This window comes from Physcomitrium patens, chromosome 19 (genome assembly GCF_059467195.1).
Source record: "Physcomitrium patens ecotype Gransden chromosome 19, ASM5946719v1, whole genome shotgun sequence".
In the NCBI taxonomy this organism is placed as follows: Eukaryota; Viridiplantae; Streptophyta; class Bryopsida; order Funariales; family Funariaceae; genus Physcomitrium; species Physcomitrium patens.
In genome coordinates this window covers 4,945,756-5,010,219 of record NC_143428.1, presented here as the reverse complement: position 1 = coordinate 5,010,219, position 64,464 = coordinate 4,945,756, and the positions used below count along the sequence as shown (strand labels likewise).

The window sequence follows — 64,464 nt, the reverse complement described above, 5'->3', positions numbered from 1 at the left end:
AATCAAAATCATGTCTATGAAGCTTCTAGGAAGCTTTTTTAGAAGACTTTATGAAATAAATCTATATTTACCTACTTCTATATAATCATATAAGTAACTATTGAGATAAATATATATATGCTCATGACATTATTTTCTCTTCTAGGAACAAGTTCCATGAGGAGCGATCATCATTTTTCATGGATCTTTACAATTCTTTATCTTAATTTTGATAGATGTTGTAGATGAAAGGCCTCAATTTTCTTTATTGTATTTATAAGTTTCTTTGCTGGTTCCTATGAAAATTTACTAATATTATATCTAAACCAATAAATAAGATATTTTAACCTATTTTGGCACCACTTTAAATTTAAGACTTCTTCTACCTCGAACTCTTGATTATTATCCACTTCTATAGGAAGAGGTGGCATTTTCCTTTTTTTTCAAGATATTCACTATCTTATATGGCTCAAAAAGAGACATATAAAATAGAAGGTGGATTTTCATAGACTCTTGTAGATATAATCGATAAGCAACAAGATTGATTTATTTATAAATAGGAAAAGGTGCCAACCTATAATAGTTCAACTTATTACAAGGATGAATAGATTTAATATTGTCATGAAGTAACCATAACTTACCACCCAAATTGAATTGTATTTATTCCTTGTGATAGGCATCTACATTTGACTTTTATCATTCTTGAGCTTCTTTTAATTGTATCTTTATTGTTACATGTAGCTCTGACAAATGATTTGCTAAATCTTTTGCCACAAGATTATCAACTTTTGAAAAGTCAAAAGTATTAAGTCATAGATGATAACTATAATTAGTAAAAAAAGATATTTGTTGAATAGAAGAATGTACGAAATTATTATATGAATAATCTACCAATGGCAAAAGAGTTGTCAAATCATCTTGATAATAATTGATGGTACACCTTAAATACTGCTCTAGAATTTCATTCACTCGTTTTTTTTGTCTATGAATTTGAAGATGAAAAGTCAAAGAGAGCTTTATATTCATGTTTAAAATCTTGAATAGTATTTTTTTAAATCTTGATATAAATTGAGTTCTCATATTTGATATAATATCCTTTGGCAATCTATAATAGTGATAGATATAATTAATGAAAAGCTTTGCTATTTCTTCACTTGAAATAGATTTGATATGTGGTACAAAATGTATTATTTTTATGAAGCAATCTACGATTACAAATATAAAATCATATGAATTTGAACTTACAAGATCTGTAATAAAATCCATAGAAATAGAAGACTATGACTTTTTTGGATATAAGTAATAGTTGGAGAAGTTTATAGTATTGATAATGAAGAGTTTTAGATCTTGAACAAATGTCATATGGCTAAACAAAGTCTTTTACTACCTTCCACATTTGCAGTCACTAAAGATCTCTAAATATAAGCTCTAAAGTTTTTTAATATTCAAAATGTCTTATTGTTGGAAAGATGTAACATGTTTAAAAAATTCATAAACACATTTTTCTTTCTAAAATATATAGTCATCCTTAAAAATAAAGTAGGTTGTTCTTAAATTCAAACTTTGAAATATCATAAGATTTAGAAGAAAGATTCTTGATATCATGAATAAAAAAATCAAAGGACATATTTGAATGAATTTATTTAATAATGGTTGAATCAATAGTTAATATTGATTTTATTGCTCAAAGATGAAAATATTCTTACTTCAAGATGATTTTTTTTATTGATTAAAAGATTTGTCTCTTTCTTTTGGTACACGATAAGAGTTTTTAGAAAGAATATCTAATAAATCTTGTTATTTTTGAGGTTAATATGTGCTCTTAAAATCAAATATTGATAAATACATATTTCAATGGGCTTGGCGATGATTCAAAACAAATACAGACATAAAATACTCAAGGTTTTTATAATTTTTATAAATAGTCACTAGACTTTAAGCTCCTTCTAAATAATAATGTTATTCTTCAAATGAATCTATAATTACAAGAAGTTCTTTGTTGTAGATCTCATAGTTAATCTTGGCTACTAAAAATTTTCTAAAATAAAAGCTACTAGATGGAGTTTGTCATCTGTTTTCATTTGTGACAATACTACACTTAAGGCAAAGTCTGATGCATTTGTTTCCATAAAGAATATCTTAAAAAAGTCAATGCAATAAAAAGTTGATACAAAAGTAAATTCTTTCTTCAAAGCAATAATCATTGCTTTGACTTCTTTATTCCAATCAAGTTTGTCTTTACAAGTCAAACGTATAAATAGAATTGTAACTTAAAAAAAGTTCTTGATAAAAATTTGGTAATAATTAGCAAAGTCCAAAAAGTATTACATATCTCTTATTTTTTTTGAGATCTTCCAATCTATCATAGTTTGGACTTTCTTTGAATCCATTATAAAGCCTTCATTGGAAATGATGTATACCAAAAAGTCAACTTGAGTAGTGTAGAATATACATTTTTTTATCTTTGCATATAGTCTTGCATCTCTTAGTTTTTGTAATACACAACAAATATGAACTTCATGTTTTCTTTTTTATTCTTAGAATAGATTAAAATATCGTCTAAATAATAGATGATAAAATCATCAAGAAATTCATGAAAGATATCATTCATTAAATGTTAAAAATTAGTTGGTATATTTATGAGTCTAAAAGATATGACATTATATTCAAAATATCTATACCTAATTCAAAAAGCAATCTTCTATTTATCTCTTTTTTTTATGTACACCAAATTATATGTTCTTTGTAGATCTATTTTTGTATAGATTTTTGCTTGATTTAGTTGATCAAGAAGTCTTGAAATTAAAAGTAAAGGATACCTATTCTTGATAGTGATCTTATTAAATCCTCAATAATCCACACACATCCGTAGAGATCTATTTTTTTTCTTCACAAATAAGATAGGAGTATTGACTGGAGATTTAGAATGGTGTATAAAGTTCTTAGCCAAGTTTTTATCAATATACTCTTTGATTGCAACCAACTCATTTTATCATAGGCTATAGATTGGTCCAAATAGTGGTTGAATTCCTTCTTGAAGATCAATGGTACAATCATAAGGATGATACTCTAGAAGAATATTTATATTTTTCTTTCCAAAAAGGATTTGAATGTACTAGACTGATGAGTTTCTACTTATTTAGTAAGACTTTAGTTTAAACTATGGAAGAAATTAAGATTGAAAGAAATCTAGTCTATTAGAGGGTTATATCTTTCTAACTATAATAATCTTAAAATGATTGGATTAGAAGGAAATTTAATCAAAATAAATATTATTAAACTATTGTGACCACTAGTTGCTACTTCTATAGAAATAGTTTCATGTGTAATATTCTTAGAAGACACTGAATGTCAATCTATTACTTCTACATGTACAAGTTTAATTTTCTAAAATAAGGATATATCTTATTTTTTGACAAAGTCTTCATCCATAAAATAAGATGACATTCCTAAATCCAACAAGGCTAAGACTTTGTGATTTTTTGGTCCTAAACAAATTGCTATTGTTAACCAAGATGAAGGATTGGAAGAGAGAATAAAACCTTTACTAGATGTTGTATATGATTCCAATTGCATGGTCCTTATTGTAGTTAGAGAAATTCATTTTTCAACACATTTTTTTCTTTGGAAATTATGCTTCTCATTTTGTAATTGTATTTTTTTTGGATAATATTGAGCAAGATGATTACCTTTTTCACAATATAAGCATAAGCCGTCTTAATGTTGTTGATTCTTTTTCCACTTTATGAGAGGTTTAAAATGTACCATATTAATTTGTATTGGTTTTGGCTTTAATAAATAAGTTTTTGAAAAAATTAGGAGCTCCCATTATTATTTGATTTATTCCTCTTTGGATATATTAGACTTATTTATTTCTACTTCACTATTGAAACTTTGGATTAAACTACAAGAAAAATTAAGGTTACAAAAAATCCACTCTATTTGAGGATTACATTTTTTTAACCACAATAATTCTAAAATAACTAGATTAAAGAGAGATTTTATTACATTTAATATTACTATATTATTATAATATTTAATTATTACATCTAAAAACAATATTTTTATGAATAATATCTTTAAAAGACAACAAATAACCATCTATGACTTCTATACGTAGGATTTAAATTTCTTGACTAAAGGTATTTCTTGTTCTTCAATAAAATCTTTGTCTATATAAGAGATTGAGGCTCTTGAATCTAATTATGCAAAGACTGTGATTTTTAGGTCCTAAATACACATCTATTGTAAAAAAAGATGAAAGATCTAAAGAGAAAATAGGATCTTTACTAGATGTTGTACATGATTTCAATCGCATGGTCCTTATTATAGCTAGAAAAACTTGTTTTCTAATACATTGTCTTCTTTTGCAATTGTGCCCTTCATTTTGTGATTGCATTACTTTTTTGAACAATGTTGAATAGTATGCTTAATTTTTCCATAATATAAGTACAATTTTTTTTGAAAATGTTCACTCTTTTCTTACTTAGTGAGGGATTTAAAACTCATTGTATTAATATATATTGATTTTAGCCTTCATATATAAGTTTCTAAAAACTTGGAAGCTACCATCATAATTTTTTCTTCAACCAAGTCTTTGTTCTCAATACCTTTCAAATAATCAATTATTGCATTCAAAGATTTTTTATTGATAATATTAAAAGCTAAATCTTTAGAATAATTTATTGTTCAAGCCATGCACTTCCAAATAGAAGTGCGCCTATAAATCCAACTTGAGTAAATCCATCAAGATATTGGAAGAAATGCAACCTTAGATAAAACTTCATTTGATGCAAAAATCTCTAAATTTTTGATGTTGTTCTATTAAACTTATTGGTCATACTAATTTATATCTCCATCATACTTGTACAAGCAAAACTTCTTGAATTTGGTTGTGAAGTCGATCTACTTGCTTCCTTCTGCACAATTTTTTAATGTAGATTTTGAATTGTCCATCAAAAAAATATTATTATTTTTATAGTTGATATTAGTAATGTATGAAGTTTTTATTTAAAGAGTATTGATAAGTTTGTGAAGATTTATAATAATTACAAATTTATTCTCACTTCCACTAAGACTAGCATCCTTGATTTTTTCTTTTTGATTCAAATAACTTAAGAAATCTACAAGTCAAATAAGAGAAGGGTGATCCGCAACCTCTAATATCAAATAAAAATTTCCATAAAAAAGATAATATCTTTCTTTAAAAAATAAAAATAATAATAATAATTAATGTTAAAAAAAACTAAATGTTTTATTTAAAAATGCATAATCTACAACCTTCAAAATTCAATAATAGAAGTGATATAATTCACTCACTTCTAAAACAAGACAAAAATAAAAAAATTAGCATTCTTGTCGAATTGTCAGGGATATGAATTTCAAAGAATTAAAATATTAATACTCTCATGTGGCACTTACAAAGAAAAAATATCACTCAAAGATGATATAATAATAAACTAGAATGGCTATTGCAAAAGAAAAGAAGACTAGAAAGTCTGGAAACAAGATTAAGTATAAGAAAGGCATTGTCAAGAGTGAAGAAGGCTTCATTCTTGAATCCTTATATACTCCTAAGTAGGAACTACGTGACAATATCTTATAGGACCTTCAAAACGTGCTGACTTTGTAAGACACATATCTTTAATTGCAAGGGAAGTTTTTCATATTTTTACCACATAACTAGCTTGTTTCAAAAGCTACCAAAAAATGATTAATTTATTGACCAAGTCTCTATCCTACAAACACATGTAAAATCAAAGCTGCATCAATAAAACTTCTAGGATGCTTTTTTAGAAAGAATAATGAAATAAATCTACTTTTAATTATTTTTACTTAATCATATAGATAAATATCATAATAAATATATATGTCTTTGACAACCTACAACAAAAGAGAGGTTATTTGGAAATTAGAAGGTGTGGTTAAAAAATCTAATTTATAAACACTTCAAAGTTGATTAGTAGATAATCATTTAAGAAAGACCTCTTAAAAAGCAATAAAAATTTGGATTTTATAAGCCACCAGGATTCGAAAACAATGCTTATCATATATTAAAAAATCTAAGATACAAGAATTTATGTTTGTTACATATTTTGATCTTTATTCTCTTCAAATATGGTTGATAGGTTTTTTTAACTATTAATAATATCTTGTACTAATGTAAGAATACCATCCTATTATTTGATCATTGTTGAAGCCTTTATATGTTCTTTCAAATAAAATATTTCAAACATTGTTAAGAGTTGTTCCTACTTCTAATAAAATCATCAAATATTAGAAATTCTTTCCAAAGTCGTGATATCAAACATGTTGTATCTTGCCATCTATTTAAAGAAGAACATATCTTTCTTAAGGATCTTCATTTCAATTACATTATCTTGAAGGTTGTGACAATTATAATGTCTTATTTGGTAAATTAACAAATAATAGCGGTTGAGTTGAATGTACTAGTTGTTGATTTTCCATCTCCTCAATACCACAAATATATGAAAGCTACAAATAAGAATAGAAGATAAAATACTATCTTGTGTGGATCTTATTTATTTTTATAGCAAAGGTTTTCTATTCATCATTTTATTTTTTATAGATATTTTCAATAAAAAGCCTCAACCTTTTTTTGTTGCATTTACAAAATTCTTTGCTAATTCTTATGTGCATTTACTAATATCATATCTGTATCAATGAAAAAAAATATTCTAATTTATTTTGGCACCGCCTTAAATCTAAGACTTCTTACATCTTAAACTTTTCATTATTATCTACTTTTATAAGAAGAGGTGGTATTTGTCTTCTTCTCGAGATATTCACTATCTTACATGATTCAAGAAGAGATAAATGAAATATGAGATGGATCTTCATAGATTCTAATAGATATAATCAATAAGCAATAAGATTGATTTATTTACAAATAAGAAAAAGGTTCAAGCTTGTAATAATTCAACTTATTACAAAGATGAGTAATCTTGATGTTGTGATAAAGTAACCATACCTTGTCATCTACATTAAATTGTGGTTGTTCCTTGTGATAGGCATCTATATTGATCTTTTGTTTTTCTTAAGCTTCCTTTAATTGTACCTTCATTATTGCATGTAGATCTGAAAAATAATTTTTCAAATCTTTTGTTGCAAGATTATTAATTTTTGAAAAGTCAAAAATATTAAATTATGGATGATAATCATAATTGGCAAAAAAAATATTTTTTGAGTAGAAAGATGTACCAAATTATTATATGCAAAATTTGCCAATGGTAAAAGAGTTGTTCATTCATCTTGATGATAGTTGATGGTACACCTCAAATACTACTCCAAAACTTGATTCATCCATTCTATAATTATACTTTATCTTTTGAATGTATTATTGTCCTTCAAAATATAATAGATTATTCTTGAATTTGAATTTAGAAGAATCATGAAATTTAGAAGAATTATTTTTAATATCATAAACAAGAAGATCAGAGGATATACTTGATTGAACTTGCTTGAGAAAAGTTGAATTAATGTTGATTTTATTGCTAAAAGATGAAAACAATCTAGCTTTAAAAAAATCATTCTTTTTTAATTAAAAGATCCATCTTTTTCTTTTAATACAAAATAAGAATGACTAAAAAGTGTATTTGATAAAATTTATTATTTTTTGAATGAATTAATGATCTTAAAACCAAATATTAATAAAAACATGCTCCAATGGACTTGATAACAATTCAAAATACATATCATCATGTAGTATTTGAAATTCTTCTGATCTGTATACATGATGATTAGATTCAATGAACCTTCTAAATAATGATACAATTCTTAAAATGAATCTATGATTACAAAAAGCTCTTTATTATTGATTTCATAGTTATTCTCAATTACTAAAATTTTCTTAGAATAGAAAGCTACTTGGTAGAGCTTGTCATTTACTCCCATTTTTAACAAAATAACATCCCTAGTAAAATTTGATATGTCTACTTTCATAAAAAATACCTTAGAAAAATTAGCATGATACAAAATTGGTATAAAAGTAAATGTTGTCTTTAAGGCTTCAAAAGATGCTTCAACTTAATTGCTTCATTTAAGTTTTTCTTTATATGTTAGACATATAAGAAGAGCCACAACTTTAGAAAAGTTCTTGATAAAGATCTTATAATAATTAGAAAATTTCAAAAAATATTATACGTCTTTAATTATTTTTGAGATCTTTTAATCTATGATAGTTTGGACCTTCTTTCGAACTATTATAAGACTATTATTTGAAATAATGTATCTTAGGAAGTCAACTTTAATAGTGTAAGATACATACTTTTTTATCTTGGTATATAATCTTGCATCTTTTAGTTTTAGTAATACATGATGAACAGGAATTTCATGTTCTTCTATATTCTTAGAGTAGATTAAGATGTTGTCTAAATAATAGATGATAAAATCATCAAAAAATTTATAAAAGACATCATTCATTATATATTAAAAAGCAATTGATACATTTATGAGTCTAAAAGACTTGATATTATTTTGAAAATATCCATATCTGGTCCAAAATAAAGTTTTTTGTTGATTTGTTTTTATAATGCATGCCAAATTTTATGCTTGTTATAGATCTATTTTTATATAAACCTTTGCTTGATTCAATTAATTAAAAAAAATTAAAATCAAATGTAGAGGACATATATTTTTTAAGGTGATCTTTTTGAGTCTTCAATAATCTATATACATCTACAAAGATCCATTTCTTTTCTTCACAAATAAAATAAAAATTCCTATTGGAGATTTAGAATAGCATATGAAGTTCTAAGCCAAATTTTCATCAATGTATTCTTTGAGTGTAGCAAATTTGTTTTATAATAGATTATAGATTGGTCCAAATGGTGGTTGAATTCTTTCTTGAATATCAATGGAATAATCATAAAGGCAATGCTCTAAAAGAACATCTGAATTTTTTTTTCAAAAATATCTTGATAATCTTGGTATTGGCTTAAAATGCCACTTGAAATCTTTCTATCAATAATAGGTGTGACATAGCAAAAATTGACCCTTCTTTTGTAACATGCATAAATATTTTTGTACCTATTAATAATAATTTGGATGTATTGATCTTATGGATTTCTACTTGCCTAGAAGAATCTTGGATTAAATTATGAAATTAATTTAGATTACAAGAAATCTAGTCTATCTAAGAGTTATATTTTTTATTAATTCTCAATTGTATCTTTTTGTGATAAAACTATAGACATAAATATTAATAAAGTAAGTTCTAGTAGTTACCTATGAGATATTATAATTAATAGAGGCCTAATTTCTTGCCTATCACAATCTCAATTCTCTAATATTTTCTTTTAGTAAGTATAGCTACTATTTTAGAGACCTTCTTTCAATTAGTAAGGAGTCTATTGTCTTGTGTATTATCTTCCAATAATAACTCCAATTGTTTTTATAATTCATTATTGGTTGATTGAAGAAATAGCTCCATCTTATCTTTTTCAAAAATAAAATTTTCTATTCAAGTTAATTGATGAAATTTTCTCTCAAACTTTCAAAATAATTTTATTGCAATTAATCCTTTGTTGGATTTATTAATCCATTTTATGAATGATTTTTTAGTTATCCTTTTAGCATCCTCCAAAAAATACTCTTTTTTAGCTAAAAGATATAATCTTCTCATTTTTCTCCATAGATTTGAATAATCTTCTTTGTATGCTCTAATAACTCTAGTACAATCGCAAGCTTAAATATTAGGATCATTTTTTTCTTTGGTACTTTATTGAGCTCCATCTCTTGAAAATAATATTTCAAATACTTAGAGATGTTTCTTTTATCAAATTAATTCAATAAACCAACAACAGATTGTAAGGCTTTGATAGCTATTTTCTCTATATACTCCATGAATTGTTGTTGCTGTATATATAAAAAAAAATGTTTGAAAAATTTGAATTATAGCAAGATGAAGCTACAATAGTGATGCCTCAATGTAATTTCCACTACTACTTTCTTATTCTTTAGCCATAATAGAAAGCCAAAAATATTTCTTCAAAACTTTCTATTACAAATGTTTTATGTTTGATTCATCAATTATTGTATGGCATGATTTATAATCTAGGAATTCATTGGATACCTAGCTATAGAGGATTTAGCTTTAATTTATTGACCAAATTCTAATAAATGATTTATTCTTAATTTAAAAAATAAATAAATACAACAATATCAAAAGATATTCTACTAATAAAACTTTTTTATATTTAAGAAGGTTTATACATAAGGCTTTTTAAGATATCTAAGAATTTCTTAAGATCCATCGCTATACCAAATCATAATTAGCTATTTGCTAGTAAATTGGATTTTCAATAATTTCTAGGAAAATCCATAATCTCTTTTCAAAATCTCATCTTGATATCAAAATTTTATCATAGCTCTATATATCCATCTTAGTCATATATATATATAAAGTCTTTGCTCCTAAAAATCCCTTGATTCATACAAAAGATTCAAAATTATGGCCAAAAAACCTTCTACACCTTCACCTACAAGGATTCTATTATTATTTTTATTTTCTAAACTTTAGGATCAAATATCTCTTGATTTAATTATTTAATTTTTTTCATATTTATTAAAAATTTAGCTTATATCTTCAAAATTTACTACCAAAAACAATCAATTATAGATTTGCTTTTAATCTTCTAATATCCTAAAAATATTAGCAAGTATTTTAAATCCCAATTTACAAGTACCTAAGTACTATTTTCTTCATATTTCAAAAATCCAAAATTCAAATGCCAAAAATTTTTTTATATAGCTTTATAACATAATAATTAATATTTGTAAAAATTTTGGTCAAATATTTATTCAAATGATTGAAATAAGACTAGAACCAAATCACTCATGAAATTAGTTCATTGACAAACTTCAATTTGGAAGCACTATCTTCAAGTAGTTATTGCTCTTATAATCTAATTAAAATCTTTTATTATTAGTATATAAAATAAAGCCTTTTAAACTAAATTTTCAATGATAAATTTTATCCTAAAAATCCCTTCATATTTGTATGCTATGTTCCAAAGAGTGACAGTAGATACAAAATTGATACCATGAATTTGAGTGCCTATATCTCTTTCATGCAAATTCCAAATTATACAAAATTTGCACCAAAACAATATCTGAAATTCTAAACTTTATAATCATAACCATTGATATTCAAATGTTCTCAAAAGAGTAATCCTAACTCATAATAAGGCCTCAAGCAGCTTCCTTGAAGCCCATAGGGCATGGCTTTTGGCCAACAGGAATGGAGATTTTTATATTCTATCTCCATTCATCCATATGCATGGTCTAACTACTCTTTTTTATATAAAGAATCTATATCCAATACAAACACCTCTTTATCAACACTCTTATTAATAAAAGAAAGCTTAGACAAGTGTTTGAACAAGCATTGCCAACACTCTCTTTTTGCTCTTTTTTTCTTCTATTCTTTTACTTTTTACTCTTCTAAAGCATTCCAAACTCTCTCCTTTCCTTCTAAAAGTACCAAAATCCATTCTTCATCATTCTATTTTAAATTATATTGGTTTATTCCTCTTAATCTCTCTTTTCTTCCATTCACTTCATATTTCGCTTTGTTTTGTCTCAGATTCCTTCTCTCTACTTCTTATCTTCCAACCCAATTCTCTTCATTGCTTTTATTCTTTCTTTGGTGGTTCAAAGTGGCAATTATTGTAAATTAAAAATAAAAAAGTATTTCTACAAAGATAAGGTATTAGTTTTAAGATAAATATTCTAAAAGAAAATCATAATAAGTAAAATTTCTTTTATAAATAAATTTCTTTCATTAATTTTTTACATTCTGTCATAATAATTTTATAAAGTAGTTTTGCTACTTTCTAAAAAACATAACTTAAAAATTCTAGATTACTTGTATGATTCTTATTTATAAATGGTCTTATTTAAAGATTGATCAAAGAATTTAATAAGTTCCTTTATTTAAGATATATTGTCATTGAAGTAAACAAAAGTAAGAAAATTTTAATTACTTTTTAGTTAAAAAAAACTAAAAACTAAAAAATATTTTATTATTATCTAAGACTTTGTACATTACTATTTATCTATCATTTAAATAGAAATTATAATACATTAATAGGTCATAATACAAACTCTAAAACTATTAATTATTCTTAGGTACTTTAAATATATTAATAAGACATAAAATAAGTAAAAATATGGATTAATAGGCATTTAGCTTATAGTAAAAAAGTCTAGATATAAATTGAAAGAAACTTGTAAGATAATGTAAAAACTTTTAAGATAAAAGCAAATATAGGCTTATTAAAAATTTCACATAAAAATTATAAGATTAATACCTGAAAGATGAACATTTGTACAACATCTTTGAATTAGATTCTACAACATCAAAATTAGGACCTAAAACAAAAGATAATAAAAATTTGGATTTTGTAAGCCACATGGATTTGAAAAGATTAAAAAGAAGTCTACATTTTGAGTTTATGACTAATATTCTTTATGTATTCTATACATATTTACTTGCCAAAATGAATAAAAATTAACAAAAGATATATATTTTTAGTTGAATATTTTTTTTAAAATGAATTTAAGAGATAATTGATTACGTATCAAATAAAATGTTAAAATCGAATATATTTAGGATAAATAAAATCCATTGTTATTAAAATATTTCCAATTTAGAAGAAGTAAAATCTTAATTTCTAATATAAACTTTTAAAATTTATCTACAATTAATATTTAAAAATATTCATAGCCAAATTATTAAAAAAATTATTATTAAAAATATTTAATTAAATTTAAAGTAAAGATATTAGATAAATTTGAGTTATACCAATAGATCATAATTAGTAAAAATAATAAAATATACTTTCAAGTTGCTTGATTATAAATATATTAGATTAAGAAAATATGTTTTATTAATTTTACCTATTATTGAGTATTGATATTTACTTATTAAGAGTGATATTTGTAATGGCCTTCTATCTACATATATTACTTATAAAAAAGCTTATAAATATTAGTTAGTAGTTAGAAGAAGGAAAAGAAAGAACCTCATATCTTTTTAGTTATATATATAGAAAATAGGATTTATTGGTGATTTAAATTAATTTTATTACTATAAAAATTATCAAGATTAGAAAATATAGCTTTAATTTGATAATAAGAGGATGAAAAAGAGTAGAATCAATTCTTAAAGAAAACTTCTATAATACAAATAAACAATCTATTAAAAAATATTATTTGATGTTATTTTTCTTCTACATATACCTACACATCTAGAAGAGCTATGGGACAAATTAAAACGAAGCTTTTGTAACAATGTACATTATTTAGTGGCTTAAGATTATAGAATTAAAAGTCCTATGCAAAAAGAGATATTTAGATTATAAACTATTTCTTCTTCATAATGTTTTTTATAAATCAAACAATACACTTACTGATTTTTTATTGATGCCATAGTAGAAAATAATTTAGAGACAAAATGGTACTAATAAAGTGCTTACAAAGTATATAGCATAAAAATATAACAAGCTAAAATGAATAGTAAAAAATTGTTTGAAAAAATTGAATAATAATCAATGAACTTTATACTTAGATGTAATTGATTTGGTGGATAATAACCTTCAAAAAGTATGTCTTTTAAAAAAAAATAGTAGAAACTAAAAACATATTAGTTCATAAATCAACAACAATTAAATTTTGAAGTAAAAAAAAAGATTGTATTGTACATTGCTTTTTTTAGTATTACAACACAACTTTTTAGTAGATGAGGGATTATACACTATATGATCAATTTTTTTTCTTGGTATCTATAATAATTCAAATTGCAATGTTATGAAAACAAATATTATATGCAGATATTCAAAAACAATTGGTGCTTATTATTTAAAATAAAATACTAATGCAATATGAACATTGTGATTCGGCATTTGATAGAATCTTCTAAAATATACATGACATTGAAAATATATATTTGGAAAAATTATTATAATCTTTTATAGAGATTTTTGGTAGATTCTTCTTCTTGCTATAGAAGGCTCAAGAAAGGAGATTGTTAATGCTTCTTTGTAATGATCAAGTATTTGGTCTCATATTAAAGTATAAAAATTGGTCAAAATTACATATTTGAAAGGTGATTATGAAAAAATTCAAGTATTTGTTCAAAAGCTCTTGAAGATATGCATTGCATAACTTTAATATTTTTTAGGATTTTCTTTTATGGTATAATATTTTTGACTATGTCAATAAAAAAAAAATAAAAAAATAAAAAAAATACTCATTTTTATAGATTGTGATTTTAAGACTATTATCACATGTATTGTTTATGATCTCTATAAATAAAAATACCACATTCTTGAAAATCTATGGTATACATCTTTATAAAAAAAACATTATTACTTTGTTATAATTGCATATATCTTTTTTCAATGCCCTAAACTTAGAACTTCTTCAATTTATCTCACCATGGTCTTAACTTTTGAAAAGAACATTTTTTTTTTTTTTTAATTTTTTGTTTTTTTTATGGAGCTTAAAACATTTTCAATCTGCATCAACAAGTTATTATATTCCATGTTTTATTTTTGTGCTATATATATATATATATATATATATCTATATCAATCATATTTCATACAATGCCTTCTATATGATTGATATAGTTTTTGAAGGGAGACCTTAATTTTATTTTTTATTTTGTTTATGAACTAAGATCTTTATTTATTTTCTTCAACATATTAATGATCTTTGAAGGGGGCCTTCTTTTTTATTTTATATTTTTCTTAAGAGTTAAAAACTTTCTCAATTCACCTTAGCATTCCAGTAAATTATTAGAAGGTACTTTCTTTTTATTTTGTATTTTTTTCTAGTGCTAGAAGTATGGTTCATGTTCAAAAGAGTGCCTTTGTATTCTTAATTTTTTTAAAGAGAGACATTTTTTATTTTTTAATTTTATTCTAAGAGCATTATTGATGTTTTACAAAGTGGTTTGGCATAGTCTTGGTTTTTAAAGAAAGTCTTTGTTTTTAACAATACTAATTCCATACTATTAAAGGACTCATTTTGAGTACTTACTTCTTTTATTTCTTGCATTTATATATTAGAAATAGATAGTAAAAAAACTTAATCCATCGAATATTATAGTAGATCTTTCAAAATGGGTGAACAAAGGTTCAACATTAGAATCGTTGATTCAAATTGTTTATTTAAGATCAGACAAAGAAAGAAGATGTAGAGGTGAATATTTGATCAATGAGTTAATTATATCTATACAAAATGATGATCCACATCAAAGATTTTGCAATGAATTACACCTGGCCATTATGCAATTGACTAATCAAATTATAGATACAAAATTCTTTACTAGAAATCACAAGAAACAATTGGATTTTGTTTGAAGAATCTCATTATGTCCATCATTAGTACAAATTCTATTCAAGTTCAAGCAAAATTAATTTCTAATCAATGCAACACTTGTTCTAAAAATTAATAAGTGCCAAAGACAATTATTGAAGAATGTAGGAATAGAATTTAGAATCCATATTTGCACAAGGACAATTGTATGTTGTCTTTTGATAATGCTTTTTTCCAAATATAATCAAGATTATTTATCCTCTAAAAAGTAAAGACAAATAATTATTGTAAATGTGACATATTCCAAAATTTTATTACCTTGGATATTTTAGTTGTTGTAATATATAAGGATTGTCATTGTCAATAATATTAATGAAATATAAATAGTTTTATTATTATTTATATTATATATTATTTTATTAGTTCTTAATATTTTTATAGAAGTTGTTAATTTGTAACTTAACAACCACAAATTAAACTTTTTAAAAGCCTTATTGTCCCTATCAACATAAGTTTCAAGTAGAGCTATTTCAATGACATTATCTATTGTTTTTGATCTAGAGCTGATTTAGCCAAAGCAACAAGAAGAAACTTTCATATTATAAATAGTTGGCCTATGACTTAATTTGATCTTAGTGTGATTGTGGTGTTTTATATTTTATATTTTATTTATTTATTAAAATAATTCAATAGCAAAGCCATATATCTCTTTTTTTTCCAATGAGCAAATAAATAAAAAAATATATACATAGTTTTTAGTAGTAGTTGACTTTACTTGAGCTTCAATCACTTTGATACAAAAAAACCATGATGGAAATATATTATACAAGTATATTACTAACATGTGACTCAACAACCACAAATATATTATACAAGTATATTTACATCCTTTTTGTGCTTTATCACAGGGTTTCCAACCACACAGCACAGGTTTCCACTGGTCATCCTATATTGAGGGTGTATTGTGAGGGCAATTTAGTGTTTGTAATTTCCCTTTTTTACTAGACTAAATAGAGGTGATGTTTTGTAATTTCTGCAGGAATTGAAAGTCATTTACACGTGTATTCAAGTGCAAGGAAGCCTTTGATCACATCCTTTCTAAGGTGGGATGTATGGCCTCTCTGCTTAGGACTTCTTCTCAGGAAGTTCTTAGTGCTTGTAAGAAATAGTCCTGAGGCTCGGACGGCGCTAAAGTCGGCCAACACGCTGGCGTTTAATCTGTGCCTCCTTAAGGTCAAGGGCCCGTCGTTCATCTTCAATGGCTCGGAGTTTCGCTTGAAAATCCTGCTCGTTTTGCTCCACGTCAAGCAAAGCAGACACCGCAGGCCGAAGTAAGAGCTGAAGTTCCTCTCTAATGAGGTCCTTGATGACAGGAACTATTTCGCTGATTAGGTGATCCTCGTTTGCTGCTTGCTGCTCCATTTGCTTTAAAAGCGGAGATAACACAGCCATAAAGCAATCCTTCTTAGTTATGGAATCGGGCGTCCTTCTGTGGTCTGGATGTTGAAATATGCGTTCAATTACATCTTTGATACGATCGACTGCATCATTTCTTGCTTCTTCACCATCCTGCTGACACCAAGGCTTCTTAAATTTAGACATTGGCCCTCTGCTGCCTATGTGCTCCGGATGGATGTCAAGCGCACGCGATCCCTGGCGCACGCGACTTTCACACCATTCGTTATCGCCTTCATCTCCACGAGATTCCTGTACAACCATTCCTCTGCTCTTCGATCCAGGTTGTTTTTCCTTCGCTTTGGATCGCTTCTTCTTCTCCTGCGCAGCAAGAATCCTTTCCATCGTCTCATACCACCTCTCAGGGAATACCTGGGAAAACTTACTTGCTTTGAACTCTTTCCTTAGAGTACCCCATAGGTCCTCGCAACTTTTGGCGCTCCTCTCGAACTTGTATCCATCCAACAGAGCTTTAGAAATAGAATCCCAGACCTTGCCATTACATTTGCCAACCGCATTTTCCATCTCAATTAAGAAAGAGTCCTTCTCCTCATTACTCCAATTTCTAGATCGCTGTCTCCTTTCACAAGATACCGCAGCTGTGCCCATTCCCTTGGAGCCAGCTTCCTCAGCGTCTATCTTCCTTCTATTCGCGTAAAAAGACTGCGACCGATTGAGGGGCTGATTCGGAAGAATGATGTCTTTTTGCCTTCGATTGCCTTCAACTTGTAACCGTCCAACATCGGGTCTCTTCAACCTACCACCGTTGGAACAAGGAACTCCATGGACGAGCGGCAAGCAGGACGACCTATTGCCTACATAAGTCGTGGCTGTTACATATCCAACGGGCAACTCGGACGGTTCCTGAATCAACATCTGATTATCGCCGGAAGAAGTCGTAGCTGTTTCATTTTCAACATGCAACTTGGATACTCCGTGATCATTCATCTGATGCGCGCCGGAAGAAATCGCGACTGATGCACCTTCGTTAATCAACTGAAGTTCCTCAAAGGTAGGGAACGGAGCCCCATCTAACTCCAAAGGACTCACGCCCATCATAGAAGAAGTTGATGGCTCCTCTCCTGTCTGATCGGAAGAAGACAACCAATAACTCAATTCAACTGGCAATAATTCATCACCAATTGGTGCATTTCTTGCTATCCAGTTCTGCAAATGAGTTAAAAGCGACGATCTTTAGGTCACGGAAAGCTATGTGCCAAAGCATATGAACAGGAATTTCAGGAACACGTTTGACGAAGTTGATAGCACCCAAACTATCAATAACTCAAGTTACTTGTCGCAACAACAACTCTTGTGCAAAAACCTGCTTCAGAATCTAGCCTGAATATTAGAGCACCAAATTAAACCCACCATTATTGAGTGACTCGGAGTCGCAAACGGCAAGAATGCGTCTGCTGCAAAATGGTCTAGAAGCGCTCCAAGAGAATTAAGTCGGGAGTACAACAGATTATCGCAAGAAGCACTCATTTAGCTCACAAACAGATCTACGATTTCTTCCCCACTGAAGTTCTTTCTCCAACTACCTTTCTCGGATTAGATTCTAAGTAGAAAGTCTGTACTCTAACTAGGTGACGGACTCTGTCAAACTTGACTCGGGTACCAAAGTGCGTCATCCCAGAAACCGAGGATCTCTACACAGGAAAGGAATCCTGATAGTGGGACGAATCCCGATAGTAGAGAAATTTCAGACAGGAGAGGGCATCCTGATAGCAAGCAAGACGAAGTGGGGAGTCTACAGATTAGAACCAAGGTAGAAGAAGAAACGAGTCATGTCCGATCCAGATTGCAAGCAGGGTCTGATAAGTTGAAAATTCAGCTCATGTTTCCCTGGACCATTAAAGCCCTGCGAAAACAACGTAGTTATTTTCACTTGGATTTCTGCTCCGTCGCTTTGGCAACTGAGCTTGGAAGCTCATTGTCGCATCGGCCTCTCTATCCGTTCACTCAGCAATACGGCTACGTATTCTATGATATTTTGAGCTTCAACATCAAGTTCATCCCACTGGGAAGTGAGAAACTGCTGAGCGCCTGAGTTTGGAAGACTGTCGAACTCTGCTCTCGATTGTGTGCTAGATTATTGTCTTGCCGTTCCTGGTTCTGCTCCAGGTCGAACAACTTCTTCACGAATTGTGGGTTCCTTTCTCAGTCTTTTTTGGCATGCTGGATTCAAACCCCCTGTGTCTAGAGATGTTATTTTTTAAGTCTAATTAGAAGAGGTTTTGTGTTTTCTGTATTTAAATGCTTTTTGAATTTGCATTCTTGTGCAAATCTTTCCACTACACCACTAAGTTCGTCAAGATTTTCGATTGCGTTTGTTGAGTTGTAGCAACTTTGTCCGCTTTCCAGTCAGCTGTAGTATCGATTTCGGGTCGCCTGAACACACTCATAAGTGGAACTGGGTTGACAGGCATCCCCAAGGAAGTGAAGGTGGACGAAGGCACCAGGAATAAGATCATGGCATGTAAGGAAATGGTGACCTCGGAAGTTCTCAATCACTGGAGAACGCGACGTAATGCCAACATGAAGTGTTTTGCAGCTATGGAGGAGCTTGCAGCCGTGATTGATCGTCTGAATTCCTTCAGTTTCCATTGCTGCGAAGAAGATTCAACTGACTCCGCACTTGTGCATCCAGGCTACAGTAAACCTACTGGCAAGGACATCCTCCTGGGGTGTGGCACCGGAGTCGTGCGTGAGCTTGTAGAGCAACGTGTCGAAGATGCAATCGACGAAGATGACCTAATTCCTCACGAATCCTTGGAGATAGACATCGATTTAGATGGTAATCGAATTCGATCTCTGAGTCCGCACATCCATCGTCTTCATAGGCTGTACACCAGGACATATGGGATTGATAAAGAGCCGACGGTTTCTTTCAGAGATTTTGTTCATGGTTTTCAACTGGACTTGTCTCCTCCCAGTCCGAGGTTTAGTGACCTAAAGACCAGGTTAGCCCCATATTTCAAGCAGTGCATCCATGATGCCCTTGAACCTCTACTGGGGCCTGTAGCCGCTGTTGTGCAGAGCCATGGGGAGGAGGAGCGGAAGCAACGAGAGGAGTTTCTTGGCCTAGAAGAGAAGAAGCTGGCTCTGAGGCGCAAGAAGATTCAACGTCTCAAACGTCACCGTGCTGGCCGATTCCAACCTTGCCGAGGGCATCTTGGGCATACTCGTCGCGGGCCAAAACTAGGTTAGGGCATCGCGTGACGTTTCCTGAGGCTGATTGGCTAAGAGAGAAGTCCAGTGTCTGGACAAAACTGTGGATACCTTAGATAAGAGTCGTGCAGTAACATGTTGGGTCATTCCGAACATAGACTTCTGCCCTCGGGTATACTCAGTTTTCTAAGTTAAATAAAGTAAAATGAAATAAGACTAGAGCAGTGTAAAAGATGTAAATGTATACTAGAGCAGTGTTCCATTGACTGTGTACGTCCAGATTGAGCTCTGACAGAATGTAAAAAACACATGTTCTTCCAGCTGAAATAGCTAAAATAGACAGTCAACCCTGATAGCCATGTTGGGGTGGTTGTTGGTAGTTGAGATACATGGTTAGTGAAGTGAAGGGAATGATGTCGAGACTCATTCATGTATATAATCTCACTATTTTCAATGCAAAGATATCTTTGTAGTGCCGCTGCAGTAGCACTGCACTGTTGAAATGGATCTGATTTAAACAAGCTCTTATGAATGACTATGGTCTATTTCGTTTCCGATGCAACATGGAAAAATTGTGATGCAGGAACTCGGTGTTGAATTTGTGCTGTGCATCAGAGGAGTTTTTCGAGCGAAATTGAGATATCGATATAGATGAGACTGGATGTGTGTTGTGTGTGTAAACCATGGAGCAACTGAAAAACCATTAGGTAGAATAATTTCCAGGCCATGGTTTCCAGTAACGTAGAAGTCCTCTACACCGAAAAGCAGCTCCCTCCAGATCAAACTCCAAAGAGAGATTTATGCCTGTTGGTTCGGTAGAAAGATCCTGAACAACGTTCTGAACATCTTCATGTGCACTACATGACGAAACACTGCAAGAACACCACGATATTCTCTAATAATTTCATATGCCATATCCTCGAAGCTCATCAGGCAACTCGTGTCTTTGAGATTTGACTCCACTGGCAATCGCATCCTGGTCGTGCAGTTCACTAGAAATCATTAAAGTAACTCAAGGAGGCTGGCAAAGACCAAGAATGAAAGGAAAAATAATAAAAAAAAAAAACCCAACTTAGAAATAGTGAAAAAATTCTACTCTCCCGAAGTGGGAATGCTACATGATTCACCCACGGAAGATGTCACAAGCCAGCTGCCAATGTGCCAATTTTCAACTCCTAGTATTTGGTTTGGTGGATGGTTATCATACAATGGAAAATACTGTAGTGCTCTAATATTCATTGTCATGTATTTTCCATGTACAGTACAAAATGCTTCGTCACACATATTCATGTTCAGTGTTTCAATATATGCTTCAAGTCCTCACATAGTTAAAAACATAAGATTGCACCTCATATGTAGTGGCATGTAAAGAATGTATCATGTTGCTAATTTGTAGAACTTGACCATCAAGCTGTTAAAACTTTAAACGGTGCAATGAAGACTGGGTTCTGATTAATGTTTGAGAAGTAATCTGATCACAGCATTCCTACCAAGCCACCAAAACCAACCAACTCTACCACGTTCCCTCTTTCTACCGCTTATACAGAAGACTACCACGTTCCCTCTTTCTACCGATTACACAGAAGACTACCACGTTCCCTCTTTCTACCACTTATACAGAAGATGTAACTTTCTAAGCTAGTTAACCTATACAAGAAAAAAAACAAAAACAAAACAAAACAAAAGAAATAGAAATTCTTAAACCTTCTATAGCTTCTTATTAAAATTGTTGGTTTGTTATACCAAAACAATTAGAAATACTTAGATTTTATTTAAAATATGCAACCAACAAATAAGATATCTATTAGGAATATAGAATCTAAGCTGATGTTGGACAAAGCTGCAAAGACATTTGCATGCCAAGCAATCTAGTCTATTGTAAACTTACATTCTAGTTATGATTAATTCCAATTGGCTAAGATAAGTAAAGACTTGACTGCTAAGAAGACTCATTTAGGCTTGGTGTGTATGTGTATACTACCACAAGGTACAATTAATTTGGTGACTTATATGTAAAATGTTATAAATCAAATTTAAGAGAGTTTTTATAAAGAAAAGACCATACATTTTTGGGATGACATTCCTATTAAAGGTTGTAGGAAAGAAGATAAAATTGTAAGTATAGATAAAGATGGATGTAGGATATTTATAAAAGAACATATTGACAATATTTCTTATATTTTAGAAAAATATTAAATTAGAAAATAAATTTTAATTTGAAGATATTTTTATTTAAAAATAAAAAAAATTGGTTTATATAAATTATACATTAAAAGAATTACGACATTGATAAAAAAAAATTAGAAATCTTTATCTAATATTATTAATGCACTACTAAAGATGTCAAACTATCATTCTTATATTTTTTACAAATCCAAGACAATTCATTGAAGGTCATGATGTCTTAAGAATACCATTTTTATAAACAACTTCAAGAAGAAGTTTTGGCATCAAATCATATATAAAGGAAGAAGATTTAACTTAAAAATATTATCAATATGTTATATTCCATCATTAAATTATTAATTTTCAACTTAGATTCGGTATTTATTTTATTACAAATTTAATATATAAAATTAGAAATTTTTGTAGAGCCTAAAGATCTAAAATTTTAATTTTTATTGAAAGATCAATCACAATAATTATCACAAAAATTATTATCTTGTAGGCATTCTTTAGACAAAACTAAACTATCTAAATATTAGATATATCTAAATTATAATTAAATTTATAATAAAAATCTTCAAAAAGATGTTTAAGTTTTAATTGTGGTGTTGCAAGTTGGAAGTGTTGAACCACTAGGTCAAGATATTACTTTTCAAGAATTTTTTTAAAATATTAACTCAGATGAAATCATCTAATTATATTCTTTAATTCCAAGAAGAATTGGATATAGAAGTTGATTAAAAATACATATTTATTAATTGAATAGAAATCAAAGAGCACTATTTATAATAAATATTATTCAACAAATGATAAAGCTTTTGCAAATGTAAAGAAAAACAACATAAATGCTTTATGTAGAACTTGTTACTAAGAAAGCTTGTGATGTTATACATATACAAAGAATATTTTAGAACCTTATAAAAATATTTTACATCATGGTTGATCTTTGTAGAATATTTTAAAAAATTTGATGATAATATTTAATAGTTAGCTTAGAAGTTGAGTTTTATTAGGTGGTTTTCTAAGAAGCTTCTAAATTAACTTATAGCTCAAGCCACACAATATAGTTTAGACTTCAATTCTATTCAAAAAGCTTCTAAATGAAGGTTATTGAGTCTAAGCCATTAATTCATCTACCACCTTGCATGACAAGATATGATACGCTTAGATACCAAGTCTTTGATCTTGTAAGTTATACAAGTAAAAACAAAATTGAAGCCTTCTTTAATTCTATCAATGTATTTTTTGAATTAGTTATTTTTATGGCTAATAAAACTATCTTGTTTATTGATAATAAACATTGATTATTATCTTCTTAGCTATTTTTTATTTTCTATACATATTTTAGTCTACATTGCTTAAAACTACATTTTCTTGATTAAAATTCTATATGTATCTATCATATATAAGTGAGTTTTTTTTTACAATTCTATTATCCAATATCATTTAATAATGTTTGAAATAATTTCTTATAATAAAATCTTAAATTTTTATATAACTAACATCCACCAAAAAACTTATCAAGGAATAAGTTTTCATTCAATTTTTTTCATTATACCATTAATTTCTTTAAATATTATTTTTTTTATTTTCTAAAAAACAAAATAATGTCCATATTTCATATTTCATCACTTTTAGCTCAAATAAGGTTTTTTTTAAGGATAAGAATTTAAAAAAGACATGTAAGTAAGTAAAATAAATACAAAAGAAAGATGAAAAAATGATAATAAGAAAGTAAGTATATTTAAGAAGAAATTGGAATAACTATTGCTAAAAATTAGAAATCTAGAGAAACTAGACTAAAAGCAAGAAAAGAATTGATAAGAATGAAGAAGGCTTTATTCATGCCTCTATATATACTATCTACTTAAGAGCTAAGTAGTAATGTTCTTTAGAACCTTCAATACATATCTAATTTACAAGGCACATGTATTTAACTTGTGAGATAAGTTTCTTATATAAGCACCACATTGTTAGCTTGTACTACAAGTTACCAACACATGCAACATATAGCTAACTTATTGGCTAAGTTTCTAACATACTAATCACCTATAAATATATATAAATGTGCCATTACATCTATGAAGCTTTTAAGAAGCATCTCTATAAGATATTATCAAATTAATCTATTTTAATCTATTTTTATATATTCATATTATCTAGATAACTATTAGACTATATATATATATATATATATATATATGTTTGTGACATTATCTTTCTTTTTAAAAATGAGTTCTACAAAGAATAGTAATCATATATTGATCAAATCTAAGATGTGACAAATTATATTTTTGACAAACTTTGATTATTGTTCTATTCAAAGATAATTGATAGGTCTTCTCAACTATCAATAATGCTCTATTCCAAGGCAAGAAGACCATCTTGATATTGAATCATTGTTGAGGCTTCTGTAATTTTCTTCAAATAAAAAATTTGTTATACCATCAAAAGTTGCTCTTATTTCTATTAAAATCACCAAACATCAAGATTTTCTTCTAAAGTAATATCAAATGTATTATATCTTTCCATCTATTCAAGGAAGAGCATTTTATTTTTGAGGTTCTTTATCTTGATTACATTGTTTTGAACGATGTGATAATTATAATATCTTATTGAATAAGTTAGAAAATGATAGCTCTTAAATTAAAATTTTCAATTGTTGAATTATCATTATGTTAGCATCACTAATACAAAAAATTCACAATGAAAGATAGGATGCAATCTTCATTAAATAGTGTTTCTTTTATAGGAAAGAATTGATGAATTCTTCATCTTAATTTTAATAATTGTTGTTGATGAAAAGCTTTAACCTTTTCTACTACATTTATAAGATTCTTTGTTGGCTTTTATGTAAATTTATTAATATTATATCCATGCCAATAAATAAGATACTCTAATCTAAATTAACAATATCTTGAGTCTAAGACTTCTTTTATCTCAAATTCTTAATTATTATTCAATTTTATAGGATGTGGTGGCATTTATTTATAATTATTTTTTGAGATATTCATTGTCTTATATGACTTAAAATGAAACATATGAAATACAAGATAGAACTTCATAGATTTTGATGGATGTAATAAATAAGCAATTAGATAGATTTGTTCATATATAGGAAACGGTCTAAGTCTATGGTAATCCAACTTGTCATAAGGACAAATAAACTTGATATTATGACAAAGTAATCATGCCTAATTGCCGATTTAGAATTGAGGTTGTTCCTTACAATAGGCATTTGCATTGAACTTTTGTTATTCTTGAGTTATTTTTAGTTTTGCCTTTATTATTGCATGTAGCTCAAATAAATGATTTGTCAAATCTTTTGTTATAAGATTATCAACTTTAAAGAAGTTAAAAATATCAAGTTCTAAATAGTATCTATAATTAGATAAGAAAGATATTTATTGAATAGAAGAATTTATTCTCTTATTATAAACAAAGTTTTTCAATAGCAAAAAAATTGTCCAATCAACTTATTGGTAGTTGATGGTATATATCAGATATTGCTCTAAAACTTGATTTATATACTCCAATTGTCTATAAGTTTGAAAAACAAAAGCTAAAGATAGTTTTATAGCTAGTTTTAAAATCAATTTATTTGTCAATATGTTAAAAAAATTATACTTTAATATTAGAAGATCCTATGAAAATCTAATAATTGAATTGAATTATATAAATTAATTTTGATTATCTTCTTGATGTGATATTTCAACTTCTTTTAGAATATGTTGGAGCAATAGAAAGTAAATGATTTGTCTTACCTTACTTCATAATTTTTTTTTTTTTTTTTTTTTTGAGTATGTGTTTAAAGTTTTTAAAATATATTTGGTTAATATGGTACAAAGGACTAGCAATGAATATCTAAGAAGAAAAATTAGTCCTAATATTAATATCCAATATATTATGTATCATCTTCAAATACCTAAATCTATTCTCTATCAGCTTTAGAATTGCCATCAAGTATAATATATTAAAGATTTTGCCACTATTCTTATGTATAAATTAACATTCAATTCTTGGAATTGAGATCTTTAGAAATTCTTAACTTAGCAATAAGATATCTTTGTGAAAAATCTTCTCTTGAAATTTCAATGTTTTTGTAAGATCTAATTATTGAAAAGAATACTTTGTTTAAAGACTATTTGGATTCAAAGAAATAAATTTGTGCTTGAAAATGATGTATAAAGTACATTTCATACCAAAAATGTAGTCTAAAAAGATCTTATTAAATATGGACAAATTTGCTAGAAATTTATTGAAAAGAGAGTTGCAAAACACCAACACACAAGTTCTATTTACTCAAGAGATAGGACAATCCATGGATGGCCAAATACATAATTGGTTTTAGATGTAACACAATCATTAGATGGAATTCTAAAATACCTTGGTGTAGTATAATCCTATACAAAATTGTGAAGGGACTTGCCTTGGTAGTTGTTTAACATTCTCAATAGTCTTAGTTTTATCTCCAAGTATAAGGAATTAAGTAATTTGTTGCAATTATTCTACTCCACAAATGCATTTTATATGCCATGTTTTTGTATCAAAAAAGAAAAAGAAAAAGTCATGGCAGATGGATGACAATAGAAAACTGTAACATTGAAAATTCTACATGCTGAACATGAAATTTATTGATTTTAGTACTTCTCTTGTGTTTAATTTGCTGCATATAATTGGCATGGTGATTTGAAGACATTCCTGCAATAAGATGGAACCTTTGAAAGGAGAATCAATAAACAGTGCCAGTGTTGTTAATGATTGTGGTTCAGCTTGGTTTGGGCAGTCTTGTGATACAAGAGACATATTTTTCGTTCCCGTGGAATGCGGAGCTGAGATCACTGACGTTGAAAGAACATAAACAAGATGCAAGGAAATACCGACATTAGACTCGTCCTGCATTCGGATGTCAGCAGCGGGGTTCAAATTCATGCTCCTTTGCGTAAAGTAGAACTTGAGTCTGACACCTTAGACCATGGAAGATGTCCACAGGAAAACATGTTATGAATAATATCAAACTTCTACATCCCTACTTGGCTACTAAAACCATCTCACAGGGACACAGAACCCCTGACTGAAACACCAACCATCAGTGTGTCTGGGGAGGGCGGATGGACGGAGATGGCACGGCTCCCTTGCGTAGAGTAGAACTTGAGTCTGGCGCCTTAGACCATTTAAGAATTATTTTAGTATCTTTGGATTTTTTTTTAAAATCAATTTAACCAACTTTTAGAAGCTATTATTATTTATGGAAGTACAATTATAATGGAATATTTGTATTGTTCACATATAGAGATAGATAGTTGGAGTTTTTTTTGGAAGTATTTAGAAGTTTCTAGAATTGGAACTAGGTTGGTGGTCTATGTGGGATCCTCCATGGAACATTGTGAAAGGTCTTAGGGCGATTATTTGGATTAGATCCACCTCTATAATTTTTTAATAGGAATGGTTATCTTTGCAGGATCCACCATTATAGACATTCTAGAAAGTTCTAAGATAGTTGGAAAAAGTATAAATAAGACTGGTCAAAGCAATTTGAACATTTGATGAGATATAATTTCGGTCTTTTTTTCTCAATAAAGCTTAGTTTGCATTTTTTTTGCTTTGTTTTATTCCTTTTATTTTTTTTGCTCTGTTTTGTCTTTTATTGTTTTATTTTTTTAATTCTATTTAATTTTGTTTTAATTTTTTTGTCCTACATTGTGATGGAATTTATGTTCTTATAGATAATAAGGATTTTAGATCTTAGAAAGAATTTATTCTTGTTTTATTAATATCAAAGTGAGTATTAGTCTATTTTTTGATAGTATATTGATAGCTACTATTTACATAAAGGTTAGTTATTATGGTCACATCAAGTTTTATTTTAGGGCTACTATGAGCTATTTTTAAGCAATTAGTTGAAAAGTGAGAAGGCATAATGATAGCAAAGTCTTACAAGGAAATTGCAGTATGACAAATATGGTGGAACCATTCCAAATGAAAATTTAGATATAATACCTTCTAGACTATATAGCTACTCTCCAAGGCAAAATAAAATCCTCTAGGATAAGGAAGTTGACATTTGCTAGGCTAAAATTGAATAAGTTCAATACATATTTTAAGACTTTAAGGCAAAAAGATGTATGCCAATGGCTCTTTAGCATGCAATAATACTTCCAACTATGTGGGACAAATACTACTAAAGAAATTATTTATGCAACTAATTATTTGAAAAGCACAGCAATCATTTGGTGGCAAAATCAAGCTCAAAACTATAAAGTTCAAGGTGGATTTTGTATTTAGAAGGAGTTTGAAACCGAGCTTAGGAATCAATTTTGGCCTATCAATATAAAAAAATTAGCAAGCATTCAGTTGGCTAACCTTATACAATTCAAATCAATCATGTTGAGTGCTTATAGATTATGGCTTTATAAAAAATTACATCTCAATTAGAATTATTGATTGATTTGGAATTAAAACCAAGGTGATTAAAAGAAAGAGTATATACCTAGCAAATGATCAAGAGAATATATTAAGTCAAACATGTGAAGAAGAAACCTTGAAGTTGAGTGACATCTATACCTTAAGGAAGAAAGTTATGATAACAAAGCTCAAATATGATGTTATCCTTGATATGCCATGGCTAGAGATGGAAAATAAATAAGTTGATTGGTTAGAATGGACAACCTTCTTCAAAGATAGTAGATGCAATGTGGTTGTCACGAATATATATAGATATTCTAATAAATACCTATATGATTAAATAAAAATAGATAAAAGTAAATAAAACTAGATTAATTTCAAAATATCTTCTAGACAAGCTTCCTAGAAGCTTTGTAGATGCTACTTTGACTTTATATGTATTTCTAGTTGATTGATAGATTAGAAATTTGGTCAATAATAGGACCACATATTGATAGCTTCCAAAACAAGTTAATCATATTATGTAAATATAAAAAAAAAATCCTTACAAATTAAGATATGTATCTTACAAAGTCAACACATTTTGGAGGTCCTATAGGACATTGCTATATAGTTCCTAGTTAAGAGTATATATAGAGATAAGAGTGAAGCCTTTTTTAATCTTGTTAATATATTTCTAGTACTTAATCTTATTTCAAGATTTTCTATTCTTTTTATTTTTAATAATAGACATTCTAGTTCAATACTATATCATCTTTGAATGACTTTCTAGTTCTTTTCAATGTCATAAGAGTATATTGAAGGTTTCCTTCTTTGAGATTCATGTTCTTAATAGTTTGACATGAGTGCTAATTTTTTATTTATATTATTTTTTAAAAATGAGTGGATCATCCTACCTCTATTATTATATTTTGAAGGTTACAAACTATCTACCTCTAAATAAACAATCTTGGTTTTTTAACATTGATCTTTACTTAAAAGAGAATGAATTATTATTCTTTATAAAAAAAATTATTTAATATTAGAGATTACAAATTATTTTCTATTAATTTAACTTTTTGAATTTTTTTGAATTATTTATAGAAAAAAAGATTATGGATGCTACTTTCAACAACAATGAGAATAGATTTGCAACTATTACAAATCTTCATGAGCTTGTCAATACTCTAAGAATAGAAATTTCATATATTTCTAATATGAATTATAGAGGTACTATTCCTACATCTATGGAAGAATTTTAGAGTTTGTAACAAGAAGTTGTGCACTTGAAGAAAGCAAGTAGATTAACTTCACAACCAAATTGAAGAAGTTTTGATTCTACAAGTATGATGATGACAAGGATTAGTATGCCTAAGAAGTTTGATGGAACGAAATCAAAATTTTGAGAGTTTTTGCAACAAGTCAAGCTCTATCTAAGATTGTATCGCTTCTAATACCTTGATGGATTAACTCAAGTTGAATTCATAGGTACACTTCTTTGAAGAAGTGTTCTTTCTTGGTTTGTATCTTTAATGAAAAAAGATTTATAACTCTTTTATGATTTGAATTCATTCTTAGAAGTATTTATGGCTACATTTAGAAAAAGTGATTGAGAAAGAATAGAAAAGAATAAGCTCTTATCTTTATGGCAAGGATCATGATCAACCACCATATATGCTACTAAATTTCAAAACTTTATTTGTAATATGGAATGGAAGGACAAAGCCCTTATCAATCAATTTTGATATAAATTAAAGAATAATGACAAAGATTTATTATTAGTAATGCTAAAAAAAAATATTTAAAATAATTTATTATTCAAACTATTGTATACAACAATTTATTATTTGAAAGATGTCAAGAATAAAGATTTGGCTAGAGAAGAACAACTCAAATAATAACAGCAGTTTTTAAATTTTCAAAAACTTAATTATCAAGACCAAAATCAATGCAAATTAATATAATATGTTTAAAATCCCTCATAGAGTACAAAAAGACTTGACAACGTCAAGAAAGCTTATGCTTAAATTTTGAAGAAGCTAAACATATTGTTCAATATTGTCCAAAGAATAACACAACTACAAAATAAGAAGCATGGTTGCTAAAAAAGATGATGTATCAAAAAATAAGTTTTTTTAGCTACAATAGTGAAAATGTGGCTAAAATCTTACATAACTTCTAATAAAGGTCCTATTTTCTTCTCAGACCCCTCATCTTATATTATAATAGAAGTTTATGTAGAACCAAAAAATTACAAAGTCTTAGCTTTATTAGATTCAAGAGCCTCAACCTATTTTATAGACAAAGATTTTGTCAAAAAATAAGAGATATTATTAGTCAAAAAAATTAAATCTATACATGTAAAAGTCATAGATGGTCATTTGCTATCTTTTAGAGATATTACATATGAGACTATTCTTTTAGATATAACAATTAAAGATTATAATGGTTATATTTAATGTAATACGATCTTAATCCAATTTGGTTATTTTAGGATTATTTTGTTTAAAAAAATATAATCTTCAAATAGATTGAATTTCTTATAATTTTAATTTTTTTGATAGTTTAATCCAAAATTCCATTAAGTAGGTAGAAACATATAAGTCTAGTACATCCAAATTCTTACAAATAGGTATGAGAGCTTTCATGCATGTCATAAAAGAAAGATTATCTTTTGCTATATATGCCATGTCTATTTTTGATCGTAAGAAGATGTCAAGTAGTATGCTTAGCTAATATCAAAATTTCTAGGATGTTTTTAAAAAGAAGAATGTAGACATTCTTCTAAAATATTATCATTATGATTATTCAATTGATCTTCACTAGGGAGCTTAACCACCATTTTGACCAATCTATAGCTTATCACAAAATAAGTTGGATGTATTTAAAAAATACATTGATGAAAACTTGGCTAAAAATTTCATACACCATTTTAAATATCTAATTGACGCTCTTATCTTATTTGTGAAGAAAAAAGATAGATCTTTGTAAATATGTGTGGACTATCAAAAACTCAACAAGATCACCATCAAGATGTCACAAACATATATAGGTATTTTAATAAATAGTAATATGGTTAAGTAGGAATATATAAAAGTAGATAAAAGTAGATTAATTTCATAAGACCTTTTAGAGAATCTTTCTAAAAGCTTAGTAGACAATGCTTGACTTTACATATATTTGAAGTTAATTGATAGGTTAAAAACTTGGTGAACAAGTTAATCACGTATTGGTAGCTTGTGAAACAAGTTGACTGTATGGCACACATATAGAAAATTTATCTTGCAAGTTAAAATATGTGTCTTACAAAATCAACACATTTTGGAGGTCCTATAGGATATCGCCACATAGTTCCAAGTTGAGAGTATATATGGAAGTAAGAATGAAGCCTTCTTCACTCTTGTCAATACTTTTTTTAGTCTTTAGTCTTGTTTCAAGACTTTTTGGTCTTCTTGTTTTTAGCAATAGCCATTCTAGTTCAATATTATATCATCTTTGAATGACTTTTGAGTTTCTTTTAGTGATATAAGAGTGTATTAAGGATTTTTTTTCTTTGAAATTCATGTCTTTGATAATTTGACAAGAGTCATAATATATTATTTTTATCTTGTTTTAGAAGTGATTGGATTTCTTTACTTCTATTGTTGTATCTTGAAGGTTACAAACTATTCACCTTTAAATAAAAAATCTTATTTTCTAACACTAATATTTTCTGACAAAGAGAGTAGATTATTCTTCTTTGTAAAATTTTTTATTAGAGGTTGCAGATTACCCTCTATTAATTTAACTCTTTGAATTTGTTTGAATTGTTTATAAAAAAAAACATTATAGATGCTACTCTTAATAGAAGTAAAAATAGATTTGTAACTTTTTAAAATCTTTATGAACTTATTAAGACTCTAAGAATGGAAATTTTATATATTTGTAATAAAAATTATAGAGGTATTATGCCTAAGCCTATAGAAGAAGTTTAGAATCTGCAGTAAGAAGTTGTGCAGTTGAAGGAAGTAAGTAGATTGATCTCACAACCAAATCCAGAGAGTTTTACTTCTATAAGTATGATAGAGACAAGGATTAGTATGCCTAAGAAGTCTGATGGAACAAGATCAAAATTTTGAGGATTTTTACGACAAGTCAAGCTCTATCTAAGGTTGCATCCTTTCCAATTGTCTCATAGATTTATTCAAGTCGGATTCATAGATGCACTTTTATCAAAAATTGCTTTCTCTTAGTTTACACCTTTAATTAAAAAAGATTTGTGACTCTTTTATGATTTGAATTTATTTTTAGAAGTATTCATGGCCACATTTAGAAAAAATAATCAAAAAAGAATAATAAAGACCAAGTTCTTATCTTTAGGACGAAGATTACAATTAGCTACTATATATGTTGTTGAATTCTAAAACTTTGCTTGCAACATGGATTGAAATGACAAAGCCCTTATCAATCAATTTCTATTTTTATACAAATCAATCCAATTATATAATATTTTAACCTAAATTAACAATGCCTTGGATCTAAGACTTCTTTTATCTCAAAGTCTTAATTATTATCCACTTTTATAGGAAGCAATGGCATTTATCAATTTTTTTTTTTTTTTTGAGATATTCATTGTCTTATATGACTTAAAATGAAACTTATGAAATACAAGATGGATCTTCGTAGACTTTGATGAATGTAATAGATAAGCAATTAGATAGATTTGTTCATATATAGAAAATGGTCTAAGTCTATGATAATCCAACATGTCATAGAACAAATAGTCTTGATATTATGACAAAGTAATCATGCCTTATTGCCAATGTAGAATTGAGGTTGTTCCTTGCAATAGGCATTTGCATTGATCTTTTGTTATCCTTGAGTTATTTTTAGATAAGTATTTGAATATAATTCAAATACTTGTCTAAGCTTTCTTTTATTAATAAGAATGTTGATAAAGAGGTGTTTGTATTGGATATAGATTCTTTATATAAAAAAGAGTAGTTAGACCATGCATATGGATGAATGGAGATAGAATATAAAAATCTCCATTCTTGTTGGCCAAAAGTCATGCCCTATGGGCTTCAAGGAAGCTGCTTGAGGCCTTATTATGAGTTAGGATTACTCTTTTGAGAACATTTGAATATCAATGGTTATGATTATAAAGTTTAGAATTTCAGATATTGTTTTGGTGCAAATTTTGTATAATTTGGAATTTGCATGAAAGAGATATAGGCACTCAAATTCATGGTATCAATTTTGTATCTACTGTCACTCTTTGGAACATAGCATACAAATATGAAGGGATTTTTAGGATAAAATTTATCATTGAAAATTTAGTTTAAAAGGCTTTATTTTATATACTAATAATAAAAGATTTTAATTAGATTATAAGAGCAATAACTACTTGAAGATAGTGCTTCCAAATTGAAGTTTGTCAATGAACTAATTTCATGAGTGATTTGGTTCTAGTCTTATTTCAATCATTTGAATAAATATTTGACCAAAATTTTTACAAATATTAATTATTATGTTATAAAGCTATATAAAAAAATTTTTGGCATTTGAATTTTGGATTTTTGAAATATGAAGAAAATAGTACTTAGGTACTTGTAAATTGGGATTTAAAATACTTGCTAATATTTTTAGGATATTAGAAGATTAAAAGCAAATCTATAATTGATTGTTTTTGGTAGTAAATTTTGAAGATATAAGCTAAATTTTTAATAAATATGAAAAAAATTAAATAATTAAATCAAGAGATATTTGATCCTAAAGTTTAGAAAATAAAAATAATAATAGAATCCTTGTAGGTGAAGGTGTAGAAGGTTTTTTGGCCATAATTTTGAATCTTTTGTATGAATCAAGGGATTTTTAGGAGCAAAGACTTTATATATATATATGACTAAGATGGATATATAGAGCTATGATAAAATTTTGATATCAAGATGAGATTTTGAAAAGAGATTATGGATTTTCCTAGAAATTATTGAAAATCCAATTTACTAGCAAATAGCTAATTATGATTTGGTATAGCGATGGATCTTAAGAAATTCTTAGATATCTTAAAAAGCCTTATGTATAAACCTTCTTAAATATAAAAAAGTTTTATTAGTAGAATATCTTTTGATATTGTTGTATTTATTTATTTTTTAAATTAAGAATAAATCATTTATTAGAATTTGGTCAATAAATTAAAGCTAAATCCTCTATAGCTAGGTATCCAATGAATTCCTAGATTATAAATCATGCCATACAATAATTGATGAATCAAACATAAAACATTTGTAATAGAAAGTTTTGAAGAAATATTTTTGGCTTTCTATTATGGCTAAAGAATAAGAAAGTAGTAGTGGAAATTACATTGAGGCATCACTATTGTAGCTTCATCTTGCTATAATTCAAATTTTTCAAACATTTTTTTTTATATATACAGCAACAACAATTCATGGAGTATATAGAGAAAATAGCTATCAAAGCCTTACAATCTGTTGTTGGTTTATTGAATTAATTTGATAAAAGAAACATCTCTAAGTATTTGAAATATTATTTTCAAGAGATGGAGCTCAATAAAGTACCAAAGAAAAAAATGATCCTAATATTTAAGCTTGCGATTGTACTAGAGTTATTAGAGCATACAAAGAAGATTATTCAAATCTATGGAGAAAAATGAGAAGATTATATCTTTTAGCTAAAAAAGAGTATTTTTTGGAGGATGCTAAAAGGATAACTAAAAAATCATTCATAAAATGGATTAATAAATCCAACAAAGGATTAATTGCAATAAAATTATTTTGAAAGTTTGAGAGAAAATTTCATCAATTAACTTGAATAGAAAATTTTATTTTTGAAAAAGATAAGATGGAGCTATTTCTTCAATCAACCAATAATGAATTATAAAAACAATTGGAGTTATTATTGGAAGATAATACACAAGACAATAGACTCCTTACTAATTGAAAGAAGGTCTCTAAAATAGTAGCTATACTTACTAAAAGAAAATATTAGAGAATTGAGATTGTGATAGGCAAGAAATTAGGCCTCTATTAATTATAATATCTCATAGGTAACTACTAGAACTTACTTTATTAATATTTATGTCTATAGTTTTATCACAAAAAGATACAATTGAGAATTAATAAAAAATATAACTCTTAGATAGACTAGATTTCTTGTAATCTAAATTAATTTCATAATTTAATCCAAGATTCTTCTAGGCAAGTAGAAATCCATAAGATCAATACATCCAAATTATTATTAATAGGTACAAAAATATTTATGCATGTTACAAAAGAAGGGTCAATTTTTGCTATGTCACACCTATTATTGATAGAAAGATTTCAAGTGGCATTTTAAGCCAATACCAAGATTATCAAGATATTTTTGAAAAAAAAATTCAGATGTTCTTTTAGAGCATTGCCTTTATGATTATTCCATTGATATTCAAGAAAGAATTCAACCACCATTTGGACCAATCTATAATCTATTATAAAACAAATTTGCTACACTCAAAGAATACATTGATGAAAATTTGGCTTAGAACTTCATATGCTATTCTAAATCTCCAATAGGAATTTTTATTTTATTTGTGAAGAAAAGAAATGGATCTTTGTAGATGTATATAGATTATTGAAGACTCAAAAAGATCACCTTAAAAAATATATGTCCTCTACATTTGATTTTAATTTTTTTTAATTAATTGAATCAAGCAAAGGTTTATATAAAAATAGATCTATAACAAGCATAAAATTTGGCATGCATTATAAAAACAAATCAACAAAAAACTTTATTTTGGACCAGATATGGATATTTTCAAAATAATATCAAGTCTTTTAGACTCATAAATGTATCAATTGCTTTTTAATATATAATGAATGATGTCTTTTATAAATTTTTTGATGATTTTATCATCTATTATTTAGACAACATCTTAATCTACTCTAAGAATATAGAAGAACATGAAATTCCTGTTCATCATGTATTACTAAAACTAAAAGATGCAAGATTATATACCAAGATAAAAAAGTATGTATCTTACACTATTAAAGTTGACTTCCTAAGATACATTATTTCAAATAATAGTCTTATAATAGTTCGAAAGAAGGTCCAAACTATCATAGATTAAAAGATCTCAAAAATAATTAAAGACGTATAATATTTTTTGAAATTTTCTAATTATTATAAGATCTTTATCAAGAACTTTTCTAAAGTTGTGGCTCTTCTTATATGTCTAACATATAAAGAAAAACTTAAATGAAGCAATTAAGTTGAAGCATCTTTTGAAGCCTTAAAGACAACATTTACTTTTATACCAATTTTGTATCATGCTAATTTTTCTAAGGTATTTTTTATGAAAGTAGACATATCAAATTTTACTAGGGATGTTATTTTGTTAAAAATGGGAGTAAATGACAAGCTCTACCAAGTAGCTTTCTATTCTAAGAAAATTTTAGTAATTGAGAATAACTATGAAATCAATAATAAAGAGCTTTTTGTAATCATAGATTCATTTTAAGAATTATATCATTATTTAGAAGGTTCATTGAATCTAATCATCATGTATACAGATCAGAAGAATTTCAAATACTACATGATGATATGTATTTTGAATTGTTATCAAGTCCATTGGAGCATGTTTTTATTAATATTTGGTTTTAAGATCATTAATTCATTCAAAAAATAATAAATTTTATCAAATACACTTTTTAGTCATTCTTATCTTGTATTAAAAGAAAAAGATGGATCTTTTAATTAAAAAAGAATGATTTTTTTAAAGCTAGATTGTTTTCATCTTTTAGCAATAAAATCAACATTAATTCAACTTTTCTCAAGCAAGTTCAATCAAGTATATCCTCTGATCTTCTTGTTTATGATATTAAAAATAATTCTTCTAAATTTCATGATTCTTCTAAATTCAAATTCAAGAATAATCTATTATATTTTGAAGGACAATAATACATTCAAAAGATAAAGTATAATTATAGAATGGATGAATCAAGTTTTGGAGTAGTATTTGAGGTGTACCATCAACTATCATCAAGATGAATGAACAACTCTTTTACCATTGGCAAATTTTGCATATAATAATTTGGTACATCTTTCTACTCAAAAAATATTTTTTTTGCCAATTATGATTATCATCCATAATTTAATATTTTTGACTTTTCAAAAATTAATAATCTTGCAACAAAAGATTTGAAAAATTATTTTTCAGATCTACATGCAATAATGAAGGTACAATTAAAGGAAGCTTAAGAAAAACAAAAGATCAATATAGATGCCTATCACAAGGAACAACCACAATTTAATGTAGATGACAAGGTATGGTTACTTTATCACAACATCAAGATTACTCATCTTTGTAATAAGTTGAATTATTACAAGCTTGAACCTTTTTCTTATTTGTAAATAAATCAATCTTATTGCTTATTGATTATATCTATTAGAATCTATGAAGATCCATCTCATATTTCATTTATCTCTTCTTGAATCATGTAAGATAGTGAATATCTCGAGAAGAAGACAAATACCACCTCTTCTTATAAAAGTAGATAATAATGAAAAGTTTAAGATGTAAGAAGTCTTAGATTTAAGGCGGTGCCAAAATAAATTAGAATATTTTTTTTCATTGATACAGATATGATATTAGTAAATGCACATAAGAATTAGCAAAGAATTTTGTAAATGCAACAAAAAAAGGTTGAGGCTTTTTATTGAAAATATCTATAAAAAATAAAATGATGAATAGAAAACCTTTGCTATAAAAATAAATAAGATCCACACAAGATAGTATTTTATCTTCTATTCTTATTTGTAGCTTTCATATATTTGTGGTATTGAGGAGATGGAAAATCAACAACTAGTACATTCAACTCAACCGCTATTATTTGTTAATTTACCAAATAAGACATTATAATTGTCACAACCTTCAAGATAATGTAATTGAAATGAAGATCCTTAAGAATGATATGTTCTTCTTTAAATAGATGGCAAGATATAAATATGATAAGCACTTTTTGTGGAACTTTTCCTAAGAAAGCAAGATAATGTCATGGCCATATATATTTATTTCAATAATTATCCATATGATTAAATAGAAATAAATAAAAGTAGATTAATTTCATAATATCTTATAAATAAGCTTCTTAAAAGCTTTATAGATGCTATTTTGACTTTATACGGATTTATAATTAATTGGTAGGCTAGATATTTGGTCAACAACTTAACTATGTATCATACATATTAGTAGCTTGTGGAACAAGCTAACTATATAATGCACATATAGACAAATTGATTTATAAATTAAAACATGTGTCTAGCAAAGTCATTACATATTCAACATCTTATAGAATATTACTATATAACTCTTAATTAAAAAATATATATGTACATAAGAATAAAGCCTTTTTCACTCTTATCAATGTCTTTTGAATCCTAAATCTTATTTCAAGACTTTCTAGTCTTCTTGTCTTTGATAATAGCCATTTTAGTTCAATATGTTACTATTTTAAGTGATTTTTTAGTCTTATTGAGTTACACAAGAGTGTATTTAAGATTTCTTTCTTTGAGATTCATGTCCTTAATATTATATAAAAAAAATTCTAACATAATTAAAAACCACTCAAAAATATGAGATTATATTTTATACATTAATTACAAGAATTAACTTAATAAAATTATGAATCAAGTCTATTATCAAGGACATGACTCTTGAAGAAAGAAATCCTCAATATATTTTAGTATCATTGAAAAGAACTAAAAAGTTACTCAAATATGATTAAATATTGAACTAGAATGGCTATTGCCATAAACAAGAAGACTAGAAAGACTTGAAACAAGACTAAAGACTAAAAACGCATTGATAAGAATGAAGAAGGCTTCATTTTTACCTTTATATATATTCTTAACTAAGAACTATGTAGCAATGTCCTATAAGACCTCCAAAACGAGTTGACTTTACAAGACATGTAACTTAACTTACAAGGCAAGTTTTCTATATGTACGTCAAATAATTACCTTATTTTGTAACCTATCAACATGTGATTAATTTTTTGACTAAGTTTCTAACCAATCAATCAACTACAAATATATGTGAAGTCAAAACAACATCTATGAAGCTTCTAAAAAGTTTTTTTAGAAGGTATTATAAAATTAATCTATTTTTATTTATTTTAATCTATTTCTACTTAATCATATAGGTATTTATTAGGATACATATGTATATGTCAAGGACAAGAATTTGATAAAAATAAATAAATAAGTAAGACTTTTTTCAAAGAAAGATAAAAAAATAGAAATAGCTAAATATATATATATATATATATATATTAAGAAAAAAACTGAAATGGCTATTACCAAAGAAAACTAGAGACCCTTGAAACTAGACTATAAGTAAGAAAAGACTTGACAAGAATGAAGAAGACTTCACTCTCGCCTCTATATATACTATCTACTTAGGAACTACATGGCGACGTTCTATAGGACCTCCAAAAACGTGTTGACTTTGTAAAACATGTATCTTAACTTACAAGGTAAGTTTTCTATATAGACGCCACATAGTTAACTTGCTCCGCAAGCTACTAATATGTGTGGCATGTGGTTAACTTGTTGACCAAGTTTCTAACCTACCAATCAAGTATAAACACATGTAAAGTTAAAGCAACATCTATAAAGCTTCTAAAAAGCTTCTCTAAAAGATATTATGATATTAATCTATTTTTATTTACTTCTACTTATTCATATCACCTAGATAAAAATTATAGTAAATATATGTCCATGACATTACCTCCCCTCCTTCTTTTCTAGAGACGAATTCCACGAGGAGCGGTGATCATATGTTGAAGAAGTCTAAGATGCGGTGAATTGTATTTGCCACATATTCTGATCTTTGTTCTCTTCTAAGATGATTAATAGGGTCTCTAAACCATCGATAGTGTCCCATACCATGGTAGAAAGACCACCCATTTATTTGATTGTTATTGAGGCCTTTATAACTTCTTTCTAATAAAACATTTGGAACACCATGAGGAATTGTTCCTACCTCTAGTAAAATCACCAAACATCGGGAGTCCCTTCCAAGGTTGTCATACCAAACTTGTTGTCTCTCACCATCTATTTAAGGAAAAACATGTCATTCTTGAAGATCTTCATCTCGATTGTGTCGTCTTGAAGGTTGTGAGAATCATAATATCTTATTCGATGGATCAACAAATGAAGGTTCTTCAATCAAACCTGTTGGTTGTTGGTTCTCCATCTCCTTAGCATCAGAACTACAAAGAAACTACAAATAAAGATTGAAAGTAGAATGTTATCTTGCGTAGATCTTATTTCTTTTATAAGAAAGATTTTTATCTTGATTTTAATGGATGTCGTCAATGAAAAGCCTCCATCACCTTTGCTGCATTTGTAAGATTCTTTATTAGCTCCTATGTGCATTCACTAATATCATATTTGTACCAATAGATAAGATATTCTAATTTATTTCAATGCCACCTTGAATCTAAGACTTCTTCTATTTCAAACTCTTCAATATTGTCCACTTCTATAGGAAGAGTTGGAGTTTGTCTTCTTCTTGATATGTCCATTGTCTTTTATGATTCAAGAAGAGACATGTGGAATACTTGATGGATTTTCATTAATTCCAATAGGTGTAAACGATATACAATTGGATTGATTTGTATAAAAATAGAAAATGGTCTAAGTCTATGATAATCAAACTTGTCACAAGGATAAGTGGTCTTGATATTATAATGAAGTAACCATACCTTATCCCTCATGTGAAATAATGGTTGTTCCTTTTAATAGACATTTATATTGATCTTTTATTATTTTTGAACTTCTTTTAAGTGCACCTTCATTGTTGTATGTAGTTCTAATAAATGATTTGCCAAATCTTCTGCCATAGGATTATCAACTTTTCAAAAGTCAAAAGTATCTAATCATGGATGATAACCATAATTAGCAAAAAAAGGTATTTGTTTTATAGAAAAATGTACAGTATTATTGTAATCAAACTCTGCCAATAGTAAAAGAGTTGTCCAATCATCTTGTTGGTAGTTGATGGTACATCATAAATACTACTTCCAAACTTGATTAATACACTCTGTTTGTCCATCAAATTGAAAATAGAATGTCGAAGATAGTTTTATATCTGCTTTTATAATCTTAAAAAGAGTCCGCCAAAATCTTGATACAAAATGAATTCTCCTATCCGATATAATATCTTTATATAATCCATGATAGCTATAGATGTTATCAAGAAAGAGCTTTTTTGTTTCTTCACCTATAATAGATTTTGTATATGATATAAAATGTGCCGTCTTGGTAAAACGATATATTATCACAAATATAGAGTCATAAGCACATGAGATTGGAAGATCTATGATAAAATCCATAGAAACAGAAGACCATAGTTGTTCTAGAATAGGTAATGGTTGAAGAAGTCTATAAGGTTGATGACGAGGAGTTTTGATCTTAAACAAACATCGCATGATTAAAAAAATCTTTTTCACCCTAACACATTTGTAACAACTAAAAATCTCTAGATATTAGTTCTAAAGTTTTATTATACCCAAAATATCATGCTGTTGGAAAGTCATGACAAGCTTGAAGAATACGTAACTAAGCTTCACCTTCTAGAATATATAGACGTCCCTCAAAATATAGTAGATTCTTCTTGAATTCAAACTTGAAAGTATCATAAGACTTTGAAGAATTTCTCTTAATATCACATATAAGAAGATCAGAAGATATATTTGACTGAACTTTCTTAATGAAAGTTGAATCAATAATTAGTATTGATTTCATTGCTCAAAGGTGAAGATACTTTGGCTTTAAGAGAATTATTTGTTCCTAATCAAAAGCAGCATCTCTTTTCTTTGGTACAATGTAAGATTGTCTAGAGAGTGCATCTGACAAACCTTATTGTTTTTCAAGTTGATAAGTAATCTTGAATTTGAATCTTGACAAAGACATATTTCAATGAGCTTAGCGACGATTCAAAATACGTACTAACATAAAATATTCAAGGTTGTTGTGATCCGTATATATTGTGACTGAACAAAGAGCACCTTCTAGATAATGGCGCCATTCTTGAAATGAATCCATGATTATAAGAAGTTCTTTGTCGTGGATCTTGTAGTTGATCTCGACTGCTGAAAATTTTTTGGAATGAAAAGCTACTAGGTGAAGTTTATCATGTGTTACTTTTTGTGACAATACGGCACCCAAAGAAAAGTCTAATGCATCTATTTTTATAAAAAAATGACTTAAAAAAGTCCATGCAATATAAGATTGGTGCAGAAACAAAGGCTGTCTTCAAAGCTTCAAATGCTACTTCTACTTCTTGATTCCATTGAAGTTTTTCTTTACAAGTCAAATGTGAAAGTGGAGCTGCAACTTGAGAGAAGTCTTTGATGAAGATCCGATAGTAGTTGGCAAATCTCAAAAGGCATTGGACATCTCTTACCATTTTTGAGATCTTTCAATCCATAATAGCTTGAATTTTCTTAGGATCTATCATAAATCTATCATTTGTAATGATGTATCCTGAGAAGTCGACTTGAATAGTATGAAATACACACTTTTCTATCTTGGTATAGAGTCACGCATCTCTTAGTTTTTGTAACACATGACGAACATGAAGTTCATGTTCTTCTGTATTCTTAGAATAGATTAAAATGTCATCTAGGTAACAGACAACAAAATCATCTAAAAACTCCCAAAAGACATCATTCATTAGATGTTAGAATGCTGCTAGTACAATTCTAAGTCTAAAAGGTATGATGTTGTATTCAAAATATTCATACCTTGTTCAAATTACAGTCTTCCATTCATCACCTTTTTTGATGCATACCAGATTGTATGTTCTTCGTAGATCTATTTTTGTATAGATCTTAGATTGATTCAATTGATCAAGGAGTCCAGTTATCAAAGGTAGTGGATACATGTTCTTGATGATGATTTTGTTGACTCCTCAATAATCGACACACATCTGCATTGATCCATCTTATTTCTTCACAAATAAAATTAGAGCTCTTCTAAAGATTTGGAATGGCGTATGAAGTTCTTGGCTAGATTCTCTTCAATATACTCGTTGAATTCAGCCAATTCATTTTAAAAATAAATTATAGATTGGTCCAAATGGCGGTTCTGTTCCTTCTTGAAGGTCAATTGAGCAGTCATATGAATGATGTTCTAGAAGAGTATTTGCATTCTTCTTCTCAAATACATCTTATAAATCTTGATATTGGCTTCGAATGCCACTTGAAGTCTTTCTATCGATAGAAACAAGTGCGGGATAAATGACACAAGGTGATCCTTCTTTTGTAGCATATAAAAAAACTCTTGCACCTATAAATACAGGTTTAATTGTACTAGACTTATGACTTTCTACTTGATTAACTATGCTCTTAGTTATACTTTCAAAAAAGTCAAGACTACGAGAAGTCTAATCTATTTTAGGATAATATTTTTTTAGCCATGATAAATCTAAAATGATTAGATTAGAGAGAGATCTAATGATATTAAATATTATAAAGCTACTATGACCATTAGTTGTTATTTCTATAGGAAAGATTTCATGAATAATATTTCTTAAAGTCAATGGATGACCATCTATGATTTCTACATGAACAAGTTTAGTTTTCATTATTAAAAATATGTTATATCTTTTAGTAAATTCTTCATCTAAGGAACATGTTGAAGCTCCTAAATCTAACAAGGTAGAAGCTTTATGATGTTTAGGTCCTAAAATAATATTTATCATAAAACAAAGAGAGGATTTTGAGGAGAGAATAGGACCTTCATTTGATATTGTATATGGTTTTAGGTACACGGTCTCAATTATAGCTGGACAAACTTATTTTTTGACATACTATTTTCTTTGATAGCCATACTTCTCATTTTATAGTTGCATCATTTCTTTGGGCAATGTTGAGAAGTGTGTTTAGGTTCTCCACTATATAAGCACAATCCTTCTTGACGATGACGAGTTTTTTCTTACTCAGTAAGAGCTTTGAAATATACCACATCAATTTTTATATCCTCTAATTTCGAATGTATCTATTGAAGAGATGTTGATGTTGCCATTGAATTATAATAATGTTGAGGTCCACTTATATGGTTCTTAGATCGAAATTCAAAAAGATAATTATTCTACTTCACAACAAAGTCAATTGCTTGACTCAATGTTTGAGGATCAAGTAAGTTGAGCATTAATTTTTTTACATCATGTTGTAATTCATAGAAAAATTGGCTAACAAGTGCATCATCATTCTACTTGATATCAATTACAAGTTGTTAAAACTGTGAAGGATACAATATTACTGATTGATTGTTTTGTCGCAAAATATAGATCTTGTTGGTTACAACATGAATTACATCATATTCTCTATACATGGATCAAAACTCTGCCAAAAAAGCCTCCAGATTATGCAATAATGGATCTCGTTGTTCAAAAAAAGATAAAAACCATGATAATGCTGAACCTAAAAGAAGCATATCAATGAATTTAACTTATAATCTTAGAGTTGGATAGCTTTAGAATTGAAGTTCAATGACAAGTTGTACTTGATTGATAAATCCTCTAAACTTTGATCTGGTGCCATCAAACTTCTCAGGTAGGAAAATTCTTGGTTTTCTAACATTGGAAGGATGTTCCACCATAAGAGAAGGGACATGATTCGATGCAGATGTTGAAGTAGCTTAAATTATTTCTATATCTTCACTTCATGCCAATCTTATTGCTCCTTGTGGTGGATAATTGAGTTGATGCATTGCAAGTATTAACTCCCTCAATTGCTTTTGTATTTGTGCCATTGCACTCTTCATTTCAGCAAGTTCTGCCATGATAACACTTAGAAAAGAAAAGATGTCTAATATTGCTCAAGATAAATAGAAGAGAGGACTTGAAAACAAAGAAAATACTAAGAACAATATTAATTTAGAAGAGGATAATCCACAACTTCTAATACGCTTATGTCTTATCAAGAAAAATAAGTAATCCACTTTTAATCAAGATTAGATAAAGCTCTGATATTATAAGTGCATTCTTATCAATCTGTCAAAGATAAGAACTTGATAAAAATAAATAAACAAGTGACACTTTTCTCAAAGAAAGATGAAAAAATAGAAATAATTAAATATATATATTAAGAAAGAAACTGGAATGGCTATTGCCAAAAGACAAGAAAACTAGAGACCCTTGAAACTAGACTATAAGCAAGAAAGGAGTTGACAAGAGTGAAGAAGGCTTCACTCTTGCTTCTATATATACTATCTACTTAGGAGCTATGCGGCGACATTCTATAGAACCTCCAAAAACATATTGACTTTGTAAAACATGTATCTTAATTTGCAAGGAAAGTTTTCTATGTAGGCACCACATAGTTAGCTTATTCCGCAAGCTACTAACATATGTGGCACGTGGTTAACTTGTTGACCAAGTTTCTAACCTACTAATCAAGTATAAATACTTGTAAAGTCAAAGCAACATCTAGAAGATATTATGAAATTAATCTACTTTTACCTACTTTTATTTATTCCTATCACCTAGATAATAATTATAGTAAATAAATATCCATGATAGTATATCCATGACATTATATCTCCTTCTAGGGAAGAATTTTATGAAAAGCAGTCAACATGTATTGATAAAATCCAAGATGCGGTGAATTATATTTGCCATATACTTTGATTTTTATTTTCTTTGAAGATGGTTGATAGGTCTTTTGAGCCATTGATAGTATCGTATATTATAACAAGAAGACCACTCTATTATTTAATCATTGTTAAAGCCTTCGTAACTTCGTTCAAATAAAACATTTAGAACATTGCTAGGAGTTGATCCTACCTCTAATAAAATCACCAAACATTGGAAGTCTCTTTCAAGGTCATGATATCAAATATGTTGTATCTCGCCATCTATTTGAACAAGGACATGTTATTTTTGGAGATCTTTATTTCAATTATGTTGTCTCGAAGGTTGTGACAATTGTAATGTCTTGTTTAATTAGTCAAGAAGTAAAAGTTCTTGAATCAAATCTATAGGTTGTTGGTTTTCCATCTCCTTAGCGTCACAAACATACCAAAGTTACAAACAAAGATATAAGATAAAATGTTAACTTTCTTGGATCTTATTTCCTTTATAGCAAAGATTTGTTATTTTTCATCTTAATTTTTATTAATATTATTGATAAAAGGCCTCAACTCTCTTTGTTGTATTTGCAAGATTTTGTACTAACTCCCATATATATTCACTAATATCATATCTATGCCAATGAACAAGATATTCCAACATATTTTAGTGTTACCTTGAATCTAGTATTTCTTCTATTTTAGACTCTTGATTATTATCCACTTCTATAAGGAGACGTGGCATTTGTCTTCTTTTCAAGATATTCATTGTCATATATGGCTTAAGAAGAGACACGTGAAATATAAGATGGATCATCATAAACTCTGATAAATGTAATTGATAAGCAATAAGATTGATTTATTCACTAATAGAAAAAGGTCTAGACCTACAATAGTTTAATTTGTCGCAAGGACAAATAATCTGAATATTGCAATGAAATAACCATACCTTATCACTTACATTAAATTGTGATTGTTCCTTGCACTAGGTATCTACATTAATTTTTTTTCATTCTTGAGCTTCTTTTAACTGCGCCTTCATTGTTACATACAACTCTAATAAACGATATGTCAAATCTTTCATTATAAGATTATCAACTTTTAAAAAGTTAAAAATATTAAATCATGAATGATAACGATAATTGGCAAAGAAATATATTTGTTGAATGGAAGAATGTACTGTCCTATTGTGTGCAAACTTTGCCAATGATAAAAGAGTTGTCTAATCATCTTGATGATAGTTGATAATATCGCTTAAATACTACTCTATAACTTCATTTACTCCTTTCATTTATCCATCAATTTGAAGATGAAAAGCCAAAAAGAAATTTATATCCACTTTTAAAATCTTAAAAAGGATTTTTCAAAATCTTTATATGAATTGAATTCCCCTATCCAATATAATATCCTTAAACAATCCATAATAGCAATAGATATTTTTTAAAAAAAGCTTAGTTATTTCTTTATCTCTAATAGATTTTGTACATAGTATAAAATATACTATCTTAGTAAAATGATCTACTACCATGAATATAAAATCATACAAATCTAAGATTAGAAGATCTATCAAAAAATCCATAGAAAAAAAAGACTATAGTTGTTATAGAATAGGTAATGGCTAAATAAGTCTATAAAGTCGATGGCAAGGAATTTTGGATGTTGAAAAAATATTACATGATTGTACAAAGGCTTTGACTACCTTTTATATTTAAGGCTACTAAAAATCTCTTGATACTAGCTCTAAAATCTTCTTATATCCAAAATATCCGACTGCTGAAAAATTATGATGAGTTTAAAAAACATGTAATTGTGTTCTACCTTCTAGAATGCATTATCGCCCCTCAAAGTAGAGTAAGTTATTCTTGAACTCAAACTTGGAAGTATCATGAGACTTAGAAGAATTATTCTTGATATTATAGACAAAAGGATTAAAAGACATACTTGATTGAATTTGCTTGACAAAAGTTGAATCAATAGTCAATGTTGATTTTATTGCTTAAAGGTGAAAATAATTTGGCTTCATGAAAATTATTCTTTATTGATCAAAAGATGTATCTCCTTCTTTTGGTACAAGATAAGAATGTCTACAAAAGATGTCCAACAAACCTTCTTGTTTTTTGAGTTGATAAGTGATCGTGAAATCAAATCTTAATAAAGACATGTTCTAAGAAGCTTGGCAACGATTCAAAACATGTGCTCATATGAAATACTCAAGATTCTTTTAATTTATATACATAGTAACTAGACTTGAGACACCTTCTAAATAATAATGCCATTCTTCAATGAATCCATGATTGCAAAGAGCTCTTTGTCATGGATGTTGTAATTAATCTTGGTTACTAAAAACGTTTTAACATAAAAAGCTAATAGGTGGAACTTTTTATCTACTCCCATTTGTGATAATACTACATCCAAGGTAATTTTTGATGCATTTGCTTCTATGAAAAATACCTTGGAGAAGTTAATATGATATACGATTGGTGTACAAATAAACTATTTTTTTAAAGCATCAAACAATGCTTTGATTTCTTTACTCTATTTAACTTTGTTTTTACAAGCCAAATGTGTAAGTGGAGCTACAACTTGAAAAAATTTCTTAATAAAGATCCAATAGTAATTGGCAAAGCTCAAAAAGCATTGCACATCTCTTATTGTTCTTGAAATCTTCTAATTTATGATAGTCTAGATCTTCTTAAAATCTATTATTAGTTCTTTTTTAGAAATAATATATTCTAAAAAGTCAACTTAAATAGTATGGAATATACACTTTTTCAACTTGGGATATAATCTTGCATCTCTAAATTTTTGTAACACACAACAAATATGAATTTCATGCTCTTTTTTATTCTTGTAGTAGATTAAGATATCGTCTAAATAATAAATGATAATATCATTAAGAAACTCACAAATGACATATTCATTAGATGTTAAAAAAAAGCTAGTACATTTGTGAGTCCAAAAGGCATGACATTATATTCAAAATATCCATATTTGGTTTAAAACTTAATTTTTTATTTATCTCTTTTTTTAATGTATACCAAATTATATATTTCTGGTAGATCAATTTTTATATAGATCTTTACTTGATTCAATTGATCAAAGAGTTTTGAAATCAAAGGTAGAAAGTATCTATTCTTGATGGTGATCTTATTGAGTACTAAATAGTCAACATACATCTATAAAGATCCATCTTTTTTCTTCACAAATAAGAGAGGAGTCCTAGCTCAAGATTTAGAATGACAAATGAAATTTTTAATCAAGTTTTCATCAATGCATTTCTTGAATGTGGCCAACTTGTTTTGTGATAGGCTATAAATTGGTCCAAATGCTAGTTGAGTTCCTTTTGAAAGATTGATGGAACAATCATAATGACAATATTCTAGAAAAATATCTATATTCTTTTTTAAAAAAACATCCTAGAAAACTTAATACTGACTAGGAATATTACTTGATTCTTCTCACCATCAAAAATGGGCATAGTATATATAGCAAAAAATATCCCTTCTTTTGTGGCATGCATGAAAGCTCTCGCACCTATCGGTAAGGGTTTGAATATACTAAACTTCTGTATTTTCACTAGACTAACAAAATTTTGGATTAAACTATCAAAAAAATTTAAAATTATAAGAAATCCAATCTATCTGGGAATTATATTTTTGTAACCAAGATAATCCTAAAATAACTAGATTTGATAAAGATCTTATTATATTAAATATTATAATACTATTATTATCTTTAATTGCTACATCTAAAGGAGTAGTCTCATGCATAACATCTCTAAAAGATAACAAACGACTATCTATAACTTCTACATGTATAAGTTTAGTTTTTATGACAAAAAATATTTCTTATTTTTTGACAAAATCTTCATCTATAAATCAGGATAAGGCTCTTAAATCTAGCAAAGCTAAGACTTTGTGATTTTTTGGTTCTAAATAAACTTCTATTGTAAAATAAGATGAGGGGTTTGAAAAGAGAATATGAACTTTACTAGAAGTTGCGCAAGATTTTAGCCACATTGTCACTATTATAGGTGGAGAAACTTATTTTTAAACACATCATCTTTTTTGGCAACCATGCTTCTCATTTTGTACTTACGTTATTTCTTTGAACAATATTGAATAGTGTGTTTAGCTTCTCCACAATATAAACATAAACCTTCTTGACGTCATTGACTCTTTTTGTGCTCCGTGAGGAATTTAAAACGTACTGATATTGGAAGTGATGCAATCTTGAATAGAACTTGACTTGTTGTAGAAATCTTCAAAATTTTGATCTTGTTCTATCAAACTTCTCAGGCATATTAATCCTTGTCCATGTCATACTTGTAGAAGCAAATGTCATACTTGTAGAAGCAAACTTCTTAGATTTGGTTGTGAGGACAATCTACTTGTTTTCTTCAATTGCACAACTTTTTCTTACAGACTTTGAACTTCTTCCATAGGCATAGGAATAATACCTCTATGAACCACATTAGAAATACATGAATGTTGACAAGCTCATGAAGATGGACAATATTTGCAAATCTATTCTCACTTCCATTGAAAGTAGCATCCGTAATCTTTTCTTCTATACACAACTCAAATAAATTCAAAAATTAAATTAGAAGAGGATAATCCACAACCTCTAATATCAAATAAAATTTCTACAAAGAAAGATAATCTACTTTCTTTTAAGAAAAGATCAGTATTAAAAAAACAAGATTATTTGTTTAAAGATGAATAGTTTGCAACCTTCAAATTACAACAATAGAAGTGAAATTATCTACTCACTTTTAAAACAAGATAGATACAAAAGTTCTTCACTATTGTCAAACTGTCAAGGACATGAATCTTGAAGAAAGAAATTCACAAATACACTCTTATATTACTGAAAAGAATTAAAGTATCACTCAAAGATGATATAATATTGAAATAGAATGGCTATTGCCAAAAATAAGAAGACTAAAAAGTCTTGAAAACAAGACTAAGCACAAGAAAGGCATTGATAAGAGTGAAGAAGGCTTCACTCTTGCCTCCATATATATTCTTAATTAAGAGTTATATGGCGATGTCTTATTGAACCTCCAAAATGTGTTGACTTTGCAAGATACATATCTTAGCTTACAAGGCAAGTTTTCTATATGTACGCCACATAGTTAGCTTGTTCTGCAAGTTACCAATAAGTGGTTAAATTGTTGATGAAGTTTCTAACCTACCAATCAACTACAAACACATGTACAGTCAAAGCAGCATCTATGAAGCTTCTAAGAAGCTTTTTTAGAAGGTATGATGAAATTAACTTATTTTTATCTACTTTTACTTATTTCTATTTAATCATATAGGTATTTATTAGAATACATATGTATATCCATGACATCTAAATAAAATATATAAATATATCATAATATGTTATTATTTTCAAAAACTCCCAAATCAATTTTTTGTCAAATATTTTGTTTTAAAAATCATTGGATTAAAGACTCTAATTATATTGAAAAGTCTTATAAAATAATAGTTAATTTTAATATTCTTAATTATAATAAATATTATATATTGATGCATCTATATGTATAATAGAATCTTGTCTATTTATTTCTCTATAAAAGTAAGGCTAATTATACTATACAATTTATTTTGTATGTGATTATTGGTACAAACATTGTGTATCTATGATGGCAAAGCTAATTTATACAAGTAATAGATTATAACATAAGAAGTCATCCTAAATACTAAAATAGTTCCTATAATAAATATATATATATATATATATATATATGAAATTTTTAAAGTGACCTAAATATTTATTAAATTAACCTACCTATCTTAACCATCATCAAAAAATTCTCCACTATTAGATCTGTATTGGTCAAAAATCAATGAAAAAATTGTTGGATCCTCAACTAATGATGATGGATTAGTTGATTTAGTAAATGATTGGATCACTTTAATAATTTCTTATATATATAATCAAACAACCATCTTTATCATAAATTAGAATAAAATAACATATTTATTTCTCTCACATTATATATTGAACAAATGATTAATTTAATCAATTTAAAATTATTAACTCAATGTAATGATTTTTTTTTGTTTTAAATAATGAAATCAGAATTTTCTTTGACAATAGCTGGGTGTACCAGGGATACACAAGCCATATTGGTATTTAATAATAGAAATGATTAGATTTTTTTTTTTCTTAAATCAAATTAAAAAAATAACATGAATATTTATTTTTATATATATAAATATATTCGTTTTTTAAAAGAAAGATGATGAAATACTTCTACAATTTGAATGAGTCTAAAGATTGCCATCAAAGGCAATTAAAAAATAAAAATAAGAGAATGATTATCTCTTGCTTATATTGAAAGCAACATGAGGCAGAACACTACCACATGATTTGCCATGATCTTCAATCAACATTCTTGATTTCTTCCCTCAACACCTAATCGACCAATATTAAGTAGTTTGCAAAGTTTTCAGGCACGAAACATACCTTGATTAGCAGTAACGGATGCTTCGAATAGATGAGAGACCTAATTAAGATTCGCCTAACAATTAGCCCATTTTGATCGACATTGAACCAAGCTGGTTATAATCAAGATCAATGTTTCACTACGGAATGCAGTTGATGTCTATACCCAAATTTAGAGTCGTAATTACGAGTTCCACCAAGGTTCAATCTAGATTGGACATCAGAGACAACAACTGCCGCGATGTGTTCTGTTTCACCATGCTAAATGCTAAATTTCATATCTGGTATTATTGTTGGGAGTGCCATCCGGCTCATTGATTGTTCTACGCCACCCGCACCACTACGCACATTTCATTCGTCTGACTCCAATGTTGAGAGAGAAAATCAATCAGCGAAAGCGTTCCTTCATACCACGAATATTGGCTCAATTGTGAGAAACTTATCTTTCACATGAAGAATGAAATTCACGACAATAAAAGATTGTTTTTGAAAGGAAGTGTACAAAACTTTCCTACTTTTCGACTAAAGTTGCATCGTTGTTTTAATCTCTACAAAATCGTCACTCTAGAAATGATCTAGATGTGAGTTTCTTCATTAAACTCAGGGTCCATTTAATAGTAACCAATTTCTAAAATCAGCTCCAGCTCATTCAGATGTAGGTGAATCACGCAGTCATTGTCCACCTTTTTTGGATTGCACCCTTGTCGTTCAGGTTCAATGCAGACAATAACAATGGCCATGTCTCTGAAACTCCCCCAGCCACATCGAAGTCTAGCAGCATGCCCTTGGAGCGATAGTAAGATTCCACGGGAAAACTCTGCAGATATGGATAACACCCCAGCACTCCGATTAACTTTGTACATAGAAAATATATCAAAATTTAATGTGCACAGCAAAGAGTTTCACTGAGAGCGTAATACTATAACCACTCCATAAATTCTGTAATGTAACCAGGAGAGTTGTTTGAAATCAGCTAATACATAGTTGCATAACGATGCAAGGTACGCACGAGACGGGATGTTGAGTGACATAATTACCTCTTCGTAGTAGACACGCAGCCTAGCCCGCACAACTTCCTCAGTATCATCAGCCCGAATGATCATCTTAGATGAACAAGAAGGAGGCGGCAACAGGGGTGCCATGTAGATACGAGGAACATTGCCATAGCCATCAACGTCGATAGACGCAACATTGAAGTTACCCCCACATTGGCTACATATGCGCCGTCCCAAACATTTGGTCACCAAAACGTCTTCACGTAACTTCAAGTTCACAACCAAATCTATATCTGCAACTTCATTCATGATCTCCTATACACAAACATGATTGGTCTCCGTTCAGAAGTCGACACAAAATAGGTGCCATTACAAACCTAATGCAGACATCCAATCAGACATGAGCGCAAATCTTCCAAAATACAAGAATCACGTCTTTATACTACGTAAATAATCTTGATTCAGTGAATTATACACTATACGAAAGTGCATCACTAATCGCATTGATACCCTAGTTAATGCATGCTATCCTTATCGCTATGAACAACCTGACTGAACAGCAAGAAAACTTTTAGACACAATACTCACAGCCTGGTTCACTGTCCGCGGAAATCCATCCAGGATGAAGCCTGACTCCCCTCGAGAGACTCCATTTTCAAGACGCCTCGTTAGGAGGTTGAAAATTACTTCATCAGGGAGGAGTTTTCCTGCACCCATTATTTTTTGCAACTGCAAGCACCACGTGACACCAAAGTTAGAACAATCCTTAAAAAGTTACACGAAATAAAACGGGCACTTGTATCGTAGTAACCCGTGAATTCCTGTTCGCAGGGGTAAGCACCCTCAGAGAAGATACATGACGACTCAAAAACCGTCCACATAGTCACTGCATTCTAGCGATCTAACCTTAATGTTCTAATGATTGTAACGATGCTATAAACGAAATACATGGATATGAGGCCAAAAATCAACGGAAAAAAAAAAACAAAACAAAACAAAACAAAACAAAAAAAACAAAGGCTAACATATCATCGGCTTAAATCATTGACCGTCCAAACCAAACTGCAATAGTCAAAAGCAGGTGGAGGAAATCAAACCTGCTCTGCCATGGCCGATTTCTGCATGATCTCGTGTCGAACGAGATCACCCATAGCAATGTGAGGCACATCCAGCAACTTAGCCAAGCGACTAGCATACGTTCCTTTACCTACACCAGGACAGCCTAGAAAAACCCATTGCACGCCGCGATCCTTCTCCCGCGAGTGAAGTCCCTCTAGGGGCAGGTTAGGCTGGCGCCACTCCTCCTCATCGATGGAGAGTTGCGCCGCGTGCCCCATAGAACGCGTCCAGGTGATACTCCTAGGCTGCTGCTGCAACCCAGCCTTCAACGTCTTCATCGTCCACCGCAGGCGGCTCACTGCCGCCATCGTTTCCAATCCCACCAAAACGCGACCCTTCCACGAAAAAAATAAACACACACAGACACACCTCACTCACAAACCCCAAAACCTCCTAACAACCCACCTCGTCCAAACACACGCAGATCTCCGCAATAAAACGGCAGCAATACTGCAGAGAGAAACGGCGAGTGGAAGTGCAATGAGGGCGAGGATGGTGCCGGAGAAACAGCAGCCGTTGGTTGAGACACACGCTGCTACATGTCGGAGCAGTCTGTAACGAATGGAGGTGCGGATTAAAATAGGGATCCTGCTGCGGCGATTGCGATGCAGCTACAGCCGTCCCCCGTGAAGGTGGCAATGGCGGAGGAGCGAGGGACGGCGTGCGGCGTGCCCACCTCCCCACCCTTGGTCTAACAGCGGCGCTGCCAACAAATAGATGAATGAGTTCGAGAGTTGTGGATGAATGAATATGTGAAGAGTGGATGAATGCATGTATGTGTAGTGAATGAATGATTCTTTGTCGATGAAATTCTGCATCATTGTAGTTTTTGTGGCACTGACATGGGTTATCTCAATATAAGAGAGACACATTGCGATGGTTAAAATAGTTAGTTTCTTAGAATGGTTATGAAAATAAATAAATAAATAAATAAATAAAACTGACATGAACAATACAAGACATGACAATGACTTTAACATAAAAAATAATAAATCAATAATTAATAATAAATCAATGATAAAAAATAAAAAAATAAAAAAATATTTAAGATTTTTATGACATGAGAGAATATTATTCTAGATACTTTTGAAAAATGGATGAAGGTCTGTACATATGGAACAAAATTAAATGTCTTTTTTTAATCCATCAAAATCATGGTGAAATAATAATGAGAAATAGAGAAGTTTCTAATAATAAGCATGGATGATAGAACAAACTTATTTTGTACTTTAAGATATTTTAAGATATAAAATTACATAAACAACTAAATAAATAAATAAATAAATAAATATTAACATGTAACCTTTTGTCAAGGATATGAATAGAAGAGGATGCATAAACTTGGAAATTTTGTGTTAAAAGAAAAGTGATAAAATAGTAATAAAGTAGTATGTATATTAAAAAGAAACTACAATGGCTATTGCCAAAAGACAAAAAAAACTAAAGACTCTTAAATCTAGACTAGAAGCAAGAAAGAAATTAAGAAGAGTGAAGAAGGCTTCATTCTTGCCTCTATATATATTATCTAACTACGAGCTATATGGCAATGTTGTATAGGACCTCTAATATGTGTTGACTTTGCAGGACCATTGCTTAGCTTACAAGACAAGTTTTCTATCTGTGGGCCACATATTTAACTTGTTCTTCAAGCTATTAATATGTGTGATACATGGCCAACTTGTTGACCATGTTTTTAACCTAAAAACCAATTACAGACACCTATGGAGTCAAAGTAGCGTCTATGAAGCTTTTAGAAAGCTTCTATAGAAGATATTATGGAATTAACCTACTTTTACTTACTTTTATCTAATCATATAAATAATTATTGGTTTATATGTATATCTCCATGATATTACCTCCTTTTCAAGGAACAAGTTCTACGAAGAGTAGTCATTATATGTTGAGGAATTCCAAGATGTAACGAATTCTATTTGCCACATAGTCTAAGCTTTGTTCTCTTCAGAGATGGTTGATATGGCCTCTCAACCATCGATAATGTTCGAGATTAGGACAAGAAGACTATCGAATTATTTGATCATTATTGAGGCCTTTATAACTTCTTTCAAATAAAACATTTAGAACACCATTAAGAGTTGTTCCTACCTCCAATAAAATCATCAAACATCGGGAGTCCTTTTTGAGATCATGATATCAAATGTCTTGTATTTTGCCATATATTTGAGGAAGAACATGTCATTCTTGAGGATCTTCATTTTGATTACATCATCTTCAAGGTGGTCATAATTGCAAGGTCTCATTCGGCAAGTCAGTAAACAAAGGCTTTTGAATCAAATCCACTACTTCTTGCTTCTTCATTTCTTTAATGTCATAAATATATAAGAACCACAACAAAGATAGAAGGTAGAATGTAATCTTTCCTAGACCTTATTTCTTTTATAGCAAAGACTTTCTATTCTTCATCTTGGTTATGATGGATGTTGTCGATAAAAAGCCTCTACCACCTATGTTGCATCTGTAAGATTCTTTATTGGCTCCCATGTACATTCACTTATATCATATTCATGCCAATGAACAAAATATTCTAATTTATTTCGGCACCCTCTTGAGTCTAGAATTTCTTCCACTTCAAACTCTTCATTATTATCTACTTCCATACGAGGAGGTAGAGCTTGTCTTCTTCTTAGTATATTCATAGTCTTGTATGATTTAAGAAGAGACACGTGGAAGACAAGATGGATCTTCATTAACTCTAATAGATGTAATTGATAAGTGACTTGATTGATTTCTCGACAAATAGAAAAAGATCCAAGCTTACAATAGTCCAACTTATCACAAGAATGAGTAGTCTTGATATTACAATGAAGTAACCATACCTTGTCACCTATATTGAATTGTCGTTGTTTCTTTCGATAGGCATCTGCATTGATCTTTTGTCGTTCTTGAGCTTCTTTTAATTACACCTTCATTGTTGCATGTAGCAGTGACAAACAATTTGTCAAACCTTTTGCCATAGGATTATCAACTTTTGAAAAGTCAAAAATATCAAGTTGTGGATAATAACCATAATTAATAAAGAAAGGTGTTTGTTGCATAGAAGAATATATTATATTATTATAAGCAAACTTTGTCAATGGCAAGAGGATTCTCCAATTGTCTTGTTGATAATTGATGGTATATCTTAAATATTGCTCCAAAACTTGGTTGACATGCTTTATCTGTCCATCAATTTGAGGATGAATAATTGAAGAAAGTTTTATGTCTACTTTTAAAATCTTAAAAAGATTTCTCTAAAATCTTAATACAAATTGAATCCTCCTAATTGATATAATATCTTTTGACAATCCATGATATTGATAGATATTGTCAAGAAAAAACTTAGCAGTTTTTTTACATATGATAGATTTTGTGCATAGTAAAAGATTTGTCATTTTGATAAAACAATCTACTATCATGAATATAGAATCACACAATCCTAAGACTAAAAGATCTATAATAAAATCCATAGAAATAGACGACCATAGTTGTTTTGAAATAGATAATGGCTAAAGAAGTCCACAATGTTGATGCCAAGGAGTTTTTGACCTTGAACAAATGTCACATGATTGAACAAAATCTTTTATAGCCTTCTACATTTAGAGCCACCAAAAATCTCTGGATATCAGCTCTAAAGTCTTGTTGTATCTAAAATATCATACTGTTGAAAGGTCATGATGTGCTTGAAGAACATATAAACATGCTTCTCCTTCTTGCACATATAAGCGTCCTTCAAAATAATATAGGTTATTCTTGAACTCGAACTTTGAAGTATTACAAGACTTAGAAGAAGTATTTTTGATATCATGAACAAGAGAATCAGAAGACATACTTGATTGAATTTGTTTGAGAAAAATTGAATCAATAGTTAATATTGATTTTACTATTTGAAGATGAAATTATTTTGGCTTTAATAAAATTATCCTTTATTGATCAATAGTTGTATCTTTTTCTTTAGATGCAAGTTAAAAACATTTGAAAAGGACATTAGACAAACCTTATTGTTTTCATAGCCGATAAGTAATATTGAACTCAAATCTTGACAAAGACATGCTCCAACGAGCTTAGCAACAATTCAAAACACAAGTTGATAAGAAATACTTAAGGTTCTTGTGATCCGTATACACGGTGACTAAACTGGAAGCGCCTTCTAAATAATGAGGCTATTCTTGGAAAGAATCCATAATTGCAAGAAGTTCTTTGTTATAAATCTCATAGTTAATCTTAGTTGCTAAAAATTTCCTGGAATAAAAAGCTGCTAGGTGAAGTTTATCATCTATTCTCATTTGTGATAATACAGCACCCAAAACAAAGTTTGATGGATCTATTTCCATAAAGAATACCTTAAAAAAGTCAACGTAATACAAGATTGGTGCAGAAACAAAGGTTGTCTATAAAGCTTCAAATGTTGCTTCCACTTCCTGATTCCATTGAAGTTTGTCTTTACAAGTCAAACATGTAAATAGAGCTATAGTTCAAGAGAAGTCTTTAATGAAGATCTGATAGTAATTAGCAAATTCCAAAAAATATTAGACATCTTAAACCGTTTTTGGGATCTTCCAATCCATAATAGTTTGAACTTTCTTAAGATCCATCATGAGTCCATTGTTTGAAATAATATAATCTAAGAAGTCAACTTGAATAGAGTAGAATATACATTTTTCTATCTTAGTCTAGAGTCCTATATCTCTTAATTTTTGTAACACATGACAAACATGAAATTCATGTTCTTTTATATTTTTAAAATAGATTAAGATATCATCTAGATAACATACAAAAAATCGTCCAAAAACTATCAAAAAAAATCATTCATAAGATGTTGAAAAGCTATTGGTACATTTGTAAGTCCAAAATGCATAATATTATATTCAAAATATAATACCTAATTCGAAATACAATCTTCTATTCATCTCCTTTTTTATTGCATATCAGATTGTATGCTCTTTGTAGATCTAATCTTGTATAGATCTTAGCTTGAATCAATTGATCAAGAAGTCCAAATATTAAAGGTAGTGGATATGTGTTCTTGATGGTGATATTGTTGAGTCCTCGATAATAAACACACATCCATAATGATCTATCTTTTTTCTTCACAAATAGAATTGGGGCTCTTGTTGGAGATTTGGAATGGTATATGAAGTTCTTGGCTAGATTCTCTTCAATATACTCCTTGAATTCTACCAACTCATTTTATTATAAATTGTAGATTGGTCCAAATGGCAGTTGTGTTTTTTTTTGAAGATCAATTGAATAGTCATAGAAATAATGTTTTGAAAGAGTATCCATATTCGTTTTTATAAATATATCTTGAAATTTTTGATATTGGCTTGGAATGCCACTTGAAGTCTTTCACCACTAGAAATGGATGTCACATAAATGACACAAGGTGATCCTTCTTTTGCAACATGCAAAAAAACTCTTGCACCTACAAATATAGGTTTAATTAACTTAAACTTGTGATTTTTTACTTCATTAATTATATTCTTAGTTATATTTTTAGAAAAATTGAGAGTATGAGAAATCCAATCTACTTGAGGGTTGTATTTTTTTACTCACAATAAATTATTGGATTAGAAGAAGGTCTAATAATATTAAATATAACAAAGCTATTATGACCATCGATTATTACTTTTATAGAAAAGGTTTTGTAAGTAATATCTCTAGAAGACAACAAACGACCATCTATGACTTCTACATGTATAGCTTTAATTTTCCTTACTAAAGATATGCTAAGACTTTTAGCAAATTCTTCATCTAAAAAACACATTGACATTCCTAAATCTAATAAGACAAAGACTTTGTAATGTATAGGTCCTAAAATAATATTTAATGTAAAACAAAGAGATAGTTCTAAAGAGAGAATAAGACCTTTATTAGATATTGTATAAGATTCTAGCCGCATGATACCTTTTATAATTGGACAAACTTGATCTGATATATTGTCTTCTTTGACATTTGTACTCATCATACTATAATTGCATCACTTCTTTTGACATTATTGAGCAATATATTTAGATTCTCTACAATATAAGCACAATTGTTTTTGATGGTGATAAGTCTTTTCTTGCTTAGTAAGAGATTTGAAACGTATTGCATCAATTTACATATCCTCAACTTCTGAATATATGTGTTCAAGAGGTATTGGTCTTGTCATTGAATTATAATAACATTGAGGCCCACTTGTTTGACTTTCATATCGAAATTCAAAAAGTCAATTGTCAGCTTTCATAGCAAAGTCAATTGCTTAACTCAATGTTTGAGGATTAGATAAGTTGAGCATCAATTTCTTTACCTCATATTGTAATCCGTAGAGAAAGTGGCTAATTAGTGTAACATCATCTTACTTAATATCAGTTGAAAGTTGTCAAAATTGTGAAGCAAATAATGTTACATATCGATTGCCTTGTCATAAAATACGGATCTTGTTAATTGTAATACAAGTTGCATCATGTTTTTCATACATGGATCGAAACTCCATTAAAAAATCTTCTAAATTATTCAATATTAAATCTTATCATTTAAGAAAAAGATGAAAACCACAATAATACTGAATCTAAAAGAAATGTACCAATGAATCTAACTTGCAATCTTGGAATTGGATAGCTTTAGAGTTGAAGTTTAATCACAAGTTATACTTAATTGATGAATCTTCAAAACTTGGATCTTATGCTATCAAACTTCTTAAGCAAGGTAAGTCTTGATTTTTTAGTAATAGAAGGATATTCCACCATAGGAGAAGAGATACGATTGCATACAAATGTTGAAGCAACTCCAATCATATCTATATCTTCACTTCCTGCCATTCTTGTTGTTCCTTATAGTGGTAAACTAAGTTGATGCAACAAAAGTATTAATTCCCTCAATTGCTCTTATATTTGTACTATTGTACTCTTCATTTCAATAAGCTTTGCCATGATGATACTTATAAAATAAATGTCTAATATTATTCAAGAGAAGCAAAAGAAAGGACTTGAAAACAAAGAAGATATTAACAACAATATTAGTTTAGAAGAAGATAATCCACAACTTCTAATATGCTTATGTTTTATCAAGAAAAAAAAAATAATCTTCTTTTAATCAAGAGAAGACAAAGCTCTAATATTGTAAGTGTACCCTTATCAATTTGTCAAAAATATGAACTAGAAGAAAATGTATAAACTTGGAAATTTTGTATTAAAAAAAAAATAAAAAAATAGCAATAATGTAGTATGTATATTAAAAAGAAATTAGAATGGCTATTGCCAAAAGACAAAAAAAACTAAAGACTTTTTAATTTAGACTAGAAAGAAGAAAAGAATTGACAAGAGTGAAGAGGACTTCACTCTTACTTCTATATATACTATCTAACTAGGAGCTATATGGTGATGTTCTATAGGACCTCTAATATGTGTTGACTTTGCATGACACATGCTTTAGCTTATAAGGCAAGTTTTCTATGTATGGGCCACAAAGTTAGCTTGTTCTTCAAGCTAATAACATGTGTGGCACATGGCCAACTTATTGATCATGTTTCTAACCTAAAAAGTCAATTATAGACACTTATAAAGTCAAAGCAACGTCTATGAAGTTTCAAAGTAGCTTGTATAGAAGATATTATGGAATTAATCTACTTTTATCTAATCATATAGATAATTATTGGTTTACATATGTATGTCCATGACACCTTTACATGTGGAGATTTCAAGGTATTTTTATTTTATGAAGAGTTTTTTTTTTTTATATAGATAATAAAAGCAAGAATTTTTGTTATAAATTTCTTTATCATTATAATTATTACATTTTTGTACAAGGTTGTCTCGTTGTTTTTTTGTATGCCACCAAAATTTAAATATCCATGATAAACTAAAAATCATGCAAGTTGGCTTTATACAATAAAACCTCATAATTATTTTTTTTAAAAAAACAAATAATTAAACGAGATATTTATTCTTTAAAACAATAGATATATTTTTGACTAGAGTGAAAATCGTACTATGACTTTGAAATCTCAAAGCATTGAAATTTTAATTTTTGATTCACTTTTTTGAATCTTTTTACTTTTTGGTTCAATTTAGATTTTCAATTAAATTATTATGTAAATTTTATTTGGAATCAAATAAATTTATTCATAGAAATATGTCCATTTGTCCTTATGGAGTTTTAATATATGTAAATTTATATTTAGCTATGAAATTAATTTTGAATAGATGATCTTATACATGTCACTTTACAAAAAAATGTGTGAAAAATTGTGGAGTTGCTTAAGAAATAAACTCTTGAAAAATAACAAAGAAATGAATAAGTGTATGCATATTGAATTCAATTTACATGTTTACAAAAAAAAAAAATAATAATAATAATACTAAATAAATCTTAATACCTTAAAACAATGACTTATTGCTACTTTAAAGCAAACTCTTTTGACAAGAGTAATTATTATTTTATTTTTTTAAAAGTTATTTTCATATAGACTATGAAATTCATAAAGATACATGAAAATAATTTGATAGGCAACTAAAAATCTAAGATTTATCAAAAAACTATATTTAAAATAATAATAATATTAATGAGAGATTGAAGTTTTTCAGAACATCTTAATATTCTTCTCAATATACCGTCATTTGCATTTCTTTGTCATGGAAAATTTCATAAAAATTAAAAATTATTTTTGGTTAATGAGAGTAATTTTACTTTATGAAATTATTACTCACTTTTGTGGTTCAGTGGTTCAGTGTGGTTCAGTGGTTCAGTGTATATACGTATGAATAAGCGATGCTTTTATTTATTTTTACATCCTTTAGTAATATATCTATGTAATGATTTAATAATGAATTGATTGGTACAAATAAATCTTGTTAAAATTACAATTTTTAATTAAATTATTATGCAAATTTTATGCAAATTTTTTAACAGTGTCAACTGTAATATTTGGTCACAACCACATCAATAATGCTGAATTCGACAACTCTTTCACAATTGTTATCTTGGCGAGACTCAATTTTCCGCATCTCCAACGTCATTCTCTCTGCTTCCCTCCCCTTCCATTTTTGTGAAGAACAACGTTGAGAATACACAAGCCTTTAACCTGATCACACATTCATTAAAAACCCATCTTTCAACCGATTTTGACGGAATGTCGCTAGTTTGGTTGGTTGAGATGAGAAAGAGAGAAAGTGAGGACATCGAACTCAATCGATTTCACAAACACATGACCAGGAATCTCGGTAAAGAAAAACTTCATTTCAGTTGAAGGACTATGTCTGGGTTTTTGATGGATACATTTGGGACAATGACAAAAGGGAGTGTTCGGCAACCAATATTCTCATCGATGGAAAAGGAAGGAACATACCATTGGTCAGCGTTGATACAAACTCGTCGAGTTTTTCACTTCGGGAGTGAACCCAGTGTCGGATCTGCCTATCCGCTAACTCCAGCAACACACATGTATATACACATGCGCTGTCCCCGCTGCTGAGAGGGAAGTAAATCCAGAGAATTCGATGCACTCTCAGAAAATTTTCTGATGTTGCAAGTGAGGAGACCCAAAAACGTATCACCAGTGAAAGAAGGCTGGGATTGCGCTGGCATGCTTGGAATGAGGCAAATGTCCATGTTAATGCGTGGTGGCCTTCTTGCCACGCTTGCTGGAGGTTTAGTTCTGTACAGACCCTCCACTACGCTTGCTGGGCTGGTACCTTGGCGTGGCCTGCCATGCTCCGAAGCCTCTTAGAACTGCCTGGACGTAATGCTGCAGCCTCCAGAGTGTTGCTGGGTCCTGCCCAACCATAAATGAGACTAATGT

General features: G+C 28.9%; 4 protein-coding genes across 21 annotated transcripts in view; 1 reads left to right on the top strand and 3 right to left on the bottom strand.

Annotated features, from left to right (window-relative positions):
• Positions 1–16,128: 16,128 nt before the first annotated feature.
• Positions 16,129–18,290, bottom strand: LOC112295822 (uncharacterized). 2 transcript variants are annotated; one of them, XM_024547802.3, is made up of 2 exons: positions 18,151–18,290; positions 16,129–17,946 (listed from the first exon to the last, which is right to left on the bottom strand). In XM_024547802.3, exons 1-2 carry the CDS (start codon positions 18,265–18,267, stop codon positions 16,513–16,515), a joined length of 1,551 nt encoding a protein of 516 aa, XP_024403570.1. In that variant the 5' UTR covers positions 18,268–18,290; the 3' UTR covers positions 16,129–16,512. The 2 variants fall into 2 exon arrangements, with proteins under 2 accessions (XP_024403570.1, XP_024403571.1); XM_024547803.3 differs by having other exon boundaries at positions 16,129–17,865; positions 18,151–18,289.
• Positions 18,291–18,416: 126 nt separating this feature from the next.
• On the top strand, positions 18,417–20,460 carry LOC112295823 (uncharacterized). Of its 2 annotated transcripts, none has more exons than XM_024547804.3 (2): positions 18,417–18,929; positions 19,208–20,460. In XM_024547804.3, exon 2 carries the CDS (start codon positions 19,255–19,257, stop codon positions 19,990–19,992), a length of 738 nt encoding a protein of 245 aa, XP_024403572.1. In that variant the 5' UTR covers positions 18,417–18,929; positions 19,208–19,254; the 3' UTR covers positions 19,993–20,460. The 2 variants fall into 2 exon arrangements, with proteins under 2 accessions (XP_024403572.1, XP_024403573.1); XM_024547805.3 differs by having other exon boundaries at positions 18,554–18,906.
• Positions 20,461–53,038: 32,578 nt separating this feature from the next.
• Positions 53,039–55,363, bottom strand: LOC112295763 (putative adenylate kinase 6, chloroplastic). Its single transcript, XM_024547692.3, has 4 exons — positions 54,668–55,363; positions 54,159–54,299; positions 53,613–53,885; positions 53,039–53,392 (listed from the first exon to the last, which is right to left on the bottom strand). Exons 1-4 carry the CDS (start codon positions 54,995–54,997, stop codon positions 53,240–53,242), a joined length of 897 nt encoding a protein of 298 aa, XP_024403460.1. The 5' UTR covers positions 54,998–55,363; the 3' UTR covers positions 53,039–53,239.
• An 8,151-nt stretch (positions 55,364–63,514) lies between these two features.
• Positions 63,515–64,464, bottom strand: part of LOC112272796 (transcription factor GTE1-like) — a 5,765-nt gene continuing 4,815 nt past the window's right edge. For 14 of the 16 annotated variants that reach the window (XM_090244717.1, XM_073529074.2, XM_090244713.1 and 11 more), the window contains one exon: positions 63,882–64,437. In XM_090244717.1, coding sequence (XP_090100843.1) covers positions 64,315–64,437 — 123 coding nt within the window. In that variant the 3' untranslated portion in view covers positions 63,882–64,314. Of the gene's footprint in view, positions 63,748–63,881; positions 64,438–64,464 lie in introns of those variants that run through there. The other 2 variants (XR_016498595.1, XR_016498596.1) reach the window with 1 other exon arrangement.

Bases quoted from the DNA above. Each gene is read 5' to 3' on its own strand.
- LOC112295822 (XM_024547802.3), bottom strand. From the start codon at position 18,267: ATGAGTGCTTCTTGCGATAATCTGTTGTACTCCCGACTTAATTCTCTT. The intron at 17,947-18,150 runs GTGGGTTTAATT...ACTCATTTGCAG, and splicing joins CTCCGAGTCACTCAATAATG to AACTGGATAGCAAGAAATGC.
- LOC112295823 (XM_024547804.3), top strand. From the start codon at position 19,255: ATGGCATGTAAGGAAATGGTGACCTCGGAAGTTCTCAATCACTGGAGA.
- LOC112295763 (XM_024547692.3), bottom strand. From the start codon at position 54,997: ATGGCGGCAGTGAGCCGCCTGCGGTGGACGATGAAGACGTTGAAGGCT. The intron at 54,300-54,667 runs GTTTGATTTCCT...TGGTGCTTGCAG, and splicing joins AATCGGCCATGGCAGAGCAG to TTGCAAAAAATAATGGGTGC. The intron at 53,393-53,612 runs GTAATTATGTCA...CCATATCTGCAG, and splicing joins TGCGTGTCTACTACGAAGAG to AGTTTTCCCGTGGAATCTTA.